Source organism: Ursus maritimus, unplaced genomic scaffold (genome assembly GCF_017311325.1).
Source record: "Ursus maritimus isolate PB19 unplaced genomic scaffold, ASM1731132v1 scaffold_15, whole genome shotgun sequence".
In the NCBI taxonomy this organism is placed as follows: domain Eukaryota; kingdom Metazoa; phylum Chordata; class Mammalia; order Carnivora; family Ursidae; genus Ursus; species Ursus maritimus.
In genome coordinates this window covers 3905508-3970953 of record NW_024423897.1, presented here as the reverse complement: position 1 = coordinate 3970953, position 65446 = coordinate 3905508, and the positions used below count along the sequence as shown (strand labels likewise).

The 65446-nt window shown below is 47.7% G+C and overlaps 1 long non-coding RNA gene across 3 annotated transcripts; it reads right to left on the bottom strand.

Moving 5' to 3' along the window:
- Nucleotides 1-6139: 6139 nt before the first annotated feature.
- Nucleotides 6140-23200, bottom strand: LOC103664494. Of its 3 annotated transcripts, XR_569049.2 has the most exons (5): nt 22314-23200; nt 18070-18591; nt 10086-10231; nt 8711-8809; nt 6140-7182 (listed from the first exon to the last, which is right to left on the bottom strand). It is a non-coding gene; the product is annotated as an uncharacterized LOC103664494 (long non-coding RNA). The 3 variants fall into 3 exon arrangements; XR_569048.2 differs by lacking the exon at nt 6140-7182 and having other exon boundaries at nt 8253-8927; XR_569047.2 differs by lacking the exon at nt 6140-7182 and having other exon boundaries at nt 8253-8809.
- Nucleotides 23201-65446: the final 42246 nt, after the last annotated feature.

Genomic DNA, 65446 nt, shown 5'->3' with positions numbered 1-65446 from the left:
ACCAGGGACTTGATCCCAAGACCTGGAAATCATGACAGGAGCCAAAGGCAGCCGCTTACACGACTGAGTCACTCAGGCGCCCCGGGAGCTGGATATTTTTTTTTTTAAGATTTTATTTATTTATTTGACAGAGATAGAGACAGCCAGCGAGAGAGGGAACACAAGCTGGGGGAGTGGGAGAGGAAGAAGCAGGCTCCTAGCGGAGGAGCCTGACGTGGGGCTCGATCCCACAACACCAGGATCACGCCCTGAGCCGAAGGCAGATGCTTAACCGCTGTGCCACCCAGGCGCCCCTGAACTATATGTTTTTACAACCTTTTGAGGCAAGAATGACTAACGTCATCTGTAGGCAGGGAAAAGGAGGCACAGAGAGGTGAAGGATTCTCCCAGGTCACACAGCAGTGGGCGATAGAGGTAGAGTTTGAAACTAAAGCCCGTCTGACTCCAGAGCCCATGCTTTTTCCTCTGCCCCGTGCCGTTATCTTTGGAATTCTGGTTGGCTTCTCTGTTTCAGTTGTAAATTCTTTAAGGTAAGTGCTGCACCTTAGACGTCCATTTCCATAGTCCCCAACTGTTTGATGATTGACTAATAGTCCCAAGTAGTCCCTGCAAATTGGTGTGCAAGTGCAGAGCTTTTCATCCCCACCACCATCATCGGCTTGCACGACAACAAGTGCTTGTGGGAAATCTCTATCCAGGCCTATACTCAGACCCCACGGAAGGTATGAGACACAATGTCTGCCCTCGAAGTTACTTAGACAGTCTGCCACGTGTCAATGTGAACATAATGGCAACAAGATGGGAAAATGGGTTGGGTATCTTACTTCCTCTGAGGGTGATTTCTTATCTGTCTGGGTGGCCTTGTACTCCACAGGAAGGCGAAGATGTGGGTGTGGGCTGGACAAGTATTTGCCTGTGCCCACCTTGGGCCACGGGCAGTCCTGGCATCTGGAAAGATAGTGGGAAACATGACAACGGGGCAGACAGACAGTAATATAGACAGACAATATACAGCAAATGAAGAAATCCACGTGACATTTCGAGATCGTGGTAAGTGCCAGAAGGAAACAAGGAGGTCGATGTAACAGAAAGTTATGGGGTCGAGGAAACCTACTTCTGACGAGGGTGGTCAGGATGACATCTCTGAGAAGGTGACATCTGAGCCAGGACCTGCCCGTCGAGCCAGAGGCAGCCAGGTGAAAAGCCACAGAAGCCACATTTCAGGCAGAGGGAACCGGACGTGCAAAGGCTCCAACATATGTTCGACTCTCATCCGGCCTCACTGCCCAGAGCTCAGGGGACAATTTCTTCCCTGTAGGAGGGAGGAAACACTTTCTCAAGAGGCTCTCAGTTTCCCTTGGCCAGGATTGGGTCATCTGCACATTCTAAACCAATTCCAGATAAGGAATTTGGGATTACCTGATTAACTCGAATCAATCAGTTTCTCTTCTTGGAGCTACGGAGGGATGATCTGATTGAAATTGGAGTTTAAATAGCAAGGAGGAGGAAGAGGAGGAAAGGGTATTACTTGGTGTGATGGCTTCCACGGTACTGGCTGGTCTGGGTGACCAATAGCATAACACAGAAGTGATGGCATCTCACTTCTGAGGTTACGTTCTGGAAGACCGTGGTTTCTCTCTTGGCTGGTCTATCAATCACTTGCACACTCTTTCCTTCTCCTGGATCCGTAGCTCTGGGGAAGCCGTGTTAGGAGCAGCCCCGTGGACAGACCCACAGAACCAAGAGCTGAAGCCTCCGGTCAAGAGCCACATGCATGTGCTCAGAAGCAGACAGCCCAGTCCCCTCAGAGACTGCAACCCCACGAGACGCCTGGAGCCAGCAGCTAAGCTGCCCCCGACCCTTGGAAACTCTATGAGATGATCAGCGTGTGTTGTTTTAGGCTGCTAAGTTTTGGGGTGATTTATGTCGGTAGATAACTGACCTACAGCCGGGGCACAGCAGTGGTTACGGCCGTGCCCCCACCCAAGCGGCTCTTGTCCTTTGTCCTGCGAGTCACAGAGCATCGTCTCCTAATCTGTGCGTGTCTCTTCCCCCCACGTGCTTGTGAATGCCTTGGTTTGTTACTTCCCTATGCTCGGGGGTCTAGAGCGTGTATGTGTGCCAGTGTGCATGCGAGTGTGTGCGGCGTGTGGGCATATGCATGTGTGGTGCAGGCGAGTGGCCAATCTTCTCCTTCGAGGCTCCTTCTGACTGGGCTGTCCCTGGACCCAGGCGTGGTTTGTTGCCAGTGTGTGTCCCTGGTCTGGCACGGGCCTGGGCACAGAGTGGCCTCAGAGAACACAGTGGGAATCCATGAAATTACCAGGCTGCTGGGGCAGTCGAGAACTTGGCTGCCATGACAACCACAGCACGGAGAACTCAGAGCAGCCTGGGCCCCGCTGAGGAGCTGGGAGGTTTGGCAGGAATTTCTCTGGGAACTGGCTTGGGGAGGCACAAGGAGGTTTCTCTTGTCACCATCTTGGAAAGAGGGCACCCAGAGCACGGGGTGGGGCTGGGGGAGGCAGATGAGTGCCCTTGCCCTCTCAGTGCATGCCTAGGCACAAAGCCTTCTCACTTCCAGTCCTCAGCGGCATCTCACCATAATTCTTCCAAGTCTGCCTTTCGTTTACTGATGACCTACTATGTGCCAGTCTCTTGGCTAGACATTTTCTGCCCAGCTCTGGTCTATAAGCCTCATGATAGCAGATGCTGTGACTGTCTTGTCGATACCATAGTGCCTGGCATGTAGTAGGCATGTGATACATACTTTGTGAGTGAATGAATGAATGAGTGAGGAAGTGACTCTTGCTGACTCCATATAAAAAATAAAAGGTTAGCCATGGGAAGAGGTAGGCAAAGAAAGGGTAGGTGGAAGGATGGGTAGAATGGGAAGAATATTCCAGGCACAGGAAACAGCATGTGCAAAGGTCCTGGGGTGAGAAAAATTTTGTGATTGGGATCCATGCCTCCTTGGCTCCGTAAGTAGCTCTTCCATTATATCCTATGGTCCTCTGGTGTAAATCCTTTTGTTACCACTATTCTCACTTTGAAAAGTTCTTCCCATCCCCTCCAAACGGGTGAGGTCATGGGGAGTATAGAGTGTCCTAGTTTGAAGAACAGGCTGCTTGGGCCTGGCTCTGTCACTAAGTAGTTGTGATTACCTGAGGTGCTTGCCTGAGTCTCCTCATTTGCTAAATGGGGATAATAGCAGACCTACCTCATAGGGTTCTTGCGTCACTCAATGAGTTTACGGATGTCAAGTACTTAGAATATGTCAGGTTTTATCTGGTGGGGAACAGAGCCATGCAGAGGCAAACCCAATCTGGGTACCTTAGGAGGGCAGCCCTCCTGGGATGCAGCCAGGACAAGGGGAGGGTTGACCACCCCTGCTCAGAGTGAAACATGCAGTTAGGCCCTTTTGAGACCCCCTCTTCTGCCCGAGTCCCCCAGTCCTCTGCACTGATCAGAAAGGACTTTCGGTGTAAAGGATTTGTCCTTGGCGTGAGGTCTTTAGCTTCTGAGAGTTGGAGACGATGCGCAGGGCCCATTGTCTCCACTTCCAGACAGTTACAGACAAAACCAAGCGCGACTGCCTCAGAAGAGCATAGGAGTGAGACGAACCTACTATTTTAAGGCAGCGGCGGCGGGAGCTCCGAGGGTGCTGTGTGTGCTCTCTTCTCACAGGCTTGTTGGAGGAGCTGGAGTCAGCCCGAGAAGCCAGGCGGCCAGGGCAGGTGAAGGGACGCCCCCCCCCCACCTCTCACCAGCTTGGCTGACGCATAGACAGACCCCGAAAAGCCAAGGTCGAAGAGGAAACCAGGCATAGCAGGGAGACTCTCAGCAAGGGCAGAGAAAATGTTTGAAATCACAGGCCGTGTCACTGCCCTTAGAGATCAGCGAGGCCCAGGTCTCCGTTTTGCAGACGCGGAAACTAAGGTGCAGATGGGGGGGGGGGGGACGAGAGGCAGAGATTCCTTTTCTTTGTAAATCGATACAAGTCTTTTGTTTTAAATATCACCATATTAAATAGTTAAAAAATGCAGGGCCTCTCAGTGCTATGTCCTTTGGGGCGTTTAAAAAGAACAAAACGGATCTGGGTGAGCTGACTTAGACCTCTTAGATTTGTTAACAGAAAAGAAAGTTACGGAAGACTCGGTAGGCATGTTGCTATTGACTGAGGAACAAAGCCAAACCAGGACGACATATTTCTATACGTCCATGGATTGAAAGGTCTCAAAAAAGTTCTGGAAGGATGATCAACGGGTCAAGTTGGATGGCCATTTTCCATGGGGACTGGATGGGGAGTGTGGGGCAGAGGGAACCTCCATTTCATTGGGATTGTTTGGATTTTTAAGAGAATATTTTCATATATTTCTTGTGCAATTAGAACACAGAATACAAAATATTTTTAAAAAAATTTGTCAAAGGCTTGTTTGACCCTGGGATCAGATTTGTCCAGAAAACTTTTCACTTCTGGGTATCAGACCAAATGAAATCCTGACCTCTGCTCTCTGAAGCTTTATCTCCCCACATCCCACCATGTGTGAGATTTAGTAAAACACAGAAAAATGATGAAAACACTAATTAAAAGACACTCACCCGCTCCCTTTGCCCGAAGGCCGTGAGAAGATGGGAAGATGCTTTTTCTCAGGATGCCTCAGGCTTCCAGGAAATTCCCAAGCCCTGGGGGCAAGGCTGATGGGGGTGCACCCCCACACAGTCGTTAGAAGTGGGGAGGGGGAGCCCCTGGGCTCCAGCTCCTGCAGGCTCTGGGTTTCCCCCACTCTTTGCCTTGAGATGAGCAGTCAGCGCCCTGGGTGCCCCTCCCAGGGCGACACGGTTACCATGATGTCACTATGTTCATGTATTTGATTTTTTTTAAGTTAATTTTTAGGAGCACAAATCAAGCAAGAGCACATTCTCCTAGGGGACGAGTACTGCAGACGAGGCTCCAGCCCCTTTGAACAGCTCCCCATCTCTGAGGCACCCACAGTTAGCAGTTGGGCGTGGATCTCCTAACAGACGTCCCACTCTGCATTTCCATCTGGTTATTGGTACTTGTGACACTATCGATGGCGTTGTTGCTGTGTGTGTGTGTGTGTGTCTGGATGGCTGTGGAGCGTCACTGGAGCAGGTGGTGCACACCGGGTAGCTATCGGGTGATGCCACGAGACTGACACCATGAGGCGACACGCTTTGGTCCTGTTCCTACTTTGCCCATGGCCTGGCACACAGTAGGTGTTCACGAGGGCCCCTCGCCTTCACACTCAGGCATTGTCTCATGCCTGGGCACCTGGGGGTCACCTCCAAAGCCCCAACTCAGTCCGTGTTCCCAACCATGCCTTAAGAGGAAGGCTTGTGGGTGTCCAGACTGGGGAGTGGCCTGTCAGAGCCACGGCGGTGGGAGGGACAGCTCAGGGGGTCTGAGGTTGCCCCGGGTCTCCCGGGGAGAACATAATAGTGGAACGGGATCTGGGGAGAAGCGGGATGGGGGAGAAAAGGGCTGGGGCTCTTCAGAGGGGCCTGGAGGACACGCAGCAGTTTTGAGGTGGCGGTGCAGGCAGGCCCCTGAGGGTGCTCTGTGGGAAGGCCTGTGCTGGGGGCTCGGGCCATGACCATGGGGAGGCTGGGAGAGGAGGCCATCAGACGTCTGGACCGTGTCAAGAAGATGATCTGGAGGCCACTCTGGAGCAGCCGTTGTGAGGGAAAAGAGACCTCCTTTCCATAGGAAGCACACCCTCAGCCAGAAATAGGACAACCCACTTCCCTTACTTCTGTGAGATTAATAATCAGATTAACTAGGCCTGAGTCCTGGCTGGGCCACTTTCCAACTCTGCATTTTGGGACCAGTCCCCTCTTGGGGCTTCACTTTCCCCACCTGCGCAGCCACATTCTGTCCCTGGCACATTGCGTGTTCTCAACTAGCCTCAGGTTATATTTACGGACACAGGGGGCACCACTGTGTGTAGGTGCAGAGTGTAGGATCGCGGTGCAGAGTGTAGGACCGCGGTGCAGAGTGTAGGACCGCGGTGCAGAGTGTAGGACCGCGGTGTAGAGTGTAGGATCGCGGTGCAGAGCTCTGGAATGAACTTCGGTTGGATAAACATATATTGGTCGTCAGCTGGGTGCCAGTGTCAGTTAGGACTCTTGGGTTGCAAGTGACAGAAGAGAAGCTCCCGTTAGGGAACAGCCCCAGGGTAGCTCAATCCAGCACTTCTTGGTTTCTCTCCGTCTATTGTGTGGGTTGGCTCCCTCAGTGAGGCGTCTGTCCTCAGGCAGCCCTTCCATCTGTGGTCCCAAGATGGCTGCCAGCAGCACCCAGAGTTACATCTTCCTCATTCACATCACATAGGGAAGAACAAGCCCCTGTTTCAGCATTTTTAGGAAAGCCTTGAAATTCATTCCAGCAGGTCATCTTGGGTTCCAGGCCCTCCCTCAATGGGTCAGGTCTATGGACACTTTGAGTGGACAGGCTGGTTACAGGTCAACCCTGGTATGGGGTCATTCAGCTTCTCTGACTGCCCCATGGACTGAGGGTTGGGGAGGAAGCTGGGTGGCAAAACCCCAGTGCCCCTGAGGCAAGAGGAGCATTGAATCTTTATTCTGGGCCGGCAAGGTTGGAGGATGGAAGGCATTTCGGTAGAATGGAGGCAAGGATGGAGATGCCCACGTCCACACACTCAGGAGCTGGGCCACCTGTCATGGAAGGACAGGTGCAACACCACAGTGCCTTAAAAATCACCCTCTGAGGATTGTAGCTTTTAGAATCTGGATTTCCCAACAGAGAACAATAAGATCGATTATTTCATGAATGAGAAGACAGGAAGTCATGACCTGTCTGATCACACAGAAGCTCTGTGGCAGAGCTGATGGCAGAATTTAGGATTTGTGACTCCCAGGGGAGTACTCAGTCAGGTATGTGATTCATTGCAACAAAGGTCACATTCCTGGGGTTGGAGGTGGTGAGTAAATGATCTAAGCGGAGCTGAGTAGGGGCCGTGCTATTGGGGATCAGCCCGGCATGTCTTTTCGTTGTCCTGGTGGGCTGCCGGAGGGAGGGTGCCTGGAGCAGGCTGGGCCTCTCTCATCTGATGTGTTTCCAGGCTCTGGCTTGATAGACTTCTGTTTATTCCCCTGGTGGAGAATCCTGGAAGTACTCCCTAAATTCTTGGCGTTGTCCCTCTGGTGTCATAGAAAGAATGTGGACACAAAGCCAAACACACCGGTCACTTGTTAATCTGTGTGACCTTGGGCAAGTTACTTCACTTCTCTGTTGACTCCTCAGCTGTGTAACGAGATCAACCACCCCTATCTCTCCAGAGGGATGCGGGGCAGGAATGAGATAAGACTCATGACATGTCCAGCATGATGCCTGCCCTTGACCAGTGCGTAGCCCCCATTGAATGGCCCAGTGTGCATGGCCCCCAGTGGAGCACAGCCAGTCCACCCCTGGGCACATGCTTGCCCTCATGGTAGCTCTAGGCTTAGTACTAGGGCTGGGTCTAAAGATTCTGAGGGAGGAATGCGGGTTCTGCCTGGCATCTGCGGGTGAGCTGAAATTGCTTCTAGAATGATCTAGGCCAGCCTGGGTGCACCGGTCCTGCCCACTGACCGCCCACCCTCCCTAGCCCTGCCTCCTGCCAAGATGAGCTGCAGGGTTAAGACTGGGTGACTCATCCACAGAGAGGGAGACCAAGTCAGGAGATCTACACAAGACAGAGAAAGACTTCTTTTTCCCCCCAGTGATTATGAGCAGCTCCGAAAGGGACCCACGCATCATCAATTATTCATGGGGCCTTGAAGGAGGCCATGCAAAGAGCCCAGCTGGGAAGCAGGGTGGGGTGATGGAGTAAGAAGTGGGAGACACTTCACCCTGCCCCAGCCTGGGATAAGCTAAGCTGAAGCATTCTGGGGTGACATGGGCTGGCTTTCTAGAGGATTTGCCCTGGGAGGGGTAAGTAGCAGCAGGCCTTTCACAACTGCCGTGTGGTGGCAGTCCCGCTGTGCTTGGTCTCAGGGGTGGTTAGCCCCATTATACGGTTGAGCAAATGAGGGGCAGAGAGATGAAGTGACTTGCCCAAGGTCACACTGCTGTGAAGTGACCAAATTGGAAATGAAAGAAAGGGACTTGCTCCTATGAAAAGGGGATCAATGTGTTTTCAGCATCTGCTATGCTCCGGGCACTGTTCTGGATGCTGGGGGGTACAGCAGCGAACAAAGCAAAGCCTCTACCCATGGGGCTTGTATTTTATTTGTGGGATGACATTCAATAAGCAAGCAATAAGTATGAAATAATTTTAGGTAAGGATAGGTGCTATGAAGAAAACAAGCGGCTCAGCAAATAGAAAGGACGAGAGATAGGATGGTGTGCAGGGACAGCCTGCCATTTCAGTTGGAGTGACCAGGGAAGGCCTTTCTGAGGGAGCAACACTGAAGCTGAAACCTGAATAAAGCAAGGAAATGAACCCTGCAAAGATCCAGAAGAGCAAGCCAGGTCGGAGAACAGCAAGTGCAAAGGCCCTGGGGCTAGGAACTTGATGTGTTCAAGACCTTACAAGAATGCTGGTGTGGGGTAGTGAGGGAAGGGTGGTGGGAGAAGGGGTCAGAGGGGAATAGGGGCTAGAACATGAAGGACCTCAGAGGCACGGTAGGGGGAGATCCTTATGGAGGAGCATGAGATGCTATGACCCCTGAGTGGGCAAATTCCTACTGTGCACATCTGGTTTCCTCTCCTTCTGGATCGGGTCAGTCCAGGCTTCCTGGCCTCCTTCCCCTCGGAAGCACCACAGAGGGACAGGGAACACTCAGCCTGCAGAAGACGAGGATTCGGAGCACACAAGTGTGTCATCACACACCAGAAGAGCTGCTGCCACCATCCTCCACCTCACCCCTACCCTTCTGTTAGCCCAGCTGGCCCGGTGCCAGACCTGAAAGACATGCACATTATCTTGTTGAACGTATGCTTCAAGGCAACCCTGGAAGGGGGTATCCCTATGTTACAGATGAGAAAACCGAGGCTCAGTGAGGATGGACTTACTGAAGGTCGCACAGCTGGAAATGGAGGCATCAGAGAGGATGCACTTAACCCAGGGCAGGTCTTTGAAGAGCCTGACCCCTCTGCCGGTGGGAGCCCCTCCGGACCGCAAGCCCCACTCCCCTCCCCGCAGAAGCAGAGGTGCCCTTACTTACATCTCTAACTTCCCTCTCTCACGCTTCCTCCAGGGACCCTGGACACTCCATTAGCCATTAGCATTATCAGCCTCTGATAGGGAACCACAAACCCTGCTGACCAGGGAATTTCTGGCAAGAAATGCCATCCCAGCACCTTCTTGACCCATTACTAGCTGAATAGCTGTGAGAACGGAAAGCAGGGATTCTCTTAGAGTGGGAATGAGGCTGGAGCCTTGTAGAAGTAGGTGCAAAAGCCTTAAAATGTTCACTTATCTTTTGGGCCACCCAGAAATTCCATTTCTTGAAATGTGTGCGGAGAAATCTTAGGATATGTGCAAAGATACATGTACACACAGTGGGGACACATGGTGCAGACAAACCAGCCGTTTATGACTGCTGCCCATTCCAGCTGGCTAGTGTCTAACCCAGACCATCACGGTTGTCAGATATTTTGAAAGTCACTCTTGCACTTAAAGATATTGCATCCCTAATGTCAACAGGGAGAAACTGGAAACAACCTAAGTGTCCAAAAGGGGGGATTGGTTAAATAAATGAGAGGTACATTCATTCATAGACTACTGTGTAGCAAGCAAAAGTTATGCTTCTAAAGAACATAAAAGGGTACAGGAAAATATTTATAACCCATAGTTACAAGAAAAAGGGTTACAAAACAGCATGTTCCTAGTCTAGAAGACCCAATATAAATTTTTCTGATTTTGGCAACGTGGCAAACAGAGGTGACACTTCTCCTACCTCACCACAACCAAAGAAACATCTAGAAGTGCTAGGTGAAATAAAACAGAGATATCGAAAACATTTAGCTGAACTTCAAGTAAGTAAAGAGAAATTCCCTTTGGGACAAGAGACATGGCCTTGGCATGCATGGGGTAGACAGGTAGAACTGAGATACTCACCAAGGCATTTCCTCTGGAGAAGTCACTTAGGTTGCTCACCCAATATTTCCAGAGCATTGTCCAGACAGGGAATGTTCGAGAGAACAGATACTCCAGCAGCCTGGCTCCCCGACTGAAGACACATGGAACGATTTCTCAGCTGATTCCTGATGGACGTGGAGTAGAAGAAATAAAACTTTGTCATGTTAAGCTACTGAACGTTTGGACTTATTACCACGATATAACCTTGCCTTTCCTAACTGCCATAGCCTCCCATGAAAGGTGGGCTTAGGGAGACCTCACCCAAAATATGGTCAGGGTGGAAATGAAAAAAGTACCTCTTGAGAATTTGAAATCTCAAGTTGTACCACGCGAGTGAGTGGAGATTGAATTTAAACTGTTTAACTGGTACGGGAAGCCCCAACCGAGAAAACATTGTAAAAATTGGTCACGACTAGCAAACACTCAAGCACACCAGAAAGAGCAAATGTAAAGCTGGTTTAGACGTTTCTCCAACCCAGGGCACATGAGACCCCCATCGGAACCAGCCCTTGGAAAAGATGGGCTTACCATAAAGAAAACTACAAACTACCCAGGAAAATGATCAACCATAGGGCAGAGTCAGCAAACAGAACAAGTTAGGAGAATGTGTCTCCCAATACCACGGAGAGTAGGGCAGGCAGAAAGAGACGGACATAGATACTTTCCCTTACAAAGAGGATTGAAAAATGTAGCCTTCAATTATTTTATGTAATGAAATTAAGAGCATGGAGTTAAAGATATGAACTCCTTTGATCAACTGTTAGCCTTAAAACATTAATCCACCTGGGGCGCCTGGGTGGCTCAGTCGTTAAGCGTCTGTGTTTGGCTCAGGGTGTGATCCCAGGGTCCTGGGATCAAGCCCCGCATTGGGCTCCTCCACTGGGAGCCTGCTTCTTCCTCTCCCACTCCCCCTGCTTGTGTTCCCTCTCTCGCTGGCTGTCTCTCTCTCTCTGTCAAATAAATAAATAAAATCTTAAAAACATTAATCCACCTATCCTATGATTCATACATTACCAGGAATCTTGAACTTCCTGATATTTCTATCTAAGGCTTCAGATTTGTACTACTTATAATATTCTTTTCAGACCCATGCAAAAATATCTCGATTGTGAGAACAAACCAAATAAATGTATCTGAGTGTTCATATGTGTTTGCAAGTAGCTAGCAAACATCTAGGTATACAAACACATAACTGTATACGTGTGTGTGGTATATATGTGAATGTGTGTGTATATATACACTGTCAAATAATACTTGTATAATATTGTGGCATTTTTAACAATCAAAAGTGTGTAGCTAACACATACTTTAAAAATGATTTAAGATGGTGACCTTAAGAATAAAAGAGAAACCACGAGGGGAAAAAAACCAAGATACCGTGAAAGCACACCCATCAGCATAGAAAAAAGACTGGAAAGAAATATATTTTAATTCAAATATTATCTCTGGGTGGTGGGAAAACAGGTGATTTTAATTTCCTTCTTTGATTTTCTTTATTGCTCAAAATTTCTGTTATGACCAGAATTGATTTTTTTCAGGTTGCATTAAAAACTAACTTTGTTTAACCAGGCAGGTAATACGTACATACAATTAAAATAATACAATTAAAAAGAGGTTAAAGTAAAATAGAGTTAAGAACACAAAATTACTTCTTTGCTTAGGACAAATATCTTTTTAAAATCTGGGGACATTACCTTCTCATTTTCCAGTGGGTATACTATAATTTTTGGAAGGGGATTAAGGAGATCCTCGCTGGCTTAAGCCAGGCTCCAGTTCCTCAACAGGGAGCTCGTTTGTTTTGGGGGGCTCTGGAGAATGGGCAGTTAGGGACCCAAAGCAGGAGATTTGCCTGTGGAACCCCACACCTCCTGCATGTTCTGATAGCAACAAAGGATTCAGGAATCAACAGTCATTTCATATTTTTTGAGGGTTCCTTAGCTTACTTATTTAGAAAACATCAAGCAATATCAGTTTATTGTAGAAAATGTGGAAACTGACAAAAACCATAAAGATGACACTAAGAATGGCAGAGGGCCACACCATCCAGGGGCTCCAGTGTTGCCCAGCTTCTCAAACATGTGCCCAGCGGTGTGCTCTGTGCCAGGCACTAGGAGAATATACAAGGAGCACGAGACTAAGTTGCAGCCTCGAGGATCTTTCCCCAGCTTGGGAGAAGCAGTCTGTTCTTCTGGTGGCAAGCAACAGAAGCAGGTGGTCTGACTTCAGCACAAAGAAATGTACTGGAAGAATATGGTGTAGCTCCCAGACTTCACTGAGAAGCCGGAAGCTTCAGCAAGGGCAGGGGCTCTGGGGATCCAGGCAGCGGGAATAAATGGACCTTCTTCCAGGAATGAGTCAGCAACATGGTCATATGTACAGTGCCCCTCTGCTAGAGACTAGGATGTGAGTGGCCTGGCTGGGTCAGGGGACGTGAGGCACCTTGACTGACAGCCTCACTGGACGGTATGCATGGTGGGGCTACCCCCACAGGAAACCAGGCTGCTGGTTGCAAGAGGAGGGGAGTAGAGGCGGGAAGATCACACCACAGCTTGCTCCACCTGGGTCTGAATCTAGGCTGGGTCTCGGTAGCCACATGGTCTGGGCAGGCTGCTCAGTCCCATGGGCTCTTTCTTCCATTATCTCTTAAAATGAGCGTGATGACATAGGGGTTGCAATGAGAAGGAAATGAAATACAGTCAGTCTGGGCCATGAGTTGAGCTCAAGATGAATGGTGCATTGGAATTCTAGAGCTGATTTGGAAGAATGACAGGGGAACCTCTAAACCCGGGCCAAGTTTCAAACTAGAGGTCCGAAGACCACAGTGCTTCAAGATCTAGCCATTTCTCAGCTGTAAGAGCTCAAACGAGTCATGTTCCCTCCTTGGGCCTCAGTTTCTGATCTAAAATGTGGTGATAATCTGAGCTGCCTGCCTCAGATGGTGCTGTGAGGACCCAAAGAGAAGAACAGTTTTGGGAATGGCGTCAGATGGGGGTGGAGTATCTTAGGGGAGAGGAAAGAGAAGGACATGCTTTGTAGGGGCACCAGCAGGAGCGAGAGATGAAGGGGAGAACACACCAGCTCCTCCCCCCAGGTTAGTGGGTGTTAATATGCTAATAACTGTGTCCATTTCTTGAGCTCCTGCCCTGTGCCAGGCTCTGTATGAGGTTCTGGGGCCACAGGGACAACAGAAGGGACATAACTCCTGGCCACATGGAGCCTGGGGGTGGGAATGGAGCTCAAATAATCAGAGAGGTGCTCGGAGGGGGCACTTGTTTCTGCCAGAGCAGTAACAGGGACTTGAGCTGGTGTGAAGTCAGGGAAGGCTGCCTGGAGGAGGTGACCCTGAATTGACAGCTGACCATAAAGGAGGTCACTGGACCTGTAAGTGGAGGAAGAGCACTCTGAGCAGGGGGGACAGCACTGCAAAAGCCCTTTGGCAAGAGGGAGGAAGGCATGCTGGGGAAATTAGTGCAGACTGAGAAAGGGCATGCTCAGGTTGCTGAAGGAGCTCAGTTGCTCTGAGGAACCCACTGGGAAGCAGAAACAGTGCTACCTGAGGACATTCTGTTTTTAGGGCCCAGAGGCAAGCCAACAAAGCGGAGATTGTTGCTTTCCCTGGGCTCTGGCTCTCGGAGACTTGAAGTGCCTTGTCCAACAGCATTCAGCCTAGCTAGAGTACAGCCAAAAGAGGATTCAGATTCTAGGGAATGTGTCAGAGAAAGCACCTGAGAATGAAAAGAGCGCTGTTGGAAGGCTGAGGAAGACATATTCTTTTGGGCAATAGGGAGCCATAGAGGTCTTAGAGCATAGCAGGTACTCTCGGCAGCAATTTAGCTTCCGTGTTGGAAGGCTGAAGACAGTTGCTGGGGACAATGTGCCATGGCCTCCACGCCACATGCCATGTTTAGTCATGGCCAGCAGCAAATCTCTGTGCTCTTTCAAGTCAGTAAGTGATGCTGGGGAGGGAGTAGGAGTTTAACTGGAGGTTGCTGCTCTGGCCCCTTTGTTCTCTGGAGGAGGGAAGGCCAGTTTCTTCCTGTGAGATGTCTGTTATGGGGACAGTGAGGCCAGAGAGAGGAGCTCAGGTTTCTGAGCACCTACTGTGCACCAACCCAGGACATCCCTTGTGTGCTTGGAGGGAGGTGACAGGATGCCTTGAAGGTCCCCGACCTGGCCTTAGAGAACCCAGCCTCACGTCAGGAAGGCATGGGAGGTGCACCTGAGGACAGGCAGGTGGGTAGAAGTGCATCTTTAACACCGTGACACCTGTCCGCAGGTGCAGAGCCTTGTTCTGGCTTCACTGTATAATTACCTGCTATTTATGGCAAATGTGCCCCGTTTTCTTTTTATGGAGGTGGTAAGAAATTAGTTTCAATAAATTTCTGATAAATACATTTGAATGATATATTACGATCCATGTAAAGAAAAACCGATCAGTGAATACTGCGGGGGAGATGTGGGTGTGCTACAACGTGGCTCGCAACACAGGAACGGTGGAAGGTTGGGCCATTCCTTCCCATGATCCCCACGATAGCTCTGCGGTGGGGCCTGCCATCCCCATTTACAGCTGGGAAAGCTGAGTTATAGCTGGGAAATTCACTTTCCCCTGACCCACTGCTAGGGAGGGCCAAGCCAGTTCTGGAACCTGGGTGTCCCCTGACACCTGGCCTCATTCCACCTAAGCCCCAGGTTCGGCATGGCTAGCTGCGGGAAGCCTTCACCACCTCTCTGGCTTGCTGTTTGGCAGTTCAGAGCTCTCCTGACCACAGCGGTTCTCATCCAGGCCCGGGCTTCACCACTTACTAACCAGTGGCCTTGAGCAAATGACTGACTTCCCTTATGCCCGTTCTCGTCTGTAATATGGGGACAATGCTTGTACCTCAAAGGACTGTTCAAGAGATTTAATGAGATGATGTCCTTTACTACTCAGTAGAATCCCAGGGCCAGGAAGCTACCTGTCCAAGTTCACACAGGTGGGAAGAGGAGGTGGAGCTAGACATGAATTTAGGTCGATCGGGTTCCCAAACTGCTGGTTTTAGTGGCTGCATGGTGTTGCGTCCCTTCTGTGGAAAGCCGCGGTGTCCCCATGTTGGAAGAAGCTGACACAGTCTACAGGGGATAAAAGATACCTGAATGGCAGGTCCATGGGGAGGGGGCTTGGTTCTCCTTGGGCAGGAGCCAGAGGACTCTGCCAAGATCCCCAGAAGCATGCAGGGTCAGGAGTGAGGGAGGCCACTTTCCTGTGGGAAAATGTAGGGCGTTTCCACTTATAGCCTGATAATTGGGCCCAGCGAGGTCCAGAGCACAGATGATGTCATTCATCCTCTGCGGCCTTTGGGGCTTAGGAAGCCTCCAGGGAAAGCGGGTGGGGGAGGAAGGGCTAGAGGGCAGAGAATCTGGAAAGAACGGCTGATAAAAACAGGAATCAGGGTTTTGGGTGCGTGGATCGAGGCCAAGGGAGCTTTACAGCCATCGCGGCAGGAGTGGGGGACACACATAAGACCCAGAGGCAGATGCGGGGGGTGACAGAAAGAATGAGCGGGCCTGTGTGGATTTAAAGTGCTGCTCCATGCAGAATGCTTAGCCTGGCTTGTGCCCCATGAACACGGCACCCAAGGGTGGGCGTAAGCGCCTGTCTTTGGCACTCATGCCCCTGACCTCCACCTGGCTGTCCCCATCACCTTGGATTCAACAAACCTGACCTGTCCCTTCCCCCAGCCATCCCAGCAGCCCTTCCTGGCCTCCCTGAGGCTATGGCATCCCCTCCTAGGCTCCGGAGCCCACGGTCTGGCCTCGGATCTCAGCCCGCCGCTTCCGCTGTGTGACTGATAATTACCTAACCTGGTGACAGCGCCTACCTGCCCTGAGAGCTGAGGGTACACATCAGTGACTCAGACACAGCGTCTAGCGCATAGCGAGCGCTCATCCAAGTCGTCCTGATCGCGGGGACGAAGGCCCACAGCACCCCTTGTGATGGGTCCGCCTGCCTCTCTGGCCCCGGCACTGGGGGCCTGCACCCCACACTGGTTCCTGCGTCTCTCACACCTCTGTGCCTCTGTGCTGGCTGCTCCTCTGCCTCGAATGTTCCTTTGCTCTTTTGCCTGCTCTTCTTTTCTCACTTGGCTGATTTCACTTTAATCTTTAAGACAAATTACTTTTGTCACCTTCTCCAAGAAGCCTTCCCTTGCTCGCTCCTGGGCTTCTACAGCCTTCTGCATCCTGTTGGGCAGAGGATTTTTGCAGTCTTGGTATTGTCTGCGTTTCTGCTCCACAGCTCCCGGTCCGTGAGCTCCTTGAGAGCACGCCATGGCCTCATCATGTTTACGTCACCAGGGCCGGGCTCAGGTGGCCCCGCACTAACTGCTCTCAAGCCTCTTCTAACACTGAGACATCTGCAGGGGCCCAGCTAAGGATACCGACAGCTAGCCCGTATTTACCATTTATTACGTCAAGTTTTCTCACGGCTTTCTCTCATGTGGACTCTGACTCTTGGGATGATTACTCTCATGTACCCACTTGCCTAGGCTGGGGTGCCCAGTTGTCAGGCCAACACAAACTAGATAGTGCTGTGATGATATTTTGTAGCTGGGGTTGGGTCCTAGAATCTGTTGACTTTAAGTAAAAGAGATTACCCTCCCTAATGTGGGTGGGCCTCATCCAATCAATTGAAGGCCTTAAGAGCAAAAACTGAGGTTTCCCAAAAAAGTAGGAATTTTGTCTTGACAGTCGTTTAGGAATCCTGCCTGAGTTTCCAGCCTGTTTTTGGCCTGCCTTATGGATGCTGGTATATATATAGATCTCTCTCTCTCTGATATATATATATGAGACAGATGTATCTGTCTCCTATTGGTTCTATTCTTCTGGAGAATCTTGACTAATACTACTACTATCCCCATGTTACAGACAAGGAAGCTGAGGCTCACAGAGGTTAAGTCTTATGGTCAAGGTCACAGAACTGCTCAATGGCAGGGCCAGAATGCGGACCCAGGCAGCCTCTCCACAACTAACATCCCTGATCACTGAGGTGATGCTGGGATCCAGGGTCTTATCCTTTCTCAGACATTTCTGAGCGTCTTGAGCCAGCTTCCTGAGCCAGGGGAATTGTCCAATGAATGAGGCCCTTCCTGTATAGCCAGGAGAGTTTACAACTCTCCTCTACTTCCTGTTCTCCAGGAAGATGTAGCGAAGCTTCTCTAGGTAAGAGAAAAAGAAGGGAGGACCTAGGAACAAGCCCTTCCTTCTACTTCCTGACTATGGGACCTTGGGCAAGTGTGTTCCCCAGTCTGGGCTTCAGTTTCCACAACCTAAAATTCCCCCGACAGGGGACTGGTTAGATATATTATGATACCCCCACCCAACAGAACAAAGTCAGGAGATTCTCTGCGCCATTGTATAGAAAAATCTTCAAGATAAATTATAGCGTGAAAAGAGCCAACTGTAGGACAGTATGGTGTACGTGTTTTTTGTATAAGAAAAAGGGGGGGCTTAAAATGTTCTTATGTTGACATGAATAAACTCTGAAGAGATACACCAGAAACTATTAAAAAGGATTCCTTGAGGGGCACCTGGGTGGCACAGCGGTTAAGTGTCTGCCTTCGGCTCAGGGCGTGATCCCAGCGTTATGGGATCGAGCCCCACATCAGGCTCCTCCGCTATGAGCCTGCTTCTTCCTCTCCCATTCCCCCTGCTTGTGTTCCCTCTCTCGCTGGCTGTCTCTATCTCTGTCGAATAAATAAATAAAATCTTAAAAAAAAAAAAAAAAAGGATTCCTTGAGGAAGGGATGGATAGGGATAGAGATGGGATGAGACTTCCCACTTAAAAAAATAATAATAATGATTTTAAAATAGTGATCATGAGAGTTATTTCCTTTAACATGCTGTAGTTAGGATTAAGTTAGAAAATATATGTAAAATGCAAAGCATACAGTAGGTGCTCAAAAGTGGTAGCTTGTTGTCTTTTTACCATGAATCTTCGGGGCATTCCTCAGGAAAGGGGGAGATGATCACGATAATAGCTCCACTTGCCACTGGAGCTCCCTCTGTGTACTTCTTGCTGAATGGAGCGCTTTGGCTGCAAAGGAAATATGCCCCACAGGCTTTGCTTCCCAGGATTTAGTCCCCTACCCGAGGAACACGGGCTAGCGTCCTTGGACGATGTAGTGCTCGGCATGCATTCACCAAAGCATCAGAGGGGAACTCTCTTTCATGGTGGGTGGGAACGCAGAACGGTGCAGCCACTTTGGAAGACAGTTGGGGGGTTTCTTACAAAACTAAACGTACTCCTACCATACCATCCAGCGATTGTGCTCCCTGGAATTGACCCAAAGAATTGAAAACTTCTGTCTCCACCGCAATCTGAACACGGATGCTTACAGCGGCTTTATTCATAATTGCCAAAACCTGGAACCAACCAGGATGTTCTTCATCAGTGGGTGAGTGGATAACGAAACTGCGGTACATCCAGACAAGGAAATATTATTCGGCCCTAAAAAGAAAAGAGTTATCAAACCAGGAGAAGACAGAAGAAACTTAAATGCATATTACGAAGTGAAAGAAACCAGTTTGAGAAGGCTACATACTGTAAGATTCCAACTCTACGATGTTCTGGAGAGGGCAGAGCTGCAGAGACAGTCAAAGATCAGCAGGTGGCAGGAGTGGGACTGGGGGTGGGATGGGGGGAGAGGGGACCAGGCCATGCACAGATGATTTCAAGGGCCGTGAAAACACTCTGTAGAATGTTACAATGATGGATACATGTCATTATATATCCGGAATGTACACCACCAAGAAAGAACCCTGAGGTAAACTGTGGACTTTGGATGAAGATGACATGCCAATGTAGGCTCATTCTTAGCAAAAATGTACCGTTCTGGTGAGTGATGTTAATAATGGGGGAGGCTGTGCATGTGTGAGAAATCTCTGTATTTTCCTCTCAATTTTATTGTAAACCTAAAAGCACTCTAAAAAAAATAATAAAGTCTTAAAAAAAAGATTAGAATGAAAAGAAGGTTCACTGGTAGGCAAGAGGCGAGAGCTTTCTGGGATGGGAGCAAACATTCATGAGCCATACCAGGCGTTCTTAGATACGTCTGTCTTGTAATCCTCCTATTCAACCTTGGGAGGAATGGTGATTTTACAAAGAAACTAAGCCTCAGAGAGTTGAGCTAATCTGTCCAAGAACACACAGCTAGAAGTTGGCAGACAGGCTCTGACCCCATGTCTCCCCAGTTGCAAGTATCTTTGTCTTCCCCTACACTATGATGCCTGTGGCCAGGGCCTAGAAGGTTCTGTTGGGTTGACTAAGTGAAGCAGGGGCTAGGTAGGGGGATGGGTGTGGGTCAGGGAGAATAGTAGTAGCAGCATGAGAGTGGCCTGTAGGCCCATTTCAAAAACCTTTAAACTTGACAACAGTCCTAGTAGATAGGCAGAGGTCACAGTGTTATCTTCCCCCTTCCCCTCTTTTATTCATTCACTTTTCCATTTAGCCAACCATTAACATTTTAGTGAGAACTAGTCCTTGACAGGCCTTAAATTGGGAACTAGGGACATCAAAATGACTGAGTCATGGCGTTGGCACCCAAGGAGATTGCAGTCCAGCAAGAGAGAAAGGCCCACAAACTAATGTAGATAATTGAACACTGAGTTTAGGATGAACACAAAGTAGTTAGGGGCAGAGGTCCTGGAAAATGTGTCGGAGTTTGTCATGTGTGAGGTGGGGCTCACATGGTAAGGACCAAGGGAGCAGGAAGAACAGTGAATTTGGAGAACAATTAAGGGCTCAGAGTGATTGAAGGGTGTGTGTGTGTGTGTGCGCGCGCGCGGGCCCGCACAGGGAGAGAAAAGGATGAGGATAGGGAAATGGAAGAGGTCAGACCCTGATATATTGTGACAAAGAACGGACTTCATCCTACAGGTCACAGAGAGGTAAGCAGGGCCACAGAGTAGCCAGGCAGATCCGGACTTTGGAGCAACCACTGTGGGGCCTGAGAGAGGGGCAGAGACTGGAGACAGGGGCCGCATCCTGGGCCATCTTCCAGTCCCTTAAGTTCTTCTAGGGTCTCTCCTTTGCTACTGCCCCCTGTATAATTGACATTTTTATTGAAATAATAATAGATTCCCATGCAATTGCAGGAAATTATTCAGAAATCCGTTGTAGATTTGCCCATTTTTCTCCCAATGGTAACATTTTGCAAAATGATTCCTTTGCCACGTTTCATATAGACAGTGGATATTGTGATGGAGGCACCAGGGTGTTGAAGGACAGATGCCCAGAGAGCTCTGGTGACTCCGGGGCTTCTTTCCCACCACCTTCCCTCCATGAGCCAAGACCATTTTATAGATGTGTCATGGGACAAGCTTGGGAAGCCTTGCAGCAAAACTCACCAGTTCATCCTTACAAGCCTGTAACATTCTTTTTTATCTCCTCACAGACCAGGCCACCCCCTTGGGCATCACGCTGCACATGGCCACACCCCACACATAGTGGGTGGAGCCAAGATGATCAGCTCACCAACCAGGGCTCAGCTCCCCTTCTGGTGCGGGGCTGGGAAGTACCTGCCGGGCAGGGAACTGTATCTCCCAGCAACCCTTGCTGGTCACGTGACCAGTACAGCGCGAGCCGCAAAGGGAGGCACGGCGCTTCAACGTGAGGTGCTGAGTCGTGGCTCGGCCTCCTTTTGCTTCTTCGCTCACGCTGCTGTTTGGATGACTCCCGAGTGATCTTGAGACCACAAGATGGCAGAGGAGCCACGAGATGGAACAGCCTGTGTCCTGGAGCAGCCATTGGAGGGAAGCCACCCAGGGGAGCCAGGGGCCAGGACCGTGAGCGTTAGACTTTGGAGGGGGGGAAATAAACATGCATAAACGTTTCAAATGCACCAAAGAAGTAGAGAGCATAGTATAATAACCCCCTTTAGCCATCCATCATTCAGTTCAAACATTAGCAACATTTTCTACTCTTCTTTTATTCACCTGCCCTGCCCTACTTCTTTTTTTTTTTTAAGATTTTTTTGGGGGGCACCTGGGTGGCTCAGTCGGTTAAGCCTCATGTTGCAGGTCATGATCCCAGAGTCCTGGGATCCAGTCCCACGTGGGGCTACCTCTCCCTCTGACCCTCTCCCCTCCCGTGCCTTCTCTCTCACTCACTCTCAACTACATAAATAAATAAAAATCTTAAAAATTATTTATTTAATTTATTTATTTATTTGAGAGAGAGCAAGCTCATGAGCAGGGGGGAGGAGCGGAGGGAGAGGGACAAGCAGACTCCGCCCAGAGCATGGAGCCCCAGGCGGGGGTCAATCCCATGACCCTGAGGTCATGACCTGAGCCAAAACCCAGAGTAAGCCCTTAACTGACTGAGCCACCCAGGCGCCCGTGCTCCACCCTACTTTTAAATTGTTTGCCGGAGTTTTCAAAAGTAATTCCCAGGAAAAACGCTGACAGACAAAAATCTAAACACGTTTTATTGTGCTAAGCCACCAAGATGAGGGGCCGTTTGTCACAGTCGTTAGCCAGCCTTGACTAATGCAGGGGACACTTGGTACCTAACTATTGAACTGAACAAAGTGACCTGTTTTTCTAGGCAGTGCAGCACCAGGAGGAATGTGTCTGGGCCTCACGCAGCAAGAAGGCCAAGCCTTCTAGCTCACTGAGAAGTAGTTCTGTTCTTCTGGCCTGGCTGCACCCCGTCGCACCCAGCCGCACCCACCCACCCTACTGGACGCTACCTCCTACTTCTTCCTTTTTCCAGGCCCTGGTCTGCTGAGGGGAGAAGCAGACCTAAGGTGGGACCAGGAATAGAGGGTTTGCAGGGCCGGGTCTTGGCTTGGGCCAGGCGGGGCGTGGTGGGGTGAGGCTGAGCAGAGAAAGCAGGCACAAGGGTTGGATGTGGGAATCCCACAGCCTAGCAGCACGGTCTGGGGCCAGGGGAGCAAAACCTTTTGTGCCTTTCAGCTTGGCCTGTGTTCGTGACCTGAGGCGCAGAGGCAGAATGAAGCTTTGTGGTCAGACCCTCAGGGGGGCTTGAGTCCATTCAAAAAGTCCTTGTTAGTGAGTACAGGTTGGGCAGCCCTGTGCCTGGCACTGGGATGCACGTGGGCCGGATCCTGGCCTAGCTACTCCCCAGCTGCGTGACCTTGGGTAGGTTCCTTTACCCCCTGAGCCTCAGATGCCCCGTATTGAAAGCGGGGATGGAAATATCAGTCTTACCAGGAACATTGGCCGTGATGTATGGAGAAAGCCTGGCACCCAGTAGGCTCTTGATGACTCATAGATTGCTCCTGATTTCTGTTCGCAGCAGCTAGGAGTAAGAAGAGGGCGCGCGGGCACCCATCCAGGGAGCGGAGCAGGGCCGGAGGATGCTGAGCCCCACCCTGTTGGGAGCTGTTTTCAGAGCAGGAGAAAGGGAGAATGCAGAGAGCCAAAGAGTTTTCTCTGGGAGCCGCCAGGTCTAATTTTGCATGTCAGAGGAGGTGGGTGGGTGGAATCCTGCAATTCAGGGGCTCTTTCCTGGAAGGGGCTGGGTAGGCAACAAAATGCTTCCTCCCTCAGAGGCAGCCTCACAGCTGTCAGGAAAAAACAGCTGCATGGCTTCCCTTCAAAGAGGTGAGACCTCGGTCTATGAGGCAGCAGGGCAAGATGTGACAGCAAACAGGAACTCCCAAGCAAATTTTCTCAGGGGGGATGGACCAGGTTCAGAAGCCAGTCCCGCTTCCTGGCTGTGTGACCTTGGGCAAGTCACTTCACCTCTCCCGAGCCTTAGTTGTGTCAGGCTTTAAATGATGCCCGTCTCACAAGGCTATTGTGGGGAGAAAAGAGAATGCATCTCAGATGCTTTGTGCTGTGCCTGGTACACCGGAAGCGCTCAATAAAAGCCATCTTAAATCACTCACCCCTCCGGCTAAAATGAAACTCCTTTTTTTCTCCCAAGGAACTTCTCAATAGCGGAGGCGCCCAGTGCCTCTTCTCTTTCCCCACACTGACTCCCCGCACGGGCTCGCTCACTTCGGCAGCATCAAACCCCCTCTCCATGACATCGGCTCTGTGGATGGCATGAGGTGCCAGTGCCCTTGCTACTGTTGGTCACAGGCTCTCGATGTTCCCCCGAAGCTGCACCCCACCCCCAGCCCTTCCCATCCATTCAGCAGACGGATCTTTTTTTTTTTTTTAAAGATTTTATTTATTTATTTGAGAGAGTGCGAGCACAAGGGGGGTTGTGCAGAGGGAGAGGGAGAAGCAGACTCCCTGCTGAGCAGGGAGCCCGATGTGGGGTCGATCCCAGGACTCTGGGATCATGACCTGAGCTGAAGACAGACGCTCAACCGACTGAGCCACGCAGGTGTCCCAGACAGGTCTTGATTATTCTCTCTCCCTCAGCCCCCAAGTCCAACCCATGAGCAAGTCCTGACACCCCTCCCTTCAGAATATGTTTTTACTGCCCTGCCTCCCCCGCTGTGACCCCTGCAGTCCATGCCACCCTCTGGCTCCTGCTCTGCCGACAGCCCCTCCTCACGCTCCCTGCTCCTGCCTTGCCCTGCTTGTAGGCTGCTCTCCACACAGCAGCCGTACCTTTCTCTTTCAACTGCTCATTCCCACAGAACCTAGACTTACAGAAAAATTTTAAGAACAGTGCAAAGACTTTCTGTACACTGTTCACTCCATTTCTCTCTCTCTCTTTCTCTCACACACACGCACCCATTTTTTCTAAAACATTTGAGAGTAAGTTGCAGACATGATGCCCCCTCTCCCCTAAGTATTCCAGTGGGTATTTCCCATAAATAAGGGCGCTCTCTTACATAACCACGGTACGATGATTAAAAACAGTACTAATTTACATTAGCTAATTTACAGACTTTATTCCCGTTTATTCACGTTCTGCACTATTGCCCCCAAAGAAAAGTCTGGAACACGCACCACACTCCATTGTGGCTCCCCTTTAGTCTCTTTACGTTGGACTAGTTCCTTGGTCTGTCTTCTTCTGTCATGACGGTGGCACTTTGAAAAGTACAGTCTAGTTATTCCATAGCATGTCCCTCAGTTTGGGCTCATCTGATATTTCCTCTCATTGCGAGAGCTTTTAAGAAGTCAAGGCGATCTCTCCACAACTGGCTCTTGACCCGCGATGGCTGTCCATCCCCCCCAGAGAAAGTACAGACGCTCCCACAGCTCTTCCTCTAGCACTCCGACCTCCGTCCTCAGACACGTCTCCTCCTTCTAGCTGCGCCTCACCCCCACTGTGGGGTTCTCTGCCCCTCATCATGCCAGATTCTTCTTCATGAGACCACCTGCCACGAGGTTAGACACTGAGGCTCCTGCCACTGAATGGAGGTCCTGGGAGGGCAGGGATCTGGCTTGTGTGTCTCCTGCCATGGAATACCCAGCATCACAGCAGTGCTATGGTCCTGGCCCTCTTCTCGAGGGCTTTTGGAAGGCTCAGAGGCTCCCTGTGTCCTTGCTTCTTGCTGACCCTTGGCCCACGTGAGTGCCCCCTTTCTCCAAGAAAGCATCATCCTTCACCCATTCCATGTGACGCTGTAGGATTTGTCCCAAGCCCTGGTGCACAACAGGGGGAGACCCAGGAGGGATCCCCTTGCATGACACAGACAGATACAGAGTCCAATCCCCCTGGGTCGCTTCCTAGCTGTGTGGCTTGGATAGGTTGTTGAACATCTCCGAGCCTCTATTTCTTCATCTGGGAAGAGTAAGAAGTGAGAACACTTGGCCGGTGAGCTGTTGGGTGAAGCGCTGAGACATGAATGTAGAAGTACCTGGCACGTGTTCTCTCCTACCTCTCTCGCTGGTGAAGTAATAAGACTGGTTTTATCTTCTGGAGAAATTGGGAGGGGATGGCAGTGGGTTGAATGGTAGCCCCCAGAAGATATGTCCATGTCCTATCCCCCAGAACCTGTGAATGAGAACTTATTTGGAAAAAGCATCTTTGCCAATGTAACTAAGTATCTTGAGAGGAGATCCTCCTGGATTATCTAGTGGGCCCTAAATCTAATGACAAGTGTCCTCTTTATGACAAACACACGGGGAGGAGGCTGACACACAGAGAGGGTCACGTGGAGACGAAGGCAGAGACCGGAGTGATGTGGCCACAAGCTGCAGACTGCTCAGGATGGCTGGCAGCACCGGAAGCTGGGAGACGGGCAGGGGATGGACCGTCCCCAGAGCTTCTGGAGGGAGCCCAGCCCTGCCAACCCTCAATTTTGGATTGTGGCCTCCAGGAGTGTGAAAGAACAAACGTCTGTTGTTTTAAGCCACCAGGTTTGCCGTACTTCGTTACACAGCTCCAGGAAACTAATACAGGAATGAACTTTGGCAAAACAACAGATGAAAGTTCCTGGCCCACTTGGAGCCCTTTCTGGATGGGACTTTTCACACCCAGGGCTTCATCCCCTCTTCACCTAAGGTAGTGAAAAAGGGAAGCGAGAGTCTCCTGATGGGCAGAAGCAGCCTGGAGGGCTCAGAGTAGGAAGGGGCCCTGCCTAGAAGCTCTTGAGCCAGACGTCTCCTCATGTCCCATGTCCCTGCCCTTAGTAGAGTGGAGAGACCTCTCCGGCTCTCCGTTTGGAAGGGCAGACATCAGAGAGTGGCCAAGTCAGTGGGGAATTGGAGGCTACTTGGATCTGGGTAAGTGGAACGGGGGTGCCGGCTATTTACAGGGGTTGTCAGGGATGCTGACTGTCTTTGGGGCCTTTGGGGACCAACAGGATATCAGTTCCCCTTGGTGGTGGTGGGGAGGAGGAAGGAGCTGTTGGCCTATGGGAGCAGGTTGCCCCCACATAGCTCATTGCTTGGACAAGACAGAACAACATTCCGGGGCCCTTTTCAGACAGCTCTGCCCACGGCACCAGTCTGTCTCCAAATCCACACCATTTCTACCGTAGCACAAGCTTCCCTGGAGAACTTGGCATCCTGAGTTTGAATCTAACATTTGGCGGTTCAGCTCCTCCCTTGGCTCACTCATTTCCATGACAGCTCCAGGAAGCAGGTGCAGGCAGGCGCAGAGCCCATGACCACACGTCCCCAGTGTGGCTGGACACCAGGCGCAGGCTTATTCTCACCAGAGATGTCCCCAGAGTCTCTGTAGCCCCCAGAGGAAGGTTAAGCTCTGTGTGTGCAAGCAGCCCCTAGCAAAGGTGGAGCTCATGAGAACACTTCCTTGCAGGGTTCCTGGCCCGAACTTTCTTGTGGGAAAAGCCACCTTCCCGGTTGCTATGAGTCAGCTGGGCCAGAGGGCAGGCTGAGGTGCTCACGCAAGCCGCAGGCTCTCCCCACTGCACCCCCACCTCTGTTAGGGCCAACTCAAGGGCTGCTAATGAATTCTGTGTGGCTCACACACCCCGCAGGAAGAGAAAATCTGCTCTGGGAATAGCAGACTCCAGAGAGCGCAGACCCCAGGGAGGCACGTGGGGGAGGCCACGGAGGCGGTGGTTTCACACCCTGTCACAATGGAGGTAGTGGTTTCCTTTTTGGGGACTGGAAATGTGACCTGCTTCCTTGTGACAAGAATGCTACTTCAGCACTTGGATGGAAAACACAGGTGAAGAATGCATTCCTCCCCAGTCAGAGAAAGAAAGAGAGAGGTCTGTGCCCTGACGTGCTCCAGACATTGTTCCCCCTGCCTTAAACACCCTCACTCAGCTTTTCCATCTGGAAAAGTCTTTGTAAGCCTTTGTAAGCTTGTGCTTTGTAAGTCAGAGGAGGGACTCCCTCCAGGGCAGTCTTCCATCACCTCTCCATGGTGAGCTGCCCATGCTGGGGGTAAAGTCATAGCCTTTGAGCTGGATATTGGGCTTTTCGGTTGTCTCTCTGAGAAAGGGGCACATCTGCCCTGTAGATGGCTGCATTCCATGCTTTTAGGACAGAGGCTCGCACGTGGGAGGTGCTCAGTACTGTTTGCTTATCATCTGTGGGATATGGACGCGTGGAATCAGCTCTGAGTCTCGGTGTCTTCACCTGACAACAAAGCTAGTGTACAACTGTGTTTATTGAGTCCTTCATATCAGCAAACTCAGAAGTAGATACTTTTATTAGCCTCATTGCACAAAGGTGTAGATTGACTTGCCCAAGTTCTCATGACTGGCAAGTGGCCAGTTCATGATACCTTATCGACCTCTTTTGAGGATCAAATTTTATATATATATATATATGTAAGGTAAATACTCCTATGTACCCAAAAGAATTGGTGTGAAGCTTGCATGAAGTACTGTATAGGGAATCAGTTAATTAGGATCAAATCTTCCACAGAGGACAACTGAAAAAGGTATATGGCATATAAAAATATCTTAAAAGCACCAAAGAACCAATAAGAGAGTGAAGAATTAGCTGACCACAATATACTAAAAAATGAGAACGCAGAGGAGTAAGCCTAGTACCCAAAGCTTCATTTTCCCTAATGGCATTGACTAATCCAGAAGTTGTGGTTTTGGTGGCGTTAGGACAAAGTTTAAGGCCGAGAGGCTATCAAAAGGGGGACTTGGATAAATGCACCTTCCTGCTCATTTTAAGCTGGGATCCCAAATGGTTTCACTGAAAGTTGCAATGAGTCATAAGCAAACCAACTTTCTCATGGACTCTCCAGTTCCAGTCATCTTGGTGATCCAGGTAACCTCAAGCCTTGAACTTGGATTAAGGTGGTTCCAAACTGGTAGAGTTCCCAGACTCTTGGCAGAAACAAACAAACAAATCCTCTCTGGAGAAAATGCCATCATCTTTGGTGACAAATCATTATTACAAATAAGTTTTCAAATAAAATATCCATAACACAGAAAAAAAATCAGGGATTCAAGGAAATAATAAACTTGAGTGAGAACTGACAGAAACTACAAACAACAGAAATACACAAAAACTTCAGTTATTAGAATTATCAGACATACAATATAAGGTAACAATATAAGATTACCACTTAAAGAAACACAAAGGGACAAGAAACTATTAAAAAAAATTGCAGATTTTAAAAAGGTCAAAATAAACTTTGAGCACTGAAAAGAAATTAAGAACTCAAAGTCAGTTTATTGGCAGATTAGATACAGGTAAAGAGAAAATTAATAGACTGGAAAACAGATCGGAGGAAGGATCCAGAAGACAGTAGGAGAGACAAAAAACTAAAAATATTGAAGAAAGGAGGAAAGAATACAGTGAGAATATCTAACATATATGTAATTGGGATAGAGTTCTAGAAAGAAAGAGGGTTATAAAGAAATAATGGCTGAGAATTTTCCAGGTCCGTTGAAGGACACCAATTCCAATATTCATGAATTCAAAAAGTCCAAGTAGGATACAAACAAACAAAAAAACACCTAGATATATCATAGTGAATCGGAAGAAAACCACAAAGTGAGAGGAAAGGGATAGTATCTTCAAAGGAGTGACAGAAGGGCATCTGACTTCTCAATGGCAATGGTGGAAGCCAGAAGACAGTGAAATGATATCTGTAATGCAGAGAAAGAAAATAACCCCAACATAGTATTCTAGACCTAGAGATACATCCTTTAAGAATGGATGTCAAATACATACAATTTTTGACGAACAAAAGATCACCAGTAGACTTTCACTAAGCTATTCTTCAGAAGCAAGGTATCTCAGATAAAAGGTCAGAAATAAAAAAAGACAAGCAACAAAAGAAAAAATAGGTGAATTGGACTTCAGAAAAACTAAAAACTGTTGTGTTTTAAAAACCACCATCAAGACTGGGGCACCTGGGTCATACAGTCAGTTAAGCATCCAACTCATGGTTTCAGCTCAGGTTGTGATCTCAGGGTTGTAAGATCCAGCCCCGTGTCAGACTCTGCACTCAGTGCTGAGTGTGCTTAAGAGTTTCTCTCCCTCTCCATCTCCCTCTGCCCCTCGCCCCTATGTGTGCATTCTCTAAAATAAATAAATAAATCTTTAAAAAAATTAAAAAAACAAAAAACACCATCAAGAAAGCAAAAAGACAACCCATAGAATGGAAGAAAATATTTCCAAATCATATATCTTATAAGGAATTTGCATCTAGAATATATTTTTAAAAACTCATATAGCTCAATAATTTAAAAAAAAAACAAATGACCTAATTTAAAAATGGCCAAAGCGGGGCACCCGGGTGGCTCAGTTGGTTAAGCATCTGCCTTTGGCTCAGGTCATGATCCCAGGGTCCTGGGGTCAAGGCCTGCATCAGGCTCCCTGCTCAGCGGGGAGCCTGCTTCTCCCTCTCTCTCTGCCTCTTCCCCAGCCTGTGCTCTCCCACTCTCTCTCTTTCAAATAAATAGATAGATGATAGATAGATAGATAGATAGATAGATAGATAGATAGATAAAATCTTTTAAAAAAATAAAAATGGGCAAAGAATCTGAATAGGCTTTTCTGCAAGCAAGATATACAAATGGCCAATAAGCACATGAAAAGATGCTTGACATCATTAGTCATTAGGGAAATAAAAATCAAAACCACTTAGATAACACTTCACACCTACTAGAATGGCTAGAATAAAGTCAGATAATGACAAGTGTTCGTTTGGATGTGGAGAAACTGGTACCCTCATATACTGCTGATGGAAATGTAAAATGATGCAGCCACTTTGGAAAACATTCTGGCAGTTCCTCAAATGATTAAACACAGAGTTACCTATCATATGACCCAATAATTTTACTGAAAGATATATACCCAAGAAATGAAAACATATGTCCACACAAAAATTTGTATATGAATATTTATAGTATCATCATTCATAATAGCAAAAACATGGAAGCAACCCAAATGTCCAGCAACAGATGAATGGATCAACAAAATTGTGGTATATCCATATAATGGGCTATTATTTGACATAAAAAGGAATGAAGGGGACTTTAGTTTTCTGGTCCATTATGTAAGAGCTTAGAAGTTGTCACTTCATCCAAACAAATTAAAAAACAAACTGAGAAATCAACTCTTTCAGATCTGTCAGAGAAGTGAGGTCACAGAGCAAACCACTACTTCTCCACTCCTCCTCTGCAGGAGCCATTGTCATGGTAGGAAAACCTGAACTGTAATTGATAAATCAATGGAGACTGAATGGACATATCTGAGAGTTAAAAATCCCAGAGGACTCAGTCATGGGGAACCCCTCACTTTTGTGAGTCTTACCTCCAAGAACTCTATCAGGTCCTCAGAATGAATGTTGAAGAAAAACCCCTTACACTTCCAGCCAGGGAGGAAAAATGGGACCATTTTGAAATATGCCAGATCATTCTGTTCTTAACAAGGCTTGCCTTCAGAAGAAACTATTTTACCAGACCCTAATCTGCTGGGATTTTATCAGAGCCTAACTCACTTGGGTAAGGTTAAATACCCAACCCCGGCCAGCCCTAGCCTTCCATATGGGGGGAGAGAAATACCCAACTCCAGCCCCCTGTAGCCATCCTATCTCCCAAGAAGACATAACAATATTTTATGTGTTTGGATCTAACAAAAGCAGGTCAAATTACATGAGGCAAAAGCAGGTAGAATTTCAAGGAGAAATAGCAGAATCCACTATTAGAGTTGGAGACTTTAACATCCTTCTGTCAGAAATGGAGAGATCAGGCAGGCAGAAATTCAGTAAGGACATAGTGGAAGGCAACAACACCATCCATCAACTGGATATAACCCTCATCTATAGACTACTTCACCCAACAACTGCAGATTACACATTATCCTCTAGCTCACATTCACAAGATAGACCATATTCTAGGCTACAAAACACACCTTAACAAATTTAAAAGCATTTAAATCATATAACATCTGTTTTCATACCACAATGGAACTAAACTAGAAATCAATATCAGAAAGATATCTGGAAAGTCCCCAAGTGCTTGGAGATTAAGCAGCACATTTATAAATAACACATGAGTCGAGGAAGAAATCTCAAGAGAAATTTTAAAAATATTTTGAACTAAATGAAGATGAAAATACAATTTAAAATTTGTGAGATGCAGTGAAAGCAATGCTTAGAGGAAAATTTATAGCATTGAATGCATATATTAGAAAAGAAGAAAGATATAAAATTAATAATTAAAGCTTTCACCTTAGGAAACTAGGGGAAAAAAGAACAAATAAAATTCAAAATAAGGAGAAAACAAATACTAAAAAGTAGAGCAGAAATCAATGAAATTAAAAATAGGAAAGCCATGGATCCCACTCTAAAAGCTGGGATTTTGAGGGGAAAAAAATCAATGGAAACAATAAGCCTTTAGTCAGGCTAACTAAGAAAAAGATTATGGATATTAGAAATGAAATCTAAGACAAGATTATGGATATTAGAAATGCAAAAAAGGACAGCACTACAGATCCCATGGGCATTAAAAGCATAATAAAGGAATATTATGAACAACTCTATGCCCACAATGTGATAGCTAATTGAAATGGATCAATTCCTTAAAAGACATATTCTGCCAAACTCACACAAGAAGAAACCTGACACCTGAATAGACCTGTATCTATTAAAGAAATTAAATCAATAATAAACTTGCAAAACAGAAAGCATTAGGCTCAGATAGAAGCAGAGAAAATACTTCTTAATTCCTTCTATGATACCAGTATTACCCTAATACCAAAACCAGACACAGGCATTAGAAGGAAAGAAAACCACAGACAAATATCTCTCATGAACATAGATAATAAAATCCTCAACAAAATATTAGTGAATTGAATTCAACAATGCATAAAAAGAATTATACACTATGACCAAGTGGGGTTTATTCCAGGTATGAAAGACTGGTTCAACATTTAAAAATCAGTTAATGTAACCCATCAACTCAGCAAGAAAAAAAAAAAAACCCACATGATCATAGTAATAGATGCAGAAAAAGTATTTGACAAAATCTATCACCTATACATGATAAAAGCTCTCAGTAAACTAGAAATAGAAGTGAACTTCCTCAACTTGAAAAAGAACATCTACAAAAACTATATAGCTAATATCATACTTAATGTGAGAAACTAGAAGCTTCCCTGCGAAGATAAAGAAAAGGCAAGGATGTTTGTCTCACCACTCCTTTTCAACATTGTGCTGGAAGTCCTAGTTAATGCAATAAGAAAAGGCAATAAAAAGTATCCAGATTGGGAGGGAAAAAAAGCCTTCTCTCTTTCAACAGATGACATGATTGTCTGTGTAAAAAATCTGAAAGAATAAAAAAAACCTGGAACTAATGTGCAATTATAGCAAGATCTCAGGACACAAGGTTAATATATAAAAGTTAATTGCTTTCCTGTATGTCAGAAATGAACAAGTGGAATTTGAAATTAAAAACATTACTTACATCACTATTCAAAAATGAGCTATAAATCTTACAAAATATGTGCAAGATCTATATGAAAAAATTGACAAAACTCTGATGAAAGATATTAAAGAAGAATAAGTGGAGAAATATTCCACGTTCATGAAAAGGCAGACTCAATATTGTAGCAGCACTCCAGCCAGTCTAAAGGATTAACTTGCTTCAAGTTTATACACTCCTTGCTTGCTGACCAGAACCCCATAGTTTGTAGCAGAACTAACCTGCTTCCCTTAGATCCTGTAGTCTTCTGGCCTTGAGGAACAAAGGACCAGACTTTCTGGAACATAAGGCTTGACCACACTTGAAAACAGCCACCAGTGACCGCGGTATCCTCAATAAGAGACACCTGGGAGTCTTGATTCCTGGTTCAGGGAGAGAAGTCTGGACTGACTTGCCAGTATGTAACTTGTTGAGCTGCAGTGGTATCCTTTACTGAGAGACACCTGGGAGCCTTGATTACTGGCAGAGCAGAGGAATCTGGAAGTCTTGCAAGGACAAATGATTAATTGCTGAGCACCAGCTTCTCCTGCATGTAGTTCCCTCACCATTTCTCACATCTTCTCTTTTAAAAAACTCCAGCTTCTTGGGGCAACTGAGTGGCTCAGTCTGTTGAGCATCTGACTCTTGATTTCGGCTCAGGTCATCATCTCAGGGTCCTGAGATGGAGTCCCGCATGGGGCTGCCCACTCAGCCAGAAGTCTGCTTGAGATTCTCTTTCTCTCTCTCCCTCTGCCCCTCCCCCACTCTCTCTAAAATAAATAAATAACTCTTTAAAAAACAAACAAACAACAGCAACAACAAAACTCCTGATTTGCCTGGACTGGGAAGATGGTCTTCCCAGGTTTCGGGCTTCCTGAATAAAGCAATCTTCCCTTTTCCACCAGTGCTTCCCTCGAGAGTATTGAGCTTTGAGTGGTGAGCAGTGGAACCTGAGTTCAAAACCCATCCTCACATCTCCAAAGGCAAGAGAAACAAAAGAAAAAATGAACCTGTGGAACTTCATCAAGATAAAAAGCTTCTGCACAGCCAAGGAAACAGTCAAAAAAACTAAGAGGCAGCCCACGGAATAGGAGAAGATATTTGCAAATGACACTACAGATAAAAGACCGGTATCCAAGATCTATTAAGAACTTCTCAAACTCAATACACGAGAAACAAATAAACAAATCAAAAAATGGGCAGAAGATATGAACAGACACTTTTCCAATGAAGACATACAAATGGCTAACAGACACATGAAAAAATGTTCAAAATCATTAGCCATCAGGGAAATTCAAATCAAAACCACCTTGAGATACCACCTTACACCAGTTAGAATGGCAAAAATTGACAAGGCAAGAAACAGCAAATGTTGGAGAGGATGTGGAGAAAGGGGAACCTTCTTACACTGTTGGTGGGAATGCAAGTTGGTACAGCCGCTTTGGAAAACAGTGTGAAGGTCCCTCAAAAAGTTAAAAATAGAGCTACCCTATGACCCAGCAATTGCACTACTGGGTATTTACCCCAAAGATACAGATGTAGTGAAGAGAAGTGCCAGATGCACCCCAATGTTCATAGCAGCATTGTCTACAATAGTTAAATTGTGGAAGGAGCCCAGATGCCCTTCAACAGACGAATGGATTAAGAAGATGTGGTCCATATACACAATGGAATATTACTTATTACTCAGCCATCAGAAAGAATGATTACCCAGCATTTGCAGCAACATGGACGGGACTGTAGGAGATTATGCTAAGTGAAATAAATCAAGCAGAGAAAGACAATTATCATATGGTTTCATTCATTTATGGAACATAAGAAATAGCAGGGAGATCGGTAGGAGAAGGAAGGGAAGAATGAAGGGGGGTAAACAGAAGGCGGAATGAACCATGAGAGACTATGGACTCCGGGAAACAAACTGAGGGCTTCAGAGGGGAGGGGGGTGGGGGATTGGGATAGGCCAGTGATGGGCATTAAGGAGGGCAAGTATTGCATGGAGCACTGGTGTTATACGCGAACAATGAATCATGAAACACTACATCAAAAACTAAGAATGTACTGTATGGTGACTAACATAACATAATAAAAAATTAAAAAAAAACCCCATCCTCTGTCTGGTAACAATATTGTCAAGATGTAAATTCTTCCCAATTTGATCTATAGATTCAATGCAATCCCAATCAGATCCTATAAAAAAATTTTTTTTTGACAAACAGATTCTAAGGTTTTTCAGGAGAGGCAAAAGACCCAAAATGGCCAACTCCATATTGAAGGAGAAAGGGCAAAGTTGGAGGACTGACACTACCTGACTTCAGGACTTACTATAAGGCTATAGTATTCAAGACAGTGTGGTATTGGCAAAAGAATAGACAAAAAGATCAATGGAATGAAGGAGACAGCCCAGAAATAGACCCTCATAAATATAATCAACTGAACCTTGACAAAGGAGCAAAGGCAATTGAATAGAGCAAAGACAGTCTTTTCAACAAATGGTAATGAAACACCTGGACATCGACAGGCAAAGCAATGAATGTAGACACACAGACCTTACGCCCTTCACAAAAATTCACTCCAAATGGATCAGAGACCTAAATGTAATACACAAAACTATAAAACTCCTAGAAGAGAATAGAAGAAAATCCTGGCGACCTTGGATGTGGTGATGACTTTTCAGACACAACCCCAAAGGCACCATCCATAAAAGAAATCAGTGATAAGCAGTATTCCACTAAAATTAAAAACTTCTGCTCGGCGAAGGACAATGTCAAGAGAATGAGAAGACAAGGCTCCCACAGGCTGGGAGACAGTATTTGCAAAAGACACATCTGATAAAGGACTTTTATCTAAATATACAAGAACTCTGAATTCTCAAAAATAAGAGAACAACCACATTAAAAAATGGTCCAAAGACCTTGACAGATACCACAACAAAGAAGATATACAGATAGTAAGTAAGCATATGAAAGATGTCCCATATTATATGTCATTAGAGATTTGCAAATTAAAACAATGAGATATCACTACTCATCTATTCGAATGGGCAAAACCCAATACACTGACCACATCAAATGCCAAGAATGTGGAACAACAGGAACTCTCATTCATGGCTGGTGAGAAGGCAAATGGTACAGCACTTTGGAAGCCACTTTGACAGTTTCTTGCAAAACTAAATATACTCTTGCTGTATGATCCAGCAATCTTATTCTTTGATATTTACCCAAATGAACTGAAAACTTATGTTCACAAAAAAACCTGCACATAGATATTTATAACAACTTTATTCATAATTGATTTGGAAGCAAACAAGATGTCTTTCAGTAGGTAAATGAATAAATAAATTGTGGTGCATCTAGATAATGGAATATTATTTGTCACTAAGAAGAAATGAGGCTATCAAACCATGAAAAGACATGGAGGAAACTTAAATGCATATTACTAAGTGAAAAAATCCAATCTGAAGAAGCCACATACCATAAGATTCCAATATTATGACATTCTGGGAAAGGTAAGACTATAAAAGATTAGTGGTTGTCAGGGGTTAATGGAGACAGAGGGATGAATATGCAAAGCTCAGAGGATTTTTAGGGCAGTGAACTCTAATGTGGACTTTGGGTGATAATGATGTGTCAGTGTCATTTCTTATTTTTTTTCTGTTACTGATTTTTTTTATCAGAATGTTTTTAAACTATTTTAGCATCCATTTTTCTGTTTTTACATTTAAATGTTAAGTAGTTAACATACAGTGGAATATTGGTTTCTGGAGTAAAATTCAGTGATTCATCATTTACATACAATACCCAGTGCTCATCATAATAAGTGCTCTCCTTAATACCCATCACCCATCTAGCCCATCCTACCCCTCTCCCTCCATCAACCCTCAGTTTGTTCTCTATTGTTAAGAGTCTCATATGGCTTGTTTCCCTCTCTCCTTTTTTTTTTCTTTCCCCCCTTTCCATATGTTCATCTGTTTTCTTTCTTAAATGCCACATATGAGTAAGATCATATGGTATTTTTCTTTCTGTGACTGACTTATTTCACTTAGCATAATACCCTCTAGTTTCACATCCACATCATTGCAAGTGGCAAGTTTTTTTGATGGCTGAGTAATATTCCATTGTATTTATACACCACATCTTCTTTATCCATTCATCAGTCGATGGACATTTGGGCTCTCTCCATAGTTTGGCTATTGTTGATAATGCTGCTATAAACATCAGAGTGCATGTATCCCTTTAAATCCTTATTTTTGTATCCTTTGGGTAAATACCTAGTAATGCAATTGCTGGATTGTAGGGTAGTTCTATTTTTAACTTTTTGAGGAATCTCCATACTGTTCTCCAGAGTGGCTGCACCAGTTCACATTCCCACTAACTGGGAACAGTTTGCATGCACCAACCAGTGTGAGAGGGTTCCCCTTTCTCCACATCCTCGCCAACACCAGTTGTTTCTCATGTTGTTAATTTTAGCCATTCTGACAGGTGTGAAGTGGTATCTCATCATGGTTTTGATTTATATTTCCCTAATGATGAGTGATGTTGAGCATCTTTTCACGTGTCTGTTAGCCATCTGGATGTCTTCTTTGGACAAGTGTCTGTTCACATCTTCTGCCCATTTCTTGACAGGGTTATTTGTTTTTTGGGTGTTTAGTTTGGTAAGTTCTTTGTAGATTTTGGATACTAACCCTTTATCAGATATGTCATTTGCAAATATCTACTCCCATCCCGTAGGCTGCCTTTTAGTTTTGTTGATTGTTTCCTTCCCTGTGCAGAAGCTTTTTATCTTGATGGAGTCTCAATAGTTCATTTTTGCTTTTGTTTCCCTCGCCTGTGATGACATGTCTAGTAAGAAATTGCTACAGCCAAGGTCAAAGAGATTTCTGCCTGTGTTCTCCTCTAGGATTTTTATGGTTTCCTGTCTTCGATTTTTTTTAATGTTTTTTTATTATATTATGTTAGTCACCATACAGTACATCCCTGGTTTCTGATGTAAAGTTCGATGATTCATTAGTTACGTACAACACCCAGTGCACCATGCAATACGTGCCCTCCTTACTACCCATCACCAGTCTATTCCATTCCCCCACCCCACTCCCCTCTGAAGCCCTCAGTTTGTTTCTCAGAGTCCATAGTCTCTCATGCTTCATTCCCCCTTCAGATTACCCCCCTTTCTTTATCCCTTTCTTCCCCTACCGATCGTCCTAGTTCTTATGTTCCATAGATGAGAGAAATCATATGATAATTGTCTTTCTCTGCTTGACTTATTTCACTTAGCATTATCTCCTCCAGTGCCATCCATGTTGCAGCAAATGTTGAGAACTCGTTCTTTCTGATAGCTGAGTAATATTCCATTGTATATATGGACCACAGCATCTTAACCCAGTCATCTGTTGAAGGGCATCTCAGTTCCTTCCACGATTTAGCTATTGTGGACAATGCTGCTATGAACATTGGGGTGCATATGGCCCTTCTCTTCACTACGTCTGTATCTTTGGGGTAAACACCCAGTAGTGCAATGGCTGGATCATAGGGTAGCTCAATTTTTAACTTTTTAAGGGACCTCCACACTGTTTTCCAGAGTGGCTGTACCAACTTGCATTCCCACCAACAATGTAGGAGGGATCCCCCTTCTCCACATCCTCTCCAACAATTGTTGTCTCTTGCCTTGTCAATTTTTGCCATTCTAACTGGCGTAAGGTGGTATCTTAGTGTGGTTTTGATTTGAATTTCCCTGATGGCTAATGATTTTGAACATTTTTTCATGTGTCTGTTAGCCATTTGTATGTCTTCATTGGAAAAGTGTCTATTCATATCTTCTGCCCATTTTATGATTTGTTTATTTGTTTCTCGTGTATTGAGTTTGAGAAGTTCTTTGTAGATCTTGGATACCAGTCTTTTATCTGTAGCATCATTTGCAAATATATTCTCCCATTCCGTGGGCTGCCTCTTAGTTTTTTTGACTGTTTCCTTGGCTGTGCAGAAGCTTTTTATCTTGATGAAGTCCCACAAGTTCCCACAATTTTATCTTTTGTTTCTCTTGCCTTTGGAGATGTGTCATGAAAAAGGTTGCTTTGGCCGATGTCGTAGAGGTTGCTGCCTATATTCTCCTCTAGGATTTTGATGGATTCCTGTCTTACATCGAGGTCTTTCATCCATTTGGAGTTTATCTTTGTGTATGGTGTGAGAGAATGGTCAAGTTTCATTCTTTTGCATGTAGCTGTCCAATTTTCCCAGCACCATTTATTGAAGAGACTGTCTTTTTTCCACCGGATGTTTTTTCCTGCTTTATCAAAGATTAGTTGCCCAAAGAGCCGAGGGTCCATTTCTGGGTTCTCTATTCTATTCCATTAGTCTATGTGTCTGTTCCATTGGTCTATTCTGTTCCATTGGTCTATGTGTCTAGTACCATGCTGTCTTTGTGATCACAGCTTTGTAGTATAGCTCGAAATCTGGCATTGTGATGCCCCCAGCTTTTAGATTTAAGCCTTTCATCCATTCTGAATTTATTTTTGTGTATGGTGTAAGAACGTGGTCCAGCTTCATTCTTCTGCATGTTGCTGTCCAGTTTCCCCAACACCATTTGTTGAAGAGACTGTCTTTTTTCCACTGGATATTCTTTCCTGCTTTGTCAAAGTCAAACTTTCACTACTTGCAGATGAGATGATACTCTATGTATAAAACCCAAAAGACTCTACCAAAAAATTGCTAGAACTCATACATGAATTCAACAAAATCACAGGATATAAAATAAATGTGCAGAAATCTGTTGCTTTTCTATATACCAAAAACAAAGCAGAGAAAAAGAAATCAAGGAATTGATCCCATCTGTAATTGCACTAAAGCAATAAGATACCTAAGAATAAATCTAACTAAAGAAGTGAAAGATCTGTATTCTGAAAACTATAGAACACTTATGGAAGAAATTGAAGAGGACACAAAGAAATGGAAAAGCATTCCATGCTCATGGATTGGAAGAACAAGCATTGTTAAAAGGTCTATACTACCCAAAACTATCTACACATTTGATGCAATCCCTATCAAAATACCACCAGCATTTCTCACCGAGCTAGAACAAACCACAAAAGACCCTGAATAGCCAAATCAATTCTGAAAAAGACAAATAAAATTGGAGGCATCAGGATTCCAGATTTCAAGCTATATTACAAAGCTGTAATCATCAAGACAGTATGGTAATGGCACTAAAACAGACACATAGATCAATGGAGCAGAATAGAGAACCCAGAAATGGAGCCACAATGGTCAACTAATCCTTGTCAACTAATCCTTGTCAATGTCATTTCATTGACTGTAACAAATGTTCCATTCTGGTGCAAGATGTCACTAGTGGGAGATGTTGTGCATATGGGAATTCCAAATTATAAATTCTGTTCAGTTTTTCTGTGAACCTAAAACTGCTCTAAAAAAGAACATTTACTAATAACAACACAAAAGAACGAAGTACTGAGACATGCTGCAGTGTGGACAATCCTTGAAATCATTACCTCAAGGGAAAGAAGTCAGTCACAAAAGTCCATACATTATACGATTCCATTAATAGGACAGTCCAGGGTAGGAGAATCCATACAGACAGGGTATTATGGTTGCTTAGAGCTGAGGATGGGGAGATGATGGGGGGTGGGGTAATAGGCTAAAGTGTTTACGATTTCCTTTTGAGGTCAGGAAGAGTGTTCTAAACTTGGTTGTGATGATGGTTGCACACAAAAGTCCATAGAAGTGTACACTTTAAAAGGGTGAATTGTATGGTATATAAATTACAACTAAAGCTGTTTTTAAAACAATAATCATAACCTCAGCACTGACAAAATAAAAGAGAAATGAAAGAACAGCAAAGAGAGCGATAAATAGGAGTATAAATCTAAACGAACACTGACGGTATAAAACAATGTTAATAACGTATCACAGAGCCTTAAAAATAGACGTAGAATTAACGTACACAGAAACTATGATGGGAAAGTCAGGAGGATGATTAATGGAGTTAAAGTGTGCTCTGACGTCCTCTCTTTGCAAGGAAGATAAAGGTACTAATCAATTATACTTTGATAAGTCAAGGATACATGTTAAGCACTAAAAAGTATAGGACTTCCAAATCAGAAGAGAAAAAAGAAAAAAAAAAGAGCCCAAAGAAGTCAGTACATAAAAGGAAAACTGCATGGGCATATAAAAAATGATCAGTAATTATGTTAAATGCAAATGGGCTAGATGACTGTCTTCAAAGATTAAAACTGTCAGATTGGAGGGAAAAGACAGAGTCTTCCTGCTATTTATAAGGGTCACACCTAAAACACAAGAATACAGAATGATAGAAAATACAAATACGGAAAAAATGAAGTACTGCCCAAGAGCAGTGATGGGGCTGTATTAACTGGCTGTCATGCAGACGTTGAGGACGCACACGCATTGGCAGGATCACCCTTTGTACCGCTCCAACCAGAAACCACCCACATACCCACTGCAAGTAGAATGGGTGAATTGTGGTGTATTCATGCCGTGCAAGTGAACAAACTATAAATACCCACAACCATTTGGATGGCTCTTAAAAACATAATACTGAGCAAAGGGAGTAAGCCCCGGATGAACACATGCAGTGTGGTTCCATTTATAAAAGTACTCAGAAACAGGCAAGAGTAACGATCTTATGAAGGGAGGTACACCTGAGTGTCTGCACTCTGAAACAAAACAAGGTGGGACTGTACTTCCCCTGGGAGGCCCTAGTCAGCCTGTCGACGTTGAGAGGGTGCTCCCCCCAGAAATACAAGGAGGCTTTGGCAGATTCTATGTCTGAATGAGTCAGGCTCTGCCCGTGATAATGAACAACCAGGGCAAGAAGGGGAACTTCTGAGGCCGGGGTGAGCCTGAGCAACCACCTACGATTTGAGGCTTCCTTGACCACTCCTTGCCAAGGGCAGGCAAGGTTCCAAGGGACAGGGGTGATGGGGGAACAAGAGAGGAGAGAAGAGGGCCCTCCTTGCCTTCCTGGCCCATACTGGCTGGCTGCAATGTGCCAGTGCTGGGGCGGCCATACTCAGGATCACGTGACCCTTACTGCCAGGTGACGGACCCACCATGAGCTTGGGGCCATGGATTCCACACGCTGGCCTGTGGAATGGGCCATGTTGACATGGGCCATGATGACAGTGTTCAGGGCGGTTTCCTCTCAAGGGCATCACACCTGAGCTGCAGGAGCTGTTAGGATGGAGTGATCTCTGGCTATTCTAGAATTAGGTTGGCTTGGAGTGGAGTTTTGGTAGGAAGTGGATTTTCCATCAGTGGCTTCCGCTCGGTCCCCCCTTGATGGCCTTACCCACCGCTCTCCTGCAGCTGCTTTGGCCATATCTGCAGCTGGTCAGGGAATTTGTACCAGTGAGTGCTTCCGCTCAGGCCATCTGCGGGCCACTTCCTGATGCTTCAAGTGGCGAGAGTGGAGACTGGCTGGGGACGTTCTACTTGACTTAGTGCTTTCTGCAGGGAGAGGGTGATGCACCGCTTCCCTCCCCTCCTCTTTATTTTGTCTACGCTTAGTGCATACTAGAATTCTTAGCTGCAACGGACAGCAATTACTCTTGGCTTACTTCATCAGAAAAAAGGGTTTCCTGCAAGGGTGCGGGGGAGACAGCTTGCAGACTGGCTTGAAGGGGAGGCTGAAGGGCTGAGAGCACAGAGAGGTCATCCCGGGGGCATGGTCTGATCAGAACGAAGCTGCCACCGGGGCTGCCTCTGAACTTTCAACTCTGTGCCACTGCCACCTGGCACTCAAGCTCCCAGGGGCCACATGAAATCTGAGAGACTTTAGCTTCTCTCTGTCCCCCACCCAGACTTGTGTCCCAGATGGGGTTATCTGACAAGCTGGCAGAACCACAGAGATTGGGAAAGCACACCTTTGGGTGTTTTGGCTTCCGAAGAGAGAGGTGGGGCCCTGCAGGACTTACCCAGTGGCCATTTGTCCAAAACCAGGAAGGCGGCTCAGATCTGGGCGGCCAAAAAAGTGATGAGTACACGTTGCCCTTTCGCCCACCCAGTGCTGGACGCTGAGGCGAGAGGAGGGCCGGGCCTGGCCCTGCCATTAGGTGGCATGGCAGATGCATGAGCAACTGCCACCCGGGACCAAAGAGCCACAGCTTCAGCGCAAAGGCGGGGACAGCGAATCAGTCCTAGTTTCCACATCTGTAAAATGAGAGTAGTACTAACAGTGCTTGTCTCACATGGTTGGTGGAGAAAGAAAAATAGTGTGTGGCAAACTCCTACTATTATATTTGCACGTGTAGGGCCTTGAATTAGTGGCAGGTGTCCTCATGAAAGAGGCAGTTCAGCAGAACGTTCAAGAATGTTGTCACTCTTGCTGTGGGGTTCCAGCGGCCCCACCCATGTCCCTTTGGAGGCAGAAGAGTGGGGCTGGTTAAGCCCACAGTTCCTGGAGCCAGACTGACTGAGCCTGAAATCCAGCTCTTGGGTGACACACCTTATTGCTCTATGCCTCAGTTTCCCCCTCTGTCACATGGGAATGGTCACAACTTCACAGGTTGCTGTGAGGATCAAGTATTACATGTAAAGGCCCCTGAGCGGTGCCTGGCACATAGTTACAATCTCAGTGTTAGTAATGTTTATTAGCCCGAGGTCTGTTGTGGGCACCAATCCCTGACAAACTCCAGACAGCCCTGTTTCGGATGGGTACACCATTCACACGTGACAGCTAAGGAACCGTGCGGCACAACGTTGTTAAGGGCCCAAGTGAGCCATTCAGACTCTGTGTCGGCAGCCCTGCTACTCCACGGCCCCGGAAGCTCACGTGCACAGCCCGTGTGAATATGGAGCCTTGCCAGGGCCGCCAGCTCCCAGCTGAGGTTACTGGTCCCCAAGTCCCTGTTCCCGCACCGAGCCTGCCATGCTGGTTTGGCCTACAGTCGTTCACAGTTTTCCACAGTGCATCCAGTCTCACTCAGGATTTTGAACTGCAGTGTAGACTCGAGGGGTGATCGACTGGAGCCGTGTCTGGCCCTCTGCCGTCTTGCTCAGGCCCCTTCCCAGAAATCCCTGAACTCTCTCCTCACCGCCTGCTGGGCAGTGTCTCCTGATTTCCCATCCCGAGTCTTCTCTCGGGAGCAGCTCTGCCATCCAGCCTGCCCTCCCCTGCCTCCAGGACAGTGGTTCTCAGCCAGGGATGATCCTGCCCCAGGGGACACTTGGCAATGGCTGGAGACATTTCGGCTGTCACAACTTGGAGGATGGAGGTGTCCTACTGGCATCTAGTGAGTAGACGTCAGGGATGCTGCTAACATCTTATGAGCAGAAGACAGTCCTGCACAGCAAAGAACTTCCCGGACCAATAAAGAATTTTCCAGTTGCTGAGGTTGAGAAATCCCGTTCTAGGAATTCTGCTGAATAAATTGGTGTATATCTTGTTGTGGTACAAAAGTATCAAGAAGAAAGCAAAAATCCCCCCAAATCTCACTATCCAGATACAACTGCTTTCTACATTTTGGTGATCTCCCCTCCACGTTTCTGTCTCTGCATGCTTACAGGGAGACTTACAGATGTGTATAATTGGGCGGAAATACGCTCGTGCTATATGGGCTGTTCTGCAACTCTTTTTTTTCACTCGACAACATACCATGGGCATCTTTCCACCGTCAACAAATGGAGATTTGCAACATCCTTTTTAGAAGTCTCCATGACATTCCATAGTAGGGATGTAACACTTTATTTAGACAATCCCTTATTGATGGATATTTAGATCTTGTCCAGTATTTTGCTGTTATAAACATTACTGTGATGAATATCGTTGTATATACATCTTAGTGCACTTGTCTGAGTAAATCCTTAAGATAAATTCTAAGAGTGGAATTGCTGGCTAAAGAATAACAGGCCCTTTTAGGACATTTGATACTCAATGCTGAATTACCACTTTCAAAGTCACATTAATTTACACAGCCTCTAACAGGACACAGCAGTGCCCATCTCTCTGCCCCTTCACGCACACTGGATAGTATCAATTCTTTAAAAGGATTTTTTAAAGCACTCACAGAGAATAGCCAGGAATGCTCAAAGCTAAGTGTGTTTCTCTTTGGCAGCTGAATTCTGGGACTTGATGTAACCCTCTTAGAGTCTGATTTTCTGTCTCCTCTCCCTAATTCCCCTTCTCCTTATGGCCAAGTCCTCAGCCAGGGCAGGGTGGGGGAGGAGAACTCGGTGAGCAGACTGGGCCTCCCCTCTGGGGTGTTGCGCCCCTACCTGTGGTTCAATCTGTTAGGCTAGGAATGCTCCTCTGTCTCCCTGTCTCTGTGGCTGTTCTCCTGCCTGAATTTTGAGGACTTAGGAGTGTGTTTCCCTCAGAGCTGTCTCTATGTATGGCCTTGACCTGAAGCCCCCTGCTCTTTATGCTCTAACTGGGGCCCTGCTCTACTCCTACTGACGACTCACCCGATGATAGCTCATACGGACAGAGTGTTTTTGAGTCGAGTGTGTGAGTTATCTTTTGTTTGGGGTTTACAATTCCTCTAAACAACCCCATGGAGGAGTTGCTATGATTCTCACCCCTGTTTTTCTCAATCCAGCAACTGGGGCTCAGAGAGAGAAATGATCAGCCCAGGTCCCACTGCAAGTGGGCAGCAAAATAGGGATTTGAACCCAAATCTTCTGTTTTAAAATGTACCTATAGTTTGTTTTAATCAGGTAGGGTAAGACACATGGACATGGAAATGATGGTCACAAAGGGAGAAGTTTTTATTCTCACAGATTCCTGCTCCCCATGCAGGGAGGCTACGTGGGGAAGCACCAGGGCTGGGCAGGAGGCAGAAGGAGTGGGAGGAGGGGCGCCTGGGTGGCACAGCGGTTAAAGCGTCTGCCTTCGGCTCAGGGCGTGATCCCGGCGTTACGGGATCGAGCCCCACGTCAGGCTCCTCCACTATGAGCCTGCTTCTTCCTCTCCCACTCCCCCTGCTTGTGTTCCCTCTCTCGCTGGCTGTCTCTATCTCTGTCAAATAAATAAATAAAATCTTTAAAAAAAAAAAAAAGGAGTGGGAGGAAAGTATGGGCTAAAGCCTTTACTGCCAGGGGTGCCTCACCAGCAAATTCGAGTGAAAGGCTTTGGCATGTATATACTGTATTTTAGACTTGTGTGGGATTTCATGTTTCCAAAATCAGGACGCATCGTACGATTGAAGTGCATATTTCACATGTTACCAGGCAGTGGAGTGTATTATTTAAAAGAGAGAGCTGTCTTTGGAAGACTTTAGTTCAAATCCTGGTTCTACCAGTTCCCAGCTATATGATCAAATTACTTAACCTTGCTGAACCTCCCTTTCCTTTGTGGAAAATGGATTTCATCTCTGTCCTTCGCCGTTAAGGGATACGGGCAGTGCATGGGAAATCTACAGGGTAAAAATATCTTGCTGACTGCTCCAACAGCTGCTATGGAAGCAAGGCGAATGCCGCACTGGGATTGGCCAAGCTCCCCAAGGTTTTTAGGGGAGGCATATATATGAGTGTTTCCTATGAACTAGGTGGGGGCCACCTGGCTGAGAGGGCTGATATGAGAGCATCAGCCTAGGTCTGTCCAAAGGGACCACCTAGAAGGGGTAGGCCCTCAACAGCTGGATGTAACTCCAAAAGGCTAGACAGAAGAAACAATGAACCCCAAGACAGGATGTTCCCACATTGAGGAACTAGTGTCGGGAGGTCTCTGAAGAACTCACAAAAGCACCTCACAAGAGTCATCTTTCAACAAATGAGTAGAGGGCAGCGTAAGGCAGAACAATCAAATGAGCCCTTCCCTCTCCATTCACCTCTCCTCTCTTCCCCTGCCATGCCCATCCAACCCCAGAACAGTCAGTAACAGCAGCTGGCAAGCGAGAAAGGGAGTGAGTGGGAATGAAAAAGAATAATCTACCTGGTCCTTTTTGCAGAAGGCAGGCAGCTTTCCTGCAGCAAGCATTGGCTCTTATCCAAGCATCCTAGAAACAGTTCCAAGGCACTGATCTGAAACCAGGCTCTGGTTAGGTGTTGGGGTAGGGTCAGGGGTGAAAGTGAAACAAAGGTGAACAGGTAGAGCCCTCGCCATCTAGAAGTTCACACTCTACTGTAAGTAGCCGGCATATGAAAAGTAATGACAAAATGGTGGGATGCATATAACAATAAAAACGAACCTTCACTGAGCACCTAGATGCTGCGGGCTTTGCCTGACTGATCTCACTCAAGTCTTACAGCAGCCCTGTCAGATGGGTATCGTTATGCCCATTTTACAAATGAAGCAACTGGAATGCAAAGAAGTTAAATGGATTTGAACTTGGTCCTTTCTGACTCTAAGCCCATGTTCTTAACCACTCTGTTATTTAATGGTGCACAAAAGAGGCAAACAGTGGGGGTGAGTGTGGAAAATGGGATTTGAGAGGATGGGCCCATAAGAAAAAGAAGTACATTCCAGAAAAATGAACCATCGTTTTCAAAGGCTATATATTTGTGTGGGTGCAAGACATTGTTTGTACAGCTGCTAATGAGCATTTATTGAGCACTTACCACATTCCAGGCAATTTACGTGTACTTAATCCTCATAGCTTGCTATGTATTCTTATACGCATTGTTATAGAAGACAGACCTAAGGCTCAAGGATGGGTAGCCCGGAGACCCACAGACAGTAACAAAGAGAAGCCAGAACTAGAACCTCGGTTTGCGTCATCCCCAAACGGTGTTCTTTCCACCACACCAGCTTTACGGCGGGAAAATAACAGCAAAGTGCCCCGCCCCCTGCTCCCATCCTGCCATTCGGCATTCAGGCATACTGACTCTCCCTAGCTATAGGATTGGCTCAGAGGTGGGCACGTGACCCAAATTAGTCCAATCCGAGTGAGTTCCGGGCTTTGAGGCCTCCCTTCTGGAAGAGGCTTTATTCTTGCCGGTCCTGAAGGGCTCTGGGGCAGTGGGGCGGAAGTTTTGGTAGTGGAAGAGATGGGGCTGGGGACTGTGGCAGTGGTCTGGAGCTACAGGGGCTGGGGCCGCACATGTAGGGGGTGGGAAATCCATTGTGCCCAACCGATGTGAGGAGTTGGGAGTGGGGCAGAATCCCCAGCCCTAACTTGGTGTCGGGTGGCCCTCAGTGCCCATCTGTAGGGGAGATCATGCTATAAATGAAACAGGAGAGACAGGCACTACTTGTACTTTCAGTAATAGCCGCCCACGAGGCTCACAGACACAGTGTGTTCCAGGTGGGTCATCAGGCAGCAGCATTTCATGTCACAGTAATAAACAGGAGACTGAGATTACAATAAAAAACCAGTTTGGACTTCTTGGGATGGCGCCGTGCCTATCTGAATAATGATGCGTTCTTTCAGTACCCCCCGCATGCCAGGCTCGTTCCAGCCTCAGGCTTTGGCACACCCAATTCCTTTCGCCTGACATGCTCTTCATCCATCTGTTCACCTGGCCACCTTATCGTCCAGGTCTCCATGTACTGCCACCTTTCTCAGAGGCCTCCCTGGACCCCCTAGGCTGGGCTCAGATTCCCTCACCCTGGGCTTCTGTGGGTCCCATCTACCAAGCAGAGGACAGCCTGCCTTCTAGCCAGGCTTCGGTACTCCCAAGGGCAGGGACACCTTCCCTGGAGGTCTCTTCTCTCTCCCTAGTGCCTAACACAGTGCCTGACATATGTTTGTCCCCTGAGTACACATGAGGGTCAGGGATTGTGTCTGATTCGTCCCTTAATGGGGCTCCAGCCTGGGTAAGCTTTATGGGCTTGTGACCATCACAGTCAAACAGGGCTCCGTGCTCAGAAGGGCGCCGGGCTTGGGATTTAATGCTCTGTGTTCATCTTGAAATTCTTGATGATTGTATATTTGAATTTGTGTTTTGTAAGTGGAGTGTGAGGGAACAATAGAGCATGCCGTGGGTGCTTGGAGCCTCAGCTTAGGTGCAGTCCTGCCTTCCATTGCCTTCCCAGCATGGGTTCTTGGATGCTTAACTCCTCTGCCCTGTGGTGTCCAGGATATTGCCTCTGCCCCCATCCCCACTCCATGAGCGATGCTGCCCTCTGCCCTGCACAGCCATGAGCACAGGCACATGGAGCATTGCGGTCAGGCATACACACTTGGTGACGTCTTGCAACTGGCATGGTCCCTAAGCTGGGTTAAGCACAACAGTGCTGGTTGAGACTGTGTCTCAAGGAGGTCAAGCCTGGTCCAGGTTCCAAGCCCACGTTAGCAGCAAGGTTTAAAGATCCTCGAGGATCACCAATCTGCCGTGGATTGGGCAGCAGACGGTGTGCAGGAGAGATTCCTGGCTGGACTTCCCCAGACCCTGCCCAGGTTGTAGCACAGGGTGTTGGGCCAGGAGGGTGAACCCAGTATTCATCAGACCCAAATAAGAATGCAGGCGCCACTCGCAGGGGTGGCCCATGGGTGCCTGTGAGCCTCTGTGCTCTCCTTGCTAGTGCCAGCCCTCTGGGAGTGCTCCCGCAGCTGGCTCTGTGCCCTGGGGAGGAGGAGGGGGCGTGGGGCGGTGGGGTATCTCAGAATCCTCTCCTCCTTTCAACTTTCCTGTGTCTGGCTTGTTTATCTCTTGTGGCTAGCTCTAGGCACCCTCCTGAGATGAACCACATAATACAAATTGTGCAATTTCAGTGAAATTGTTTATGAATTAAATGCCGTGGTATTTACATTTAGAACAGGAATCGAACAATATACAGACGAACAGTAAAGTCATGTTAATAATTGAAAATCTGTGTTTTTCTTTCCTTAGAGTGACACCAAATAGCAAATGAAAAGCACCATAAGAAGTCAAGAGAGAGACCATGGTGAAAGAAGAATCCATGTACCTTTTTTCAAGAGCACTTTCTTCCTGTTTCTTTGAACAAGGAGCTCCGAATTTTCATTTTGCACTGGCCCTGCCGTAGCCCATTTGTTGAGTGAAAGACTAAATAAATACTTTTATTAAAAAGTGGAACACGCTCATTATTTTCTGTTTCCGGAGAGTGCTGTGTGTAATCAGGATTGCAGTGTGTTGTGAAGTCCAAGAGCATCCGAATGGTACAACTACTCTTGGATCACATGCGCGTCTTGTGGATTTATGTGCCTTGTGTCTCCAAGGTCATCACACTGTCCTCAGTATCCTCGTTCCAGTCTCACTCCAGATTCGGTTCTGGTCCGGCTGGAGCAGCTTGTATCAGCTAATCCTTCCACAGACAACAGCGATAAACTCTGGACAAAATCTTAAAACAACTATTTAAAGACTCCAGAGAGTAAACAATCGCAGACAGAAACTAGAGACTTCAACTCATAAAAACAGTAAACATGCTGCCTGTCACACACGGACATGCACGGACATGCAGACACGCATGCACACGCATACGTTACAGAGGGACGGAAGCTCTGTGGGAGGAAGACCCTCGTTCGTCTCATTGACATAGAAGATACCCAATGCATTTTTGTTGTCAAACGCATGTTTTGCTTGGTGTACATTTGTTTTAAAAAGTCAGGTTTATTGAAGCATAATTTAGCAAGAGTGAAATTCACGCGTTTTAGTTGTGTCATTTGATGAGTTTTGACAAATGTGTATCGTTGTATAACCTCCACTACAATCAGGATATTGAGAATTTCCGTCACTGCCAAAGCACCTTCTTTTTTTTCTAAGATTTATTTATTTATTTGAGAGAGAGAGCGCGCGAGTGGGAGAGAGAGAAACTCAGGCAGAGTCTGCACTGAGTGGGGATCCTGACTCGGGGCTCCACACGGGGCTGGATCTCACAACCCTGAGATCAGGACCTGAGCGGAAACCAAGAGTTGGACGCTTAACCGACTGCGCCACCCAGGTGCCCTCGAAAGTACTTCTTGTTCCCCTGCGGGTAGTCCCTTCCCCAGCCCCAGCCCCTGGCAATAACTGACCTGATTTCTGTCACTCTATCTTTGCCTTTTTCAGAATATTGTATAAATGGAATCATACTGAATGTAGCCTTTTGTGTCTGGCTTCTTTCACTTGCATTAATGCTTTTGAGATTCATCTGTGTTGCTGCCCGTGTCAGTAAGACGTCGTGGTACGTGGTGTTCACTGTGTCCATGTATTTAATGAGTGGATATTGGGTTGTCTTGAGTTTGGGGCTATTACGGATTAAGCTGCTATAAGTATTTGCATGTGGGTCTTTGTGTGGACATGTTTAATTTCTCTTGGGTAAATACCTAGGAGTGACATAGTCGGGTCACATGTTTAAATTCGTAAGAAACTGCCAAACTGATTTCCAAAGCGGCTGTGTCGGCAATGCGGTGAGGATTCGAATTGCTCCAGATCCTCGCAGCACTTGGCATTGTCGGCATTTAAAGAAATGCTTAGCCCTTCTAACAGGTGTGTAGTGTTATCTCATTGCGGTTGTGAGGTGCATTTATCTAATGACTAATGATGTTGAGCGTTTTTTTACATTTTTATCTGCCATCCACTCCACTTCATTTTGGTGAAGTATGTATTCAAATCTTTGGTCCATTTAAAAATTTGGATCGTTTATTTTCTTATTATTGAGTTGGAGGAGTAATTTATATATTTGGGATAGAAATCTTTATCAAATATATGTTTTGCAGGTATTTTCTCCAGTCTGTGATTTGTTTTATCGTTCTCTTAATAATACATTTTGGAGAGCAAAATAAAGTCCTATTTATCTATTTTTTCTTTTATAGTTTGTGCTTTTTGTGTCCTAAGGAATCATTGCCTAAAACAGAGTCAGAAAGATCTTCTGTGTTTTCTTCCAGAATTCTGCAGTTTTAAATTTTGTACATTAGGTCTATGATTAATTTCAAGCAATTTTTTTTTTGTATATGGTATGAGAAAGGGGTTGAGGTTCATTTTTTTTTGTATGTCCAATGGTTCCAATACCATTTGTTAAAAAGACTGTTCTTTCTCCATTAAAGTGCCTTTGCGCCTTTCTTGAACATTAATTGGTCATATGCCTATGGATTTAATTCTGCTAAACTGTTGGGCTCTGGGCTTCTGAACTATCTCTTCTTTCCATTTATTGATGGGTCTATCCTAACGCCAGGACCACACTGTCTCAGTTGCTGGAGCTTTATAATAAGTCTTGAAATCGGGTAACATAAATTCTCCAACTTTGTTCTTTTTTTCAAAATTGTTTGGCTATTACAGTTCTTTCGCCTTTCTATATAAATCTTAGAATCAACTAGAATCAGCCTCTCCAAAAAAAAAAAAAAGCTTATTTGGATTTAAATTGATACTGTGTAGAATCTAGAGATCAGTTCCGAGAGATCTGGCACCTTAACTACACTGAGTCTTCTAAGCCACGGACACAGTATATATCTCTTTATCCGGGTCTTCCTTGATGTCTCTGAACTTATAGTCTGATAGTTTTCACTACATAGATCTTGTGCGTATTTTGTCTGATTTATCCATACGTGTTTCATGTTTTTGATGCTATTTTATATTGTACTTAAAAAAATTTTCAAATCCCAATTGCTTGTTGCCAAAATACAGAAGTTAAGTTGACTTTTATGTATTGACTTTGGATCCAGTGACCCTGCTGAATTCAACCATTAATTCAAATTGCTTCTTCATAGCTTCTTTGGGGTTTTCACATAGAGATGGCGTCTCTGCAAATAGGGACAATTATGATATTCCTGTAGACTCATCCATTTGAGAACATGAAGTGTGCCTGTTGAGACTGCGGCTTGCAGTCAGACTAGACTGGGTTGGATTCTGGCTGCTTTACATCCTGGCTGTGTGACTACGGCCAAGTTGTTTATCGTCTCTGAGCTTCCATTCCACCATTTGTAAAATGGGAGAAAACAAGTCCTTTCTAAGAGTATTATTAGATAAGCAGTAGTTCCCAGAAGTGAGATTGTAGGTTAACAGGCAGCCACAATCTCAAGGCTTTTTTTTCACTTATGTTGCCGAAACGTTTCCCAGAACCGGCATGCCACTGGTTGCCCACCCCAGTGACCCCAGCCACTTACAATTATGTGTGCCTCAAGAGACTTAAAAGCCAACAGCAGTCTGACTTCTGTTACAATAGTTACTCCTATCTGCTTTGCTCAAAATTGTCATCTAATTGAAATTCTAGATTTCCTGTCTACTGTTTTAGGCACGTGTTAGTGCCTTCTTCACTGTTAGTTTATACGTATTATTCTTTTGATTTTTGAAGTGTTTTTCTTTGCGGACTAGAAACTTGATACAGCACATCAACAAGATTTGGCCTGCATAGGGCCTGTGTTTCGCAGCTAATCTCTGTGACAGCCCCATGGCTCTCTTCCTACCTCTCTTTCGTAGGTGAGAAACTGGAGGTTGGAAGTTAAGCAACCTGCCAAGGGCGCAGCTAAGCAGTAGCAGAGCTGGGACTTTTGCCCTGGGCAGAGTGGCTCCGGAGCTCAAACTTACCACGCCTGCCTCTCATTCAGTAAACCTAAGGTCTGGGCAAACTGACCAGAGTTCTAGACTAATTCCCGACCTTGTGAGCTGGCCACCTTTGGGCTAGTCTCTTAGCCCCTCTGATCCATTAGGCCCCTGCCCATAAAACTTTGGTTGATTCTTCTATGTCAGGCTCTCTGTTAGGTTCTGAGCCTCAGTTTCCTCATCTATAAAATGGGCCAAACGAGGCTGCCTCTGGCGCCTGCCTGCTGTGAGGACTGGATAAGGTGTTGGGAACACAAAGGCCTGATGAGCTCGATGAGGGCCCTACTCTTGTCAGTTCCTGGCTGTGAGTGGAGGCCTTAGAGGAAGCATCAGCTTCCCTGACCCCAGTCTCTGCCTGGCTTGTGTCTTCATCTTGCTCTTAGAAAGTCTAAAAACAGGGGCGCCTGGGTGGCTCAGTCGGTTAAGCATCTGTCTTTGGCTCAGGTCATAATCTCAAGATCCTGGGATCAGGCCCCACATCGGGCTCTGTGCCTCGTGGGGAGTCTGCTTGAGGATTTTCTCTCCCTCTCCCTGTGCCCCTCTTCCTGCTTGCTCCTGCTTTCTCTCTCTCTAAAATAAATCAATAAATCTCAAAAAAGAAAAAAGTCTAAAGACACCAACTCCATCCCTTCACTTCCCACCAGCGGAGGGGAGAAAGGAAAAGGACTGTAAGTTTCTATTCCTTATCCCTGAGCTGAGAGGGAAGAGGGGTTGACATCACACGAGAGGCTGGAGAGCCAGGGGAACCGAGTCCTTATTCATTTCCCGCCTTTCAAAATCTGCATGGCTTTGATCAAGACTACCTTTCCCTGAACCTCAGTTTCCTCTGCTGCAAAATAGGAAGAATTTTTCGACCCTTGCCCCTGGCCTGAGAGAGATACATGAGATAATGTATGGGAAGACTCACAGCCATGTTTTTATCGATGAGTCTGCTTTGTGTCTCAGGGGCAGATGTGGTCAAGAGAATGGGCTCCAGGTTCATTTGGCTCCAGGATCTGTTCCTCACTAGCTGGAATCTTGGCTGTCCTCTTCTGTAAAATGGGGACAATAGTGGAGTGGTGTGGTTGTGTGACTCTCTGCCTTCTGTGTCCATTGGAAGATTGCACCTGCTGGCCTTCTTGTGGTTGGGTGGGGCCCCATGACCAGCTGTGGCCAATGACTGCAGGCAGAAGTGACACGTGTTACTTTCAGGTTGGAATAGTTAATGACTTGAATCCAATCTTCCCTTTTTTGTGTCTTGGCCAGAGTGTACATAGATGGGGCCTCCCTCAACCTGGGTCTCTGAGTACGGATAGCAGAGAAAGCAGAGAACAGAGCCCCATAACTAATGTATATACTGTGAGCAAAAATAAAAGTTATTTTGATTTCAGCCAGTCACATTGAGGGGGGCTATTTGTTACCACAGCACAGTCTTACCTCTCCCAACAGATGCAAATCTCTCCTTCCCAGCAGGGTTGTGAAGGTTCAGTGTGAGGGTACATGTACCATTCTGGGTACTGGACTTGGCAGGTAGTGAGTGCTCATTGAATGGTAGCTGTAATTATTATCACAGGAAGAACACACTGAGAAACGTTGTTCAAATCCCAGCTTTGCCTCTAGCTCTCCGGGTGACCTTGAACAAAAAACCGAACTCTATAAAATGGGAGTGGTAAGCCCTCCCAACAGGGGTTCCTGCGAGGATTACAGAGGGTGGGTTGAGAGAAACTGTCGTATTCGGTCCTCTGGACTCAGGCACCGGGCTTCAAATCCTGGTGGTACCATTACTAGCTGCTGTGTGACCTTGGGCAAGTCACTTAACCTCTTTGTACCTCAGTTTCATCGTCTATAAAATAGGATAATAGATGTGCCTACTTTTTAATTTAATTATTTAATTTAATTTTATTTTATGTATTTATTTATTTATTTAAAAGATTTTATTTATTTGAGAGAGACAGAGACAGAGAGCACGAGTCTGGTGAAGGGCAGAGGGAGAAGCAGGATCCCCGCTGAGCAGGAAGCCTGTCGTGAAGCTCGATCCCAGGACCCTGGGATCGTGACCTGAGCTGAAGGCAGACGCTTAACCAACAGAGCCACCCAGGCGCCCCTAGATGTACCTACTTTAAAGGGCTATGGGGAGGATTAAATAAATTAATATGTGCAAATGCCTAAAAAATCGCCTGACACAGAGTAAGCATTCCATAAATTCGAGCTTTTATTATTATCTGTTCGCCAATAGAGAACAGGGGTTGGGAGCCCTGGTGTGGATTCCAGCCCTGTGTCTCATCAGCTGTGTGACCTTGGGCTGTCGTATTACATCTCAGAGTCTCTGCTTCTTCCTTCATTGAACAAGGACACTACTACCTGCCCTTAGAATCCTGAGAGGATTAAGTGAGACCCAGTATGGCCAGTGTCCATTGCCGGGCCTGGCTAGCGATGATGATTAAGACATAAATAAACACCCACCACACAGCAAGTGCTCTATCAATATTTGTCCCTCTGGGGGCGCCTGGGTGGCACAGCGGTTAAGCGTCTGCCTTCGGCTCAGGGCGTGATCCCGGCGTTACGGGATCGAGCCCCACATCAGGCTCCTCTGCTATGAGCCTGCTTCTTCCTCTCCCACTCGCCCTGCTTGTGTTCCCTCTCTCGCTGGCTGTCTCTATCTCTGTCAAATAAATAAATAAAATCTTTAAAAAAAAAATTTGTCCCTCTGCTGTCCCTTGCCTTGTGCTGTCTCTCCTGTTGCTTCCTCATTTGCACCCTATTCAGTTTTGGGGCGCTCTCCCAGGGCAAGGAGTAGGGTGATGGAAGGGAAGTGCTGAGGTCAGCCTTCCCATTTTACAGAAGGGAAAAGGAAGGTGCAGCCAGGCAAGGGGATCACCTCCTGATCCAGGTGTAGGTGGCATCCAGGCTGGGGCTTCATTCTCCACACTCCCCCGAAGGGCCCCCGCCCCCGCCCCCGCCCAAGAGGCCCCAGTCCTGCCGGCGCCCGAGCAGGCCTGCTGCTGCCCGTTGTGCTTTGTGACGGGGCGGTGAGTACAACAGCTGGGTTCCGCGGACCAGGTGGCGGAGGGGCGCGTCTCTCCCCTGGGCATTGGCAGCCACTCTGGTTACTTTCTTGGATTTCCTCACTCACCAGGTTCTGCACTGGGTGGGTGTTTGGGGGCTGGTGAAGCACTCAGGGACTTCACTGCACCCTGGCGCTCCCAGGCCCAAGAGTGCTGCCTGGGCTGGGTGGCCCCGACCAGGGCCACCATGGAGAGACAAGGTCCTCAGAGAACCTGTCCCCAGAGGCCACGTGGGAATTTTGAGACTCTGTCCCTGAGGAGTGAGTTGAAGGTCGGGAGCTGCTTCCGGCCACAAGGTAGGGAAAGCCTACGAGGCCCAGCGAGCCCTTCCTGCGGGGTCCCTACTGGGGAGGGGTAGGAGGAGGGCTCTCGGGGGGCCACGAAAGAGACCACTTGTTTCTTTTGACCTATCCAGCAGTACATGGGGATCAAGGCTGCCAAAGACCACAGGCTGGGGGGCTTCAACGACAGAAAGCCGTTTTCCCACAGTCCTGGCAGCTGGATGTCCGGGTCAGGTCCTGCAGAATGGATTTCTGGTGGGAGCGCTCTTCCTGGCTTGTCGATGGCCACCTTCTCTCTGTGCCCTCACATCGTCTCCTCTCTCTGCACACAAGGAGAGAGAGAGAAGGAACTCTTTGGCGTCTCTTCTTACAAGGCTCCAATTTTGGTCAGGGCTCTACCCTTATGACCTCATCTACCCTTAAGTACTTCTATAAGGGCCCATCTCCAAATACAGTCACACTGGGGATAAGGGCTTCAGTATATGAATTTGGAGGGACCCAATCAGTCCATCACAAGCATCTACTCTCTACCAGCAACACAACCCACAAAGTCCTTGCTACTATGACGCCGACGTTCCTCTGGGGGCTGTGTGCACATGCGTGTGCACGTGTAGACTGTTATCAGGGATAAGTAGACGCGTGGGTCCCTGGGCTAGCTGTGACCGGGTCACTGGTTTGGGGTGCCTAAGAGGAGGGGTTAACAGTGCAAAGCTTTGGAGCCCGAAGCACGTGGGCTCATAGCCCAAGTCTGCCCTAATGAGCTGTGTGTCCCCAGGCAAGCAACTTTACCTTTTTCTACCTCAGATTCCTTACCTGGGAAATGGGAATAATACCTACCAGAGAAGGCTGCTGAAATGACTGAGGATGTTGGTAGGAAGTACAGGGTTTTAGTGCAGGGTTTGGGGGTATACGAAAAAATACGAGATGGTCATTATCATCATTACCGCTCGAGAACAAGATCACTTCTAATTAAGATGGAGGCTTTGAGCTGGCGATAATCTATCCTGTGAGGTCAGATATTGGAAGGTCTTAGTCATGGAGGGGAAGGTGAAGATCTGGGAGAATAGGTGCTGTGTGGGTCTGATACATGATGCTCTTCTCTGGTGCACATATTTTATGTATGTATGTATGTATGTATTTATTGAGAGAAAGAGGTGTGCAGATGGAGAGGGAGAGAGAGAATCTTAAGCAGACTCTTTGCTGAGTGCAGAGCCCGATGTGGGGCTCCATCTCATGACCCTGAGATCATGACCTGAGCTGAGATCATGACCTGAGCTGAAATCAAGAGTCAGAGGCTTAACTGACTGAACTACCCAGGCCCCCCTCATTCATTCACTAATTAATGCATTACATTTCCCTTGAATTTTTCCACTATTTTCCCAAAGCCACCCAAATCCGCTGGCACCTTTTTTGCTTTGCACCCTCCACCTTGTCATGCTGACCGGCTCAGATTGTTCGAGGACAGGACTGGAGGGAGGCAGCAGGGGCTGAGAGGTTCTCTTTGTGCAGCTGGCTGCCCACCGGACACAGGCAGATGGGGCCCCGCTAACATCCACAGCACTGCTCTCAGTGTGCTGGAGGCTCAGACAGCCTCCTGCTGGACAGGGCACCTGAAGACACGTGTGTGGCAGGGCCAGCACATGGGTGCCCCAGGTGGGAGAGGATCCGGCATGGCCTTAAACCCCAACTCTTTACGTAATTGTTCAGTGAATGGAGCTGAGCCTGTTTCCTCCCCGGTGAAACGTGGGGACCTCTCTGCTGGCTGCTGCGGCCAGCCCTGCACTGTGGTCGGCAGGGGAATTGATAATGGAGAGTGAGCAGACATCTTAGTTGATCTGGAAGGAGAGCAGGGCGGTTTGGACATTTATAGAACACAGCAAGGAGGCCAACATGGCTCGAGCAGAGTGAATGAGGGAACGGGGGGCAGGATTTGGGATCAGAGATGTGTAGGATCCAGACTGCACAGAGCCCTGGGGGGTAGTGCAAGGATGTGACTTTTACCCCGAGATGGGGAGCTCCTGGGAATGAATGGGGAAAGAGAGGAGAGACGTGATCCAACTTCAGTGCAAAAAGGGTCCCGTGGTAAGCTGCAAAATGCTCTCCTCAAGATGTCTACATCCTAACCCCAGACCTCAAATATGTTGCCTTACGTGGCAGAAGGGACTTGAGGTGTGGTCAAGGTTAAGGTCCTTGAGATGGTGAGAAGAGCCTGGCTTATCCAGGTGGGCCCGCTGATGTAATCACAGATGCCTTTCTAAGAGAGAGGCAGAAGGAGAGACGGCTCCAGAGAAGGAGATGTGATGACCAAAGCAAAACGGTGGAGAGATGTGAGCCAAGAATGCAGGCAGCCTACAGAGTCGGGAAGAGGCAAGGAACAGAGCATTCCTGAAGTCTCCAGGCTGAATCAGTCTGCTGACTTCTTGACTTTAGCTCAAGGAACCAACTTCAGACTTCTGAACTGTAAGACAAAGAAAATTATGTTGTTTTAAGACATCAAGTTCATGGTTATTTGTTTTAACAACAGCAGGACACTAATACAGATCCGTGTGGTTCCTCAGCAGAGAATCAGCTAATGGGGGTCCGGAGGAAGTAGAAAGACCTTTCAGGGGCCTCTGGCAATCATCCCCCAGGGAGACAGTGGGGGTGTGGTCCAGGGAAGTGGATGTGAAGAGGTGGTAAGAAGCAGCTGGATCCTGGATGCATTTCAGAGGAAGAGCTGGAGTGAATTAGATACAAGGTGGGAGGAAAAGAATCAAGGATGGTCTCACGATTTTGGGCTGGAGTAACTGGGAGCGCAGGTGCCGTTTACTGAGATGGGGAAGGGCGAGGCGGGAGCAGGTTTGGTGGGGGTGGGGGTGAAATTGGGAGCTCAGCCTGATATGTATGAAGCGGGAGTTGTTTATGACACATCCCAGTGGGAATGTCCAGGAGACCATTGGACACATGAGTCCATTTCAGGGGAGAGGTCCAGGCTAGAGATAGAAATGGTGGGGTTGTCTCCAGCCCAAGTCCTTCCTGTCCTTTTTACCAGGGAGAGCTTTGGGTAGTTGTCCTAAAGAGCTGTACTTGGCCCTTTGCACACACTCTATGTCCCCCATACCTTTGAGGCCCCACTATGATCCCCATTCTGCAGATGGGAGGCTCAGAAAAGAAAAGGGAGCTGCCCAGGCCATCTGGGAAGAACAGGCAGAGATGGGATTTGAACCTTCAAGCTTAAGCTGAAGACTGGCTAGTTAAGCTCATTCTCCCCTGTGGCCTAGAAAGGTGGATGTCAATATTTCCAAGCTATCCAGCAGCAAAATGCCCCTTCCAAATGGAGCCAGGCTCGGGTCTTGGGCTAGGAACCACCAGGTGGGAGATGGAGGTCACATAGCCAGGAAACCTTGAACTTTCTCAAGGCCCATTCTGACCCTTTTGTCTTAGGCATCCCGAAGACTGATCATTCGGGGGAAACCAAGGCAGTACACCCACGTGTATGGAGAGCTAGACCCTGGTCAGCAACCTGTCTGTCTCCCTCCTAGCACTTACTGGGCAGTTCCTTAGCCACAGTAGGTAAAGGGCTTGGGGCTTTGGCCTGCTCGCAAATCCGGGAAGGGAAACCGGTGCCCCAGCCCCTGTCTCCTTTATCCTCTGGGACCTTCCCTCTCCGATCCTTGCTGGTAGCAGGGCTGCGGCACAGGCGGGCTCCAAGAAGCCCTTATATCTGAGCAAGGTAAGCCAAAAAGCATGCTTCAGGCTACACAGCGGGGTGGGGGGCTGTGATGAGAACTTCTCTCTCCGGATCCTGTGCCCGGAGCAGATGCCCGAGCTGGGGCTGTCCACCGAGTACCTGCCTTCTCCCCAGAGAGCTGAGCTGCCACCCAGCCTCTGGCAGCAAGAAAGAGCCCTTTGTTTCTCCCGCACTGAAGGAAGCCTTTTATCGTCCGTTTGTTCAGGCTCGGCTTGATTGTGGGTCATTAATAAACGCATTTGTTTGGATTTCACCAGTATATTTGAATTCCCAAGTCTTCCACAGCATACCAGGAGCAAACACGGCCGGTACTTTCAGAAGCAACACCCCAGCAGCACATAGGTGCTAGAATGGAAACTGCTAGAATGGAAGTGTGCAGAGCAAGAACCTGGCATGTAGTGAGGACCTACTGTGTGCTGGGGGAGGAGGGCAGATCACGGCTATGGGGTCAGACCAGGTCTCCAAATCTGTACCCCCAGCTGACTAGCTATGTGATCTGGGGACAAGGCACCCATCTTTCTGAGTCTCAGTTTCTTCACGTGCACTGAGAACACGAATTCCTAATTGCGTGGATCGCGTGGCAGGCATTGTAGAGCGGCTGCGTTGTCGCCTCATGTGTTCCTCCCCTGGTAGGGCTGGTATGAGCCAGCCCCACTTTGCAGATGAGAACGCAGAGGCTCAGAGGTCAAGTCAAATGAGCCAAGTCATACAGCCAGGAGAGTAGCTCTACTGGGTTCTAAAGTCACTGCTACCTGCTGACCTTGGCCTCGGACATTAGCCAGCCAGGTTAGCTGTTCGGCCTTTATAACCTACTCAGGGACTAGAGCTAGGGGAGTGACGTGACCTCACTGGGGCCTTCTTGTTGACTGGCTGGTGGCCGCTGGGGGGCTGGGCTGGGGAGTGCGGGCCTTCCCCATGGTGTCAGGCTTCTCCCAAAGTGCAGGTTGGGACCTGGTGGCAGCTGAGCCAGGTGTCCGAACACCATCCAGCTGCTCTCAGCCTGCAGGTTGTGGTTTGGATGGCTCCGGCTCCTCCTGACACCCAGGGCCATGCTGGGGGCTCCCTGCCTGCCTCCCAGGCGGCCCATCGTGGTCGTTGTGGATTTCCATGTATGGACTCAACACGGCTCATCCCAGACCCTGGGTTGACTTTGCACGCCCATGCCTTTTTTTCTTCTCTCTCTCCTCTAGCTTCCTGGAAGATGGCCTGTTTGATTTTTATAGGTGCTGTCACTGTAATTAACCTTCACTGAATTCTGCACTGGGCTTGACTCGGGCTTCATCCGGGAAGGGCTAGTAAGCAGTTTCTTGTTTCTGCCGCTGGCTTGCTGAGCGCTGAGGCCGCCTGATGGCATTTCACTGCTCTGAACCTCAGGTTCCTCCCTGTGAAATGAGCAGGATAACGTTCGGAGGATTCAATGAGACGGCACTTAACTTAATCCCGGGTGAAGGGAGGCGAACACAGAGGCCCGGTACGGCGTGTGGCACACCCATGCGTGAGCACAAACCCCATGAGCGCAGGGCCCGGGCCTGCCTTGTTCTCTGCTGTCCCCCCCGTGCCTAGAACAGGTCCTCACGGGGCTCCGGAAGCAAGCGCTGAATGAATAGTTACTGCTATCACCTGTCTCTGGGGGCTCCCACTTAGAGCTTCATCGCCCTGGGAGAGGTTCCTAAGAGGAAAGACAGATGGAACAGTTCACACGCACAGAGATGCCTGCAAGGAGGGAAGCTTCTAATTAAACGAGCAGCCAAGTGTTTAAGGAGCACCATTGTTCCAAACGGCAGGCGTTCCTGCCTGGGTATCGGGTGCCCGGAGGGGGAAGGGGTGGAGAGACTTGGCACCTCCCGTGTACTGGGCACCGTGCAAGGTTTTTTATGCGTCTTAACTTACTGAATCCTCTCAAACATTCCTCAGAGTTGGGGTATCACCCCCATGGTGCAAAGGAGGAAATTGAAGGTCAAGACTTGTGCAAGGTCACACAGCAAAGATGAGAGAGAGCCAGGAAGCCAGAAAAAGCCTTAGAAAGTACGTCTTTCTGTTTCTGCCCACCCATTTCTGCTCCCTTTGTCTGGCAACAAAGCCCTCATTTTCCTCTGGGGTAATACCCCTCCTCTGCTCTTGTGACCAGGCTTGGGTGCTCAGATTCCCCATCCTATGGTGGCTGGTTCAGGAATGGGTACTGCAGACAAGCAGGGCCAGGCAGGTCCTGGTAGAGAAGAGCTCTGTCTACTGGGGCAGTCGAGCTGGCAGGATGGGGCCTGGAGAGCAGTGGCCACCTTGCCCCCACGGGAAGGGCTTCCTGAGACGGAAGCTGACACAGAGAGCAGAGCCTCTGATGCAGAGGGGCCAGGTCTGGATGACGTGGCTGAGCCTCAGGCCAGCTCTGCCTTTGGGTTTTTCTGTCTTGAGAGCCAAGAATGCCCGTTTTGGCAGAAGCCAGCTTGAGTCACGTGTCTGTCATCTACAACCCAAACCATCTTGGCTTGTATCATCCAGTGTGGGAGACCAGAGGAGCCCTGTGAAATGACAAAGCAGGGGGAGGCAGTGCTCAATTGGAGAAAGGGCCTCCTGGAGGAGAGAGAATGTGAACTGTGCCTTGAAGGGTTGCGGAAGTTCAACCAGCCAAAATGGCGTTGGTTTGGTCTTTCCCCTTTTCTCTTTCTCTTTCTCTCTGTCTCTGTCTCTCTCATTGCAACAGAGCCTGACCGTCATGAACAGCTGGGCAAAGGTCTCTCGCTTGGCTGACTGCTCAGCCCACCAAGATAACACCCTATGAGTTGACTCGGAGCTTTGGGAGAAAAAGTTACGTCTTCCCTCTTGGACAGAGCTTTTTGTTCTGAAGAAGAGAGCTGAGAGCATTTGAATGAGAGGACCAGGAGAGGAGCGTGGTGTGGTAGCAGCAAAGACTCTGGGGCCGGGGGGGCAGACAGATCTGGGGTCCAGTGCCAGTATCAGCATTTCTCATAGCTAAGAGAACTTGGGCGACTTCTCAACCTCTCAACTCGAATTCGCTGAGCCTCTGTTACCACGCATGTGAAGTGGGTGTTTGATGGTGTTCGTAGGGTTGTGGGGAGAGAGCAAGCATTGGTCATTTATTGAACAAACTGGAGACAGGGCAAAGGACGATGCCGGGTCTCCGGCCTTGAGGCCCTGCTACCCCGAGAGGGGAGGAAAGTGCCTGGCACAGAGCAGGGCCGGGCACATAGTCAGTCTCTTTCTTTACCCTTCTTAAAGAATAGGTAGAGGAATTAACTTGGGTGTAGGAACCTGGGCTAAGCCAAGGGAGCAAAGAGCCAGCACGTGTTTCCCGGAGCCAGCGCCCAGTCCTGAGCTATTCCCTGAGGGCAAGGTCATGACTGGTTGAGGGTGGGCTCTGCAGTTGGGGTTGAATGCTTACTGCCCCCCTCTCCGGCCCTGAAGCCTTGGGTGCTTATTTAACCCACCTGAGCCTCAGTTTCTACATCCATAAAATGGAGCTTATGCTTCCCGCTTGGTTGTTGTATGGCTGAAATAAAATAGAGTCTCCCTGATAAACGTAAGATGAAAGCCAGCTACTTATTTTTATTTTTAAATCCTGACTCCCATCTTTTGGAGTAGATATTATCATGCCCTTTTTATTGATGAGGAAACAGGCTCAGAGAAGGTTCAAAGCCACGGGAATGGTCCCATTCTCTGGACCCTCCCCTGAAGGATGTGGGGAGAACCCCTCTTCCCACCTCCAGGTCCCCACCAGGATGGGGAGCGGTGGGCTGAGGCCAGGGCCATCTCCAGTGAGCCAGGACCTCATCAACCTGCTGCCTTCCCTGGACCTCTGCCTGCCGGGGCCTGCCAGCTCTCTCACGAGGGGCTGGCCTGAGCGTGCTCCTAGTGACTGGCCTGAGGATCCCCAGCTGGGAGATTTGATGTGTCTAAGGAGAAACCCCTCCCCACCGCCCCCACCAGCCATTCCTTCCCTGCATCCCCAGCCAAGGGCAGGGAGAGTGAGTAACAGCTCAGAACACTTTGGCCTGTTCCAGAGCGCACACCCGCGGGGGAGAGCGTTCTCCCCAGAGCCCGGGAAATGCCAGGGCAGCATTCTTGGCCAGCAACCCCCCTCCACCCTCCAGGCCGCTCTCATTCTTCAGCCGCTCCTTCCCCATCGCTCGAAGTGCACGTCTCGGCAGGCCTGAGGGTGGTCCCCGCACTGGCCACACGGCTATCGGTGCAGGCTTGTCCGAAGTGCAAACCTCCAGCCCCCACGCCTGACCTGCCCGGTCAGTCTGCTCGGGGTGCCATCACCAAAGTCCACAGACTGGGGGGGTTAAATGACAGAGATTCATGTTTTCATGTTCTGGAGGCTGGAAGTCCAAGATCAAGGTGTCAGTCGGTTTGGATTTTCCTTGGGCCTCTCCTCGGTTTGCGGATGGCCACCTTCTCACGGTCTTCCTTCTGCACAGCCCGTCTGCTGTCTCCCACTGTCTGTATCCTAATTTCCTCTACTTGAAAGGACACAGGTCAGATTAGATTAGGCCCACCCCAATCACTCCATTTTAACTAAATTACCTTTTCAAAAGCTCAATCTCCAAAGACGGTCACATTCTGAGGAACTGGGAGTTGGGGCTTCAATATATGAATTTTCAGAGCCCGCAATTCAGCCCATAACATCTACTGAGCCAGAAACTCTGGGCCAGAGCAGTCTGTGATTTAAGGATCCCTCGGGGCGATTCTGATGCATGGTCAAGTGTGGAAACCACCAGACTGGGGTGCCCAGCCCTAGGCCAGTCACTTCATCGGTCCACAAATGGTCCTAACCACTGAGAGATGGGTGCTGGGGTCACGCATAAAGCAGATCCCCACCTTGTCTTCGTGGAGAGCACACACGGTCTGGACAGAGAGACAGGCGTGACAATTGATTAAAAATATTCCTTTGAACGGTTACGAGTGAGCCCAGTGCTGGAAGGGAGCTGTGTGGGGTGGCCTAGAGAAGCAAAGCCTTCTGGGAAGAAGCAAGGTGACAGCCTAGATCTCAGGCAGAATGCTAGTTACCAGGCAGGGAAGGAGGTGGCTACAGATGTGTGCCCCACACCGAGGGAGAGTGTACTGGGAGCCTCCAGTGTGACTGTGGGACCCCAGGGAGCGTGCAAGGCAATTCTTTGGGTTGCAGGAAGAAAGGAAAATCTCTATTTACCCTTTATCCTGGTGTTTAATTCATTTAAATTATATTTGAGTATATTTTAGATAAATACCATAGGCTAGCACGGTAGTACACAGAAATAATTTTGCAATTAAAAGGTATACAGATATTGGGGGTGTGCTGAAAAATTTTAAGGGATGAGGTGCATGTCAACAAAGTTTGGAGGCCACTAGTATATATACAAAGGCAGGGAGGCCAGAAAGAGCCGGGGAGGCTGGTCTGGTGGGAGTCCAGACAGCAGTGGGCCAGTGCATTGATATGAGGCCAGAAGGGTACCCTGAGGGGCAGTGGAAAGCCACTGAAGGTGTTTGAGCAGGAGAGGGGCTCCGGGGGCACCTGGGTGGCTCAGCTGGTTAAGCGTCTGCCTTTGGCTCAGGATCGAGTCCCAGGTCGGGCTCTCTGCTCTCCAGAGAGTCTGCTTCTCCCTCTGCCTGCTGCTCCCCCTGCTTGTTCTCCCTCTCTCTTTCTC